The 72,089-nt window shown below is 35.0% G+C and overlaps 4 protein-coding genes and 1 pseudogene across 5 annotated transcripts; 3 read left to right on the forward strand and 2 right to left on the reverse strand.

Annotated features, from left to right (window-relative positions):
• The first annotated feature begins 9,228 nt into the window (after nt 1-9,228).
• Nucleotides 9,229-12,562, forward strand: LOC143573148 (purple acid phosphatase 2-like; annotated as a pseudogene). Its single transcript, XR_013142373.1, has 8 exons — nt 9,229-9,408; nt 9,890-10,090; nt 10,331-10,442; nt 10,517-10,746; nt 11,179-11,317; nt 11,422-11,642; nt 11,770-11,891; nt 12,223-12,562. The product of XR_013142373.1 is annotated as a purple acid phosphatase 2-like (transcript).
• Nucleotides 12,563-14,614: 2,052 nt separating this feature from the next.
• On the forward strand, nt 14,615-16,235 carry LOC143573159 (F-box/FBD/LRR-repeat protein At1g13570-like). Its single transcript, XM_077058117.1, has 4 exons — nt 14,615-15,414; nt 15,494-15,604; nt 15,689-15,844; nt 15,933-16,235. The coding sequence occupies exons 1-4, from the start codon at nt 14,791-14,793 to the stop codon at nt 16,233-16,235; spliced, it is 1,194 nt and encodes a 397-aa protein (XP_076914232.1). The 5' UTR covers nt 14,615-14,790.
• Nucleotides 16,236-33,751: 17,516 nt separating this feature from the next.
• Nucleotides 33,752-40,488, forward strand: LOC143573149 (uncharacterized). Its single transcript, XM_077058107.1, has 12 exons — nt 33,752-34,045; nt 34,128-34,237; nt 34,982-35,051; nt 35,806-35,947; nt 36,033-36,170; nt 37,661-37,800; nt 38,405-38,452; nt 38,548-38,658; nt 39,011-39,192; nt 39,312-39,433; nt 39,523-39,599; nt 40,240-40,488. Exons 1-12 carry the CDS (start codon nt 33,854-33,856, stop codon nt 40,357-40,359), a joined length of 1,452 nt encoding a protein of 483 aa, XP_076914222.1. The 5' UTR covers nt 33,752-33,853; the 3' UTR covers nt 40,360-40,488.
• Nucleotides 40,489-40,858: 370 nt separating this feature from the next.
• LOC143573150 (chromatin remodeling protein SHL-like) lies at nt 40,859-43,840 on the reverse strand. The gene is made up of 5 exons (XM_077058108.1): nt 43,767-43,840; nt 43,316-43,661; nt 43,157-43,225; nt 42,503-42,617; nt 40,859-41,046 (listed from the first exon to the last, which is right to left on the reverse strand). Exons 1-5 carry the CDS (start codon nt 43,831-43,833, stop codon nt 41,020-41,022), a joined length of 624 nt encoding a protein of 207 aa, XP_076914223.1. The 5' UTR covers nt 43,834-43,840; the 3' UTR covers nt 40,859-41,019.
• A 1,647-nt stretch (nt 43,841-45,487) lies between these two features.
• On the reverse strand, nt 45,488-52,295 carry LOC143573156 (beta-galactosidase 3-like). The gene is made up of 18 exons (XM_077058113.1): nt 52,101-52,295; nt 51,916-52,011; nt 51,695-51,807; nt 51,537-51,603; nt 51,002-51,094; nt 50,746-50,889; nt 50,208-50,299; nt 50,012-50,117; nt 49,843-49,930; nt 49,473-49,591; nt 48,621-48,785; nt 48,368-48,546; nt 48,180-48,283; nt 47,403-47,512; nt 47,093-47,203; nt 46,871-46,984; nt 45,860-46,062; nt 45,488-45,641 (listed from the first exon to the last, which is right to left on the reverse strand). The coding sequence occupies exons 1-18, from the start codon at nt 52,269-52,271 to the stop codon at nt 45,530-45,532; spliced, it is 2,187 nt and encodes a 728-aa protein (XP_076914228.1). The 5' UTR covers nt 52,272-52,295; the 3' UTR covers nt 45,488-45,529.
• Nucleotides 52,296-72,089: the final 19,794 nt, after the last annotated feature.

The raw sequence follows: 72,089 nt of genomic DNA on the forward strand, positions 1-72,089 counted from the left end.
TAAATAAGGGGTAGACGTGTAACCATTCTATAAATTAACAAAATTTTATTAAAGTTAGAGGATTAAAATCGAAACTATTATGTAAGAAACTAAAGTAACCATCCATGTACATGTTGTGCTATAAAGACAACATTACATTTAAAATTTCTTAAATCTATGCATAGCATGTTATACAATAAGCAACAAGTTAGGTACCTCTTAAAATTTAAGAGATCCCTAACTCAAGTTTTATATATTGTAGAGATAAATAAATATTTTAAAAGGGTCAACTGAATGGTTTTGACAACCAGCTTTAATGCAATATAAAGTGAGATTGTAGTGATCAAATTAAGACCTGCACATACATGCTTCATTTATTTCAATTTGGTTGCAAACAACAAACCATGTTAACACTATAATGTGGTGTTACATCGTGCATGATGCATCCAACCAAAAACTAACATCCAACAAACCATGTTAATACAAACCATAATGGTTTTTTCATTTAGTAATCAACCAATCACATTTATTTCACTACTGAAAGAAATAATTGCCAAAAGTCCTACTTTACCAGCCGGTTTTATGAAAAACTTCTACACATACCCAACAGGCCAATAGTCATAATCAGGATGATTGTAGAGTTTTTTCAGGGCAATTATATAAGCCAAAACTTTTGTTTGTTTCACATATGCAGCAATTGCTTGTTTCACCTATACCCAGGGTACCAAAAATGAAAAAACCATATGTTTAGTTTTTTACTTTTAGACCACTATCAATGCACAGATGAAGAATATATAGTTACGAGTAGTGCCCAAAAAACTTACTTTTTTGAATGAATAAAGTGAGTATATAGCTCTTTTTGGATATGAGTCAACTTGCAACATCCAGCCCCCGCTATCTGCCAAACACATTTCATTTTATATAATAGAAAGTTAATAGGCAAATAAATATAAGAAATAAAAGATAAGTGCAAACCTTTGGTGGCAAGTGATTTGATAGCAATGCATTAGTCCTGCTCAATATGAACTAACAACACAAATTTTCAAAATGATCAGTTGCTAAAAAAGAAGTCCCGTATCATAAATTAGCTTTAATTACAATGAGGCAAAACTACCCGATTCACTTTTTCCCCTTAGTTCTGTTGAACGTTCATTGGCGAGTGTAACATCCCGAAAATTCTAGAATAATATTTAATGTTATACCTGCGTCGGATGAATTATTTGAGTTAGTGGGATAATATGATAATAAAGCTTTAGGGGTAGCGGGCTTGATTAATAGAATTAAAGTTGGACCAAAAAGGAAAGATGACCTTAGGTCCATGGGCTTAAGGGAGTATAAATACCCCTTAAACCCTAATCCTTTCCATTTTTATCCAAATCTACACCATAGCCTACACCTTGATAAACACACAAACACCATCCTATAACCCGAGCCAAGATTCGAAGGTGGAAACCCGAACCCGTTGGTGCTAGATCTTCGTGAAGAACCAAAACAACATCAAGGCTTAACCGTGTTCGTAAACCGACTCGTTTAAAGTACGTCTATATTTAGAAATCGTTCATATAGGTTCGGTTTGGTTTGGGAAATCATAGATCTGTTATAGTATGTTATAAACGAGTCCAAAGCAACAAATCTTATGGAAATCGATTAACATTTGATGGGTTAGTTGTTAGCCTAATTGAACCCGTATATATATGCCTAAATCTCACCCTATAAACACGGCTATTTGAACGAGTGAATGGTTAGGGTTTGTAGGCGCTACATAGACGATTCCAATGATACCTAAATCATGATGTTTCGTTAAGAAATGAACGTTTAATCGCAGATCTGATATAGTTTGACTGTTCTTGTTCTTATCAATTTTGACTTTGACCCTAGAGTCAAAGATCTGGATAAGAACTGTAGATAGTTCGTTATGGTGGATCAATTCGTTACGCGTGCATAACGAATGGGACTCATTCGTGTGAATTGATAGCGAATCAGCCCTTAATTCGTTAATCACCCATTCGTTAAATAAGATAACGAATCTGGTGATTCGTTATAGACTCATTCGTTAAATAAGATAACGAATCTGGTGATTCATTATAGGCTCATTCGCTATGCTGAGATAACGAATCAAGTCATGAGATGACGAATCAGATGGTAATAAGGGACGAATCTGGATAACGAACTAAGGAAGGTTATGTAAAGAATTAGATAACGAATTAGGCTTAATTCGTTATAGCAAATGAGTTAGCGAATTGGATGATAATATTAAAATCCTAATGGAAAATGTGTTATGACAGTTAGTGAAAATAAAATTTTTCCAAGCTAGGGGCTCTGCCCTTTGGACCCTGCTAGGGGCTGCCGCCCCTAGAACCCCGCTGCTAGGGGCACTGCCCCCGGACCCCCGTTCGTTGTGGGCTATTGTTATACTAGAAACGTGATATGGGTAGTGATAGTTAATTATTACGTGTAATTGTTATACAGTTAGCCGTACACAACTCTCGGAAGGAGTAACCATCAACAGTGAACGTAACCGAGTTCAGGTGAGTTTCTAGCCCCATTCCTTGTTATGTTTTCGGGGCTGTGTGCATACTCGATGTGATAGTTAATACACTTACCCTAAATTGGTAAGTGTATGCCATGTATGATTTATATGTTATCTATATATGTCTTGAATGAGAATGAAAGCTTGTCAGTACGTGAACGATCTTCGGATATTGCACGTACAGTCATATTATAAATATAGATTTGAATATTGCATGTAATGTAAAGATGATTGCTTGTCGGTACGTAAACGATCTTCGGATATTGCACATACTGTCATGTTATAAATATAGATTTGAATATTGTATGTAATGTAAGGATGATTGTTTGTCGGTACGTGAACGATCTTCGGATATTGCATGTATTGCCAAGTATAGTGATTGTCTCCTTATATGGATATTAAATAATAAATTATGTATATAGTTCCTTCTACGGATAAAATATATTGAGTTTTCCTTTAATGGAAAGCATAGTGTTCCTTTAATGGAAAGTACAATGTTCCTTTAATGGAAAGCATAGTGTTCCTTCTATGGAAATATATAGGATGTTCCTTCTATGGAAGGATATAGAGTGTCCTTCTATGGAAATATATAGGATGTTCATTCTATGAAAGTATATAGAGTGTCCTTCTATGGAAGTATATAGAGTGTCCTTCTATGGAGAATTTGTACAGAGCGTCCTTCTATGGATTATATATATAGCACGGGCAATACCCATGGTTCTTTTAATAGATATTATGTGACGTTCCTCTTATGGATATTTATACAGGGTTAAGATATGTATGTATGTAAGATATGTGTATGTATTGTATGTCGCCTGATTAACTAGAACTCACTCAGCGTAGCTGACTTTTAGTATGCACGCAGGTGAGCTGATTATAGAGTTAGTATGAGGATGACACATGGCATGGATTGAACGGAGGGCATCTGAGATAGAAGTAAAGATGTTTTAATTATAATGTTTTGTGTTATGGTATCAAAGAAAAGATTTAATGTTTTGTAACGAATGGTTGATGTTTTATATTCCGCGAAAAGTTTTAATAAACTCTGATTTGCAGAACTGTGTTTATGAGTAAGTCTGACGTTAAAGTAGGGTTACCGGATACGGGGCTTTACAGCGAGACGTTTCTCTTTTGCACAAATAGGTCAATTACTTTTTTTAAGGACTACAATATGTATTTATGATTGATATATCACAAGTAATATTCTCGTAATCTATTGCATAACATTCAATACCAAACCAGATATATTCTGGTGGTGTTAACTTGTTATGTAATGAGCTTAAATCAGTAAATTAGTAATATAACTATTCCAAAATTGTTCAATCAAAAGCATATTAGCTAAAAGACGCATAATACGAAAGCAAAATAGAATACGAGTCTGATAAAATATTGGCAAACTAATTTGAAAAATTACCACAACACCGGTGTCCGACAATGGAGAAATTATTAAAGCAAATTCTCCTCCATCTTTGTTCCTCTCTGACGCCTTTCATCTACTCCCCCTCTTCTTATCCTACAACATTAAATAAAGGTCACAAATGCAAGATAATCAAAACAAAATTCTCAATAAGTTTTATTTACCTCTGATAACGGAATTTCATTTTTGTTGCACCTTGTGACTCTTGAAATCAGATGATATGCGTTGACTATTGATTTGGGGAAGATGTCGGTTAATGAACTCCCTCTATAAGAACCCTAGAGTTATCTTCCTTATGCAAAATCGATATAACTCAAACTGTATATATTCAGTACATATACCTTAAGAAAAGAGACGTGCCTCTTTCAATTTACAGAAGCAAAAGAAACGATTAATGCTTGTCATATTTAAGTAGCCTGGCATAGAGGTTACCAGCTACGTGGGGAGGAAAAAGCGGGGAGCAAGAAAATCGCAACTGTGAAAACCGCCTGCTTAATTGCTCCCAACTAGAAGCAAATCAGGGACTTATTACGGTCCAGATTTGTTTTCAGCTTCATTCCAAAAGTTGGTTGCATCTCTCGGGAACAATAGAATATATAATGAGATAGAATTTGCAGTGAGTATTGGAGAGGGGAAGGGGCGCTAATGGATATTATCCATGCACCGATTAATCCAGCATTACCATTTCATTTCTATCTACCTACAAACCACAAATTCACCGGCGGCACATACCCACAAGTACCTTAGAGTACTTTGTGTTTTTTATAATCTAAAGTAAATAAAACAATTAAATGTAATTAAAATTAACATTTCATTAAAATAAAAAAATATAACATATCTGAAAAGCGGAAAAATAAAATACGACAATTCAAATCAGAAAAATTAAAATGCGAAAATTTAAACTAAATGAACCATCGACCAATTATATTGCTCGATGATAATGTTGTCGTGTCTTCCTTGTCAGCTTACTCGATGAGATCTTTGAAAAATCGTATGCTACCATCGTTTGAAAAACATGTTATCAAAATCTTTTGGCGGTATGAATATCCCGAGATCATCGTTTAAGAAATTACACATTGAGGGTTTAAGTGAATAAAAATTGTGAAGGTTTGAGTGAATAAAAATGACGGAAGATTTGAGTGAACAAAATAATGAAAAGTTAGTGGTATTTATATATAATAATAATAATTAATTAATTAATAAAACATTTTGTTTTCCAATAGTCACATATTCTTCGTGGCAAAGGTTTGCCTTAATTTGTAATTTGACAATCTACCAACATAGGCGGGCTTTGTAGTTTGGAATCCATGAAGCTTACTCTTGCATGTGCCCCTTCCCCTCTTCCCGGTGGTGATAGTTACATGGTAATTATTAATTACGAAGTCACTTTTATTTTATGAATACTTGTATTATTATTGTTGCTGCTGCTGCCGGTGCGGCTGTTGTTGTTGACATGCTAAAGTTTTAATTTTTTTAACCACGGGTAATTTTCATATTTATATTTTTTTCTATTTTAATTAATTTATTTTTTTATCTTTTTGTGGGTAAGACGTGAACACATGGCGACTAAAAAAACTTAAGCATCCACCATAGATAGATTTCAATCTGTTCTTTACCTATAGAAACACTTTTGTTTTAAATTTATTCAAATATTTTGAGGTAAGTTTCCAAGTCGTTGTTGAAAACCTGCCATTTGTCAAATACATCTATGAAAAGTTGGTATTCACATTTGAATTGGGTGTCGAGAATCTCATATCACGAATCAAACAGACTCTGTAATATGAAAACATGGTGCTAACAAGGGATCAACGGATTCCAATTCTTCTAACGATGAGTGCGCGTATTTGGAAGGATTCCAGTTGACTCGTTTAAAATCCAATCTGAAAGATTAGCTGATAAGTCACATGAGTCTCCATCTATAAACTATGCCAATTTTATCATCTCTTTTCGCATATTAGTGCAGCTCATGTCCAACACCAGTTCCACAATATAGATCGAGTTACTTTGTTAATATACCGATCCAATATTCTTCGTTTTTTTTTATGGCTTATGATTAACATACCCACCGATATAAAGTATAAACAAAAAGGTGATCTCATTCCCTCGTTCCATTACAACATCAATGTTCAAATTTCTTTATTTTTTATTGTTTATTTTCATAACACATGGGAATATAACGACACATATTTTGTATACAATTTCTAAAAGTCACACAATCAAAAGTAAGAGTTAGAGTGAGTTTTCGTGGATAAAAAAGCCGTCCATGTATATTGTTCTTCTTACGCCTTATCAAAACTAGAAAAATCATCATAACTCACGTATGTAACAACAAAAAATCAAGATCCATAAATTAGTAGCAACACCTTAATTCCAACAAAAAGTTCGAGAGATTGATAACTGAGACAAGCAATAAACGAGAATAGCCCTTGAGGGCCCTATAGCCCCAAGCTCCAGATTGTTTTGGTCGTTCGAACCACACCTACATAAAAAGAAGGTGTTCATGCACCTAAACGTAGTAAAACAAAAAAAGAAATCGGCCACAAAAACGATCTCTAGGCAAAGTCAATATATAATTTGAATTATGACAATTGCACTAATGGTGATCCGCCTTTTTACCGCATTTGTAACAAAATTCAATTCGACATTTGTACAAAGTGTAACCCAAAATCATAATCGATTTCTATACTCCACAACGATCACTTCAAATAAACAAATAAATAGACAAACAGAAAAATTAAATGGAAATAGGGGTGTATTGGATTGCTTAGAAAACTTTTATGCATGAACACTTTCATGTTTTGTTTTAAATGTGATACATAAGCCTCTCTTTTGTTATATCTTAATTAATAGCACTGTGTACAACTGATTATGCAAAATATTACTTGCATCGAACAATGGAGCAACCTTTAGCAAGATTAACACAATGTCTACACTAATCAAAATATTACCTACATCGAACAATGGGGCAACCTTTAACGAGATTAACACAATGCCTACACACAGGGAACCTCATCTACTTCTTCCTCTTAGACAAAACAGCAAAAGCGACATTATTTTGATCCCTAATTTCCACACTCTTTGCATGAGTAACCATCATGCCATGAAATCTTGCATCGATAACAAAATGGTTTGTTGCGGTTGGGACACACACATCTCTTTATATAACCGATTTAAGGCCTAGAACTGCCGAATTACAAAGCACATCGCACCATTAATTTATCAAAAAGTTGGTGTGTAATTTTTTGACGGCATGAAAATGGATCGAGGAATTTTGTTTTTGAGGAAGACCACAGTTGGGAGATGGGCATTTGATGTCGGATATGTTGTTTTTGAGCTTCACTTGGATGTGCTTGATCATGCAATTTGTGCAGTAGGGGTGAACACATCGGTTACTGTTCTTGAACTGCTTGTTAGAAAGTATCACTGATCTGTACAAATCTGGCAAGTGAGCATAGACAACAACGAAGATTGAAGATGATGATAATGATATTTTTTTAGTTTTGGGTTTTTTATTTGCATTCCCCAATAAACTAAAAATTTGCAGTGAGAATTGGGAAGATTTCTTTTCCTGGCAATGTTAACTTGATTGAAGTCTCGTTCCTGCCTGATTCTTCGTGTTTCCGGCGATGATGCTCGGCCACCGTTCAAGTACCTAGTTAGCTTAACTTTGGTACCCAAGTCAAGTGAACTCGACTTTATAGTATTATGCACTTTAAATCGTTAACGTAGTTTTTCAATTTTGGACATAAGTAAAAATATTAATTGTGGTTAATTAAGTACTAGCCATTTTGTTTGAGTTCTATGTTGTTAGAGCTTCACAACGAACTAAACCGTATTCAAAATGAAGCTAAGATCAATAGGATATCAATTCTCGAAGTTATGTGTTTGATGTAGCGAAAGACAAGTTACAAAAATATGGAACCAAGTATAAGACAAACTAAGAGTGGAAGGGGCACTCGTGGGTATTACTCATGCATCGGCCAATCCTACATCGTCATTTCATATATAAAGTTTGGTGACCATGATCGATAAACACAAAAAAAGAAGAATAATATTTAGATTATAAGCTCGATCTTTGTAATTCTCATTAGCTCGAAAATTACAATACACAATTCTTCTTAAACTCTCTTAATGATATAACCCACAAGCTCGAGTATATATACTAATTTAAACTTGAAAACCTAATTAGACTAGCATACAAACACTTATCATACTCAAATACTAATTAGTAAAAACAAATTTAAATAATAATTAATAAATAAATTTCTTGTTATCCAAGTCATTGACTTACAAGTATGATAAGTCAAACACTTATCATACTCAAATACTTATCATACAAACACTTTTCACCAAGTAATTTATTCTATGTAAACCAAGTCACGTGCCTAACTTGATAATCAAGACACCAATCCATCATAGGCTCGATGGGTCAGCCCAACCCGTCTCATTGACTCGAGGAAGGGAATTATCAATCAATCAATCAAGCCCTGTATATCCCACCGCATAGCACGCTATCGGTAGGGTCAACAGAGGGTAGATGTAGACAAGTCTTTCCTCTATCCGTGAGAATAGAGAGGTTGCTTCCAGAAATACCCTCGGCTCATAAAACTACATACAAGTAAACAGAGTAAACATGCATTTTACAAGCAAAGACACTTAGCAATATATAGATAGTAAACTACCAAATAGCAAGGAATCTGTAACCTACTAAGAATATGGCATACGAAGCAAAAAGTAGCATCAAACAAAATATATACATAAACAACAAGGAGTCAGGCTAGCCAACTAGACCCTAAATACAAAGCTAAACTAACTAGGTACCTGAGGAAGGGAATTAAGTTCAACAATATATACCCTTAAGTCCAACAATATATAACTAGGTACCACAATTAATATTTTTACTTATGTCCAAAATTGAAAAACTACGTTAACGATTTAAAGTGCATAAAACTGTAAAGTCGGGTTCACTTGACTTGGGTACCAAAGGTGGGCCCGCACGTGAACCCAATTATGCCAATGTAATGACAACAAATTAACAATATTCTTAACTTCAACAAACTTCGATGATACAATCAAACTGAGACAAGAACAGAAAATGGTACAATCAAACCAAGACAAAAACAAAAAATGGTACAAGTCATTCTACCTAGAAATCACCGTAGTTATTGAGTACATGTCAAAATCCAAAGTTTTGGACATGTCACACCGTAAAAAACCTCTATAAGTATCCTCCTTAATAAGATAACACCAAGAACACCATCTAGTGTGTTATTTAAATTATTTTATTTAGAAAACGGGATTTTGCAAGTGGTTTTTGCTTGCATGTTTATTTATTTTGGCATTGGATAATGGAGGTAATTTATTGCTGCTCTCTAATGGAGGTATTACAAGCTCTTTTGTTAGGAATGAAGAAAGAAGCATAGACATGCCCTTTGATAGTGATGTCTTCAGGGTTCCTCCTGGCTACAATGCCCCTCAACAGGTGATGCTAAATTATTTATATATTGTTCTTACAATCTTTTTTTCTCAATATTTATATATTGTTGTTAAAGATATATTCTGAAAACATCCTAAATGATTTTGGTAATTATTTTGTTGCAATGGTGGTCTGTTATATATAGAGACATTTTACAAGCAAGACCCTAAACTTATCACTAACCGACCTTTCAGGTAAAAAGGTTCGACTTGAGGGTCACAGTCGAATTGAAACTGGAGGGTCACGGTCGAATTAAAATGAGTTGGTTACAAATGGTAGGATTGAAGCGGGTCAAGGGTAGGATTAAATCTTAAAGCATTATAAAATAAATTTTTTTGGAAGCTACTGATAAAAAATGTTTTAAGCATTTACTAATAAATTACACAAAATAATCAACTTATTTGTGAGTCATGCTAATAAAACTGGAACTATTGCATTTAAAATAAACAAGACATGTCATTAATTATGATGTTTTTCATTTCTTAAGGTTCATATAACACAAGGAGATCATGTGGGAAAAGCAGTAATAGTGTCATGGGTCACGGTGGATGAACCGGGTTCAAGCAAAGTTCTCTATTGGCCTGAAGATGGCACCCAGAAGGACCAAGCTACAGGCCAAATCAACACTTACAAGTACTACAATTACACCTCTGGTTACATACATCATTGTACCCTCCAAAATTTAGAGGTCTATTTTCAACCTCTTTACATTTTAGATCATTCATGTGATATAGTAGTATGTTTTTTTAACTTTATTTGCATTGCTAGTATCGGTATATATATATACTGCAATGAGGGGGAATAATGCAAGTATTATATTATTTATTGTATATCAAATTAAAAGTATGAAAATACATTATTATTTTATAATAGTATCCATTTCTTTGTTATTAGTTTATTAACACAACTTTTAACAAACTTATGACAGTCTAATACCAAGTATTATTACGAGGTTGGGATTGGTCATACTACAAGGAAATTTTGGTTTGTGACTCCTCCTGCAGTCGGTCCAGATGTGCCCTATACTTTTGGAATCATCGGTATGTTATTGGAACTAGATCTTGTGTTTTGTTGCACAAAATGTGACTTGCTTAATTAAGTTGACATTGTGTAGGGGATCTTGGTCAAACATATGATTCAAATGTCACACTTACACATTATGAATTGAACCCGATTAAAGGGGAGTCAGTGTTGTATGTTGGTGATTTGTCTTATGCCGATCACTACCCGTATCATGATAATCGGAGGTGGGATAGTTGGGCAAGGTTCGTTGAAAGAAGCGTTGCTTATCAACCTTGGATCTGGACAGCCGGAAACCATGAACTCGATTATAATCCTTCCATAGTAAGTAAACGAAAATGATTATTGTATTTGGTAAGATGGGAAGGTTAAACTTCATGTGAAAATGGATCGTCTTGTAAGTGAACCTACCCGTAAACATAAGTTTGTCCAATTTAAGTTTATTATAAGTAGTTAACGTGTTAAGTATGATTAATAATAATCAAAGTTTTTAAACAGAACAATATGCAAGATTGCATTTTTTTTAAAAAAATATACTTCAGATGATTTTAATCTGTTTTCATTTTTTTTCCTTTCGTTTTAAGTAACATTTTACACGTAGTAATTATCAGAATATACAAAACTCATATGAAGATATCGAAGATATAATTATTTTGAAAATATATTTGTTTAAATAAGTGTTTGATTTCTTTACGTAATGATATCTTCATATGAGTTTTGTATATTCTAATAGTAATGATGTATGGCTTGATATAGGGTGAAAGCGAGCCATTTAAGCCTTTCCTTCACCGATATCATGTCCCTTTTAACGCATCAGGGAGCACCAAACCCCTATGGTACTCAATCAAGAGAGCTTCGGCATATATCATTGTATTGTCTTCCTATTCGGCATACGGTAAGACTTATATTATTTATTGTTATAATTAAATAATCTTCCAATACGAAAAACTATTAACTATGATAAAACTATATATGTAACAACTAATTAAACTGGTGTAGGAACTTACACTCCTTAATTTATGTGGCTCGTGGAGGAGCTACCTAAGGTCAATAGAAGCGAAACTCCGTGGTTGATTGTTCTTATGCATTCGCCATGGTACAATAGCAACGCGTACCATTACATGGAAGGTGAGACCATTCGAGTTATGTTTGAGCCATTGTTTGTGGAATACAAGGTTGACATCGTGTTTGCTGGTCATGTTCATGCTTATGAGCGCTCAGTAAGTTGGATACAATCTAACATTTATTAGATATATGCATCTAATTGTGTCGGCGTGTCGCGTAAATCTTTAATGAAATTGGGACACAAATTTCTCACCATTTTTTTTCAAATGATTACACACACAGAATCGAATATCCAACATTGCTTATAACATAGTGAATGGGAAATGCACTCCTGTATTTGACCAAAATGCCCCTGTGTACATCACCATTGGAGATGGAGGCAACATTGAAGGCCTAGCAACTATGTAAGACTACGTTTTACTTAAAAAAATTCTCTCTTTTGATATTATTTGTTTCTTTCTTCTTCTATTTAATCCATCTTTATATTTATATATTGTCATATAAGGCCCAAAATGATTAAACATGATTCTACACTTGATCATAGAGTGATGGTCATTTCAGTTGGACCATCACGTAGTAGCGACTCGATTAGCTTTTATTTACCTCTAATAAGATGGGTATGAGGTGGTTTAGCGTGAGCTGGTTGGGTGTCGAGCTAGGTTGTGGGGGTTTGACGTTTATCTAGAAGCTATACATGGAAAATAGACCCTAATGCACTATTTTTTGTTCATGCAGCATGACGGAGCCACAACCAAGCTATTCAGCATTTAGAGAAGCGAGTTTTGGTCATGCAACAATGGAAATAAAAAATCGAACACATGCGTACTACAGTTGGCATCGTAATTCAGATGGATATGCTGTTAAATCTGATTCAGTAGTGTTTTTTAATAGATATTGGTATCCAAAAAACGAATCTGAATTTGAAACTTAATAAAAAAGTAGTCGTTTTGGATTTCTTGGCAAAAAAATAAATAAGCTTGTGTTTGATTGATTATTTGGAAAATGTATACTTGTTGTAATACTTCAATTAAAATGTGTTCCCAACTCCATTTTACACATATGATTCCTTTGACCCAATAAACCCAACCTATGGAACTTCTAACTTTTTTTTGGACAAGCCCAGTATGTTAGTAACATTCCGGTACGTTTGGTTTGGTATGGTTTGATTTTATTTCACTCTTTCGTACTCCTATAACATTTTGAATTGAAAACCATAAAAATCATATTTAAAGAGTACCTCCTGTACTGTTAAGCCGTTACTATGTACAAAACCGTCTATTGAAAAACTTGCTCGATCATACTCTTTTAACATTTGTTCTACTAGATTGCGTGTTACCATTGATAATGAATCAAGTACGTAGAGTGTCTGACGACTCAATAAGGAACTAGTGAGACATTGAGACAAATTTCTATATTCATTCATAACCAGAACAAACCATACAGTAAACATACTTGAACTAACAGGGAATGGATACGGTAGAAACACTAATTTGTGTTGAAACTATAAGAATAGATCTTGGTCATCCAATTTTAAATCTAGTGGATGAAATTCTTTCATGTCAAACTAAGGAAATTTACGTTTAACAATTGGAAGCAAGGGTATAATAGTCAAGTTATTTTTCTTATATTCAAAAACTACCAGAAAATCATCCGAAATCTTCGTACAATCACATGGCTTTGAAATTTCATAAACATCTTAGAGGATTTCTTTGTGATTTTAACCCACCGTATTATTATCAAGATGAAATATATAAACAATACTAGCACATGTGATATCATAATTCATAACAACACAAGAAGTTTATAATTCTTTTTTACCAACGTCATTTTTATCTTTTTGTTCATACCAAAACCATATTCTTAACAAGCTTCAACTATGTGTTCGATAACTACGCAACATCTAGTTAGGAGCTTTATCTTTCGTTTCAATGCCAACACCATAATTTTATTTACAGGTTTCATCTCCATGTTCAATACCAACATCATAACTTTCGATAAATTCCGTCACCAACTACATCTTCATCTTCGTATACCAACACCATATTTTTCATTACTAACACCATAATTTTCGTTACCAATAATTGTCGTCACCAACTACATCTTCATCTACGTGCTCGATACCAACACCATCCATGTTTATAATTTCCCTCACCAACTTCATCCTCATCTTCGTAATAATACTAACACGGTATTATTCATTACTAACACCATAACTTTCGTTACCAACACCATCCTTGTTCATAATTTCCATCACCAGCTTCATCTTCATCTTCGTGTTGAGTACCAACACCACATTCTTCATTAGTAACACCATAATTTTCGTTACCAACATCATCCTTATTTATAAATTAATGGTAGTAGCACTTATAATATCATTACCGCACAAACCGTTTACAATACCAACACCACATACCTTGTTGAATGGGATCGTCCATCGCTAATCAGATTTTGGAAAACCTTGAATGTCGAACGAATATCATTAAGCACAAACCATTTACAATAAAACACCACATATATGGTTGAATCGGATCGTCCATTACAAATCAGATTTTGAAAAATCCTGAACATGGAACGAAGTGTGATTAAAGATCATGAAATAATCAGATGTTGAATACCAGATTGAATAAATCGTGGATTGAATTTTGGTAACTGGTGATGCTATTATTTGCATGATTATAGGAATTGAGATTTTGGCATTTTACCATAATGCCTTTTTTTATTTAATTATAAATTTTCATTTGTCATAACCTAATTGGTTCCTACAATTCTTACCAAAAAACCATTTTCTATTTGATCCTACCTCTGAACTAACAATGGTAATTATTGGTAATTATTACCCTAACAACCCTTAACTTCCAACAAATGACCCTAAGGTCCTATTTCTATTTAGGGACAACTCATTTCATAATAACCGCTCCTATTTGCGGACGACATACCTAATTTAGCCGATCAAAGTCGCTCGCCGTGGACTAACCGGCAGCCGATTCAAGCAGTTAGTGTTACCCTCGACCCTTGTCTGTGTTACGGATTTATTAATCTAGGGTCTCTTTTACAATAATGGTAAGTGTAGGGACTCCTTTGTAATGGTTGAGGGTACAGTTGTAATTTAGCCGAGAGTGAGAATGGATTAGTTTTGTGACCTATTTATCTCTCTTGTTATTTTACATTCCGGCCGGCCTAAACCCTAGTATGCAATTCATATTCAGTTTCTATTTATTTATTTTTCAGATGTTGTCATGATCAAAATATCCTAAATGTAATTTGTTCCGTATATGTTTGCAAATCCTAGGTCTAACTCTAGTTATGGAGTATGAAAACCCAACAGGTAGTGCTAAAAAGACACAATGCCTAGATTCAGATATCATCAGCAGCCTTCCTCAAAATATAATTGAATGTATTCTTAGTCGAATGCCGATCCGAGATGCGGTGAGAACTAGCGTCTTGTCAAAGAAATGGCAATATTGTTGGCAAAGCATGCCCAAGCTTGAATTTACAGGAGATATGGTCGAATTACCGCCTAATTCTGATTACACACCAATTGTGAGATACAAGCTTGCATCTGTCATCTTCCATGTTTTGTTATCACACAACGGTCCAGAAGTACTAGACTTCGACTGTCCGGTTACTCGTCTTGATTTTGAATCTGAGGTTGCCAAGATGATGAGTTATCTTGCAAAGGGAAATAAATTAAAAGAACTATACTTTGAAAATGTTGGTGTTGATGTTCGCCTCTACAAGCTTCCTGTTTTTTTCTTTTCATTGCAACGACCAGAGGTTATACATCTCCAAAACTGTATTTTTGAACCTCCACTGGCGTTTAATGGATTTAGTCGCTTGACAACCATGGTTTTTTGGGATATTGAGGTTTCTCCTCAAACGCTTCAACGGTTCCTCTCCAAGTGCCCGATGCTTGAGAATATCCATTTGGTAACCAACTATTTACAAAGTTCCTTTAGTTAATGATAGATGTTAATCTGTTAGTATATATAAAGGTATTTTAATGCAGTGGGATCTAGAGAATGTCTTTATAGCAGGCGTAAACAAGATTACATTCGCTGATGTTTTACAGTGTGTGCCTTTGATTAAGACTTTGCATGTCTCAAAGGATTACGTGAAGGTAATATTTAGGTTAAAGATTATATCTAATGTAAGAATACCCTTGTATTTGTTTGCTAATTTTGGCCTTTGTATTCGGTTAAAGTACTTATCTGCAAGTGGCATGCCACGCACGCTTCCAACTTCACTCGTCCATCTCAAAGATCTTGAATTGTGTGTGTGCTTGATGGATCGAAACGAAATGTGTTCTGTCATTTGTATTATCCGAAGCTCTCCTGTCTTGGAGAAAATTGTTTTTTGGGTAAATAGTATTATTCTTATTTATGGTAGTGAATAGTGATTCTTTAAACTTTTCATTTTTTGACATTTATAACATGTTTTCTGATTAGATGTATGATAATGAGAAGTTGCCTGATCAACATACTCCCAACTTTCTTGATCCAAAAGACCACCCAGATTTGAACTTGAATCATCTTGTGATATTGGAGATACGAATGATGAGTAATTACTCACCTATTGTGATGGAATTTGCGAAACTCGTCATGGCCAAGTCATCTGTGCTAAAGAAAGTACAAATTCACTTTCATTGTACTGATCCTGTTAATCGTGAAGAATTGAAAATGCTACTACTCTCATTTCCTCGAGCATCACCTTCTGCGAAGTTAATCATTGGCCGCCCACCAAGGCTATAAAGGCTGTTGTTTTTTTTGTGAAGCTACTTATTTTCCTTTCCAGAATGCTTTTATGGACTATTTTGCGTGTGTTTTGATGATTTCGTTTTGTGTTCTTTATGAAATATCACAAGTTGATCCGAAGCTTTCATTTAAAGTAAATCATCTTGGTTTTGAACCTAAATATATGAGTTCATTATTTAGCTATAGTCTCCAGTGATACAGATCTTCATGGTTAAATTATCGAGAAAGTCCAACTCATAAGCCATTACATATTGCAACTAGTTTTCAATTGTTTAATCTGGTTTATCGGGTTGTCACGGCCAATCGTTCTAGTTGAACTTCATTCGAAATGAAGTGAAACTCGACAGATCTTCATTCTTGAATTTAACTCCATCCTTGTTTTTGAAAAGAAATTGAACCAATATACACCCTTACCAATTTGTTGGAAATCATAAGATTTAAAAAGTTGTAAAGAAAGTAGCTTGAAACAACAACTAGCCTTCCTCAGAGATGAGGCTATATTTTGTGACACTCTTATTTTCACGAGCTACATTTTTTTTTTGGACAAATATTAATAACATAAAAGAAATTAGTAATTAAAGTGTTCTTGATGAGTTATTCAAGTTAAATCTCTTGCTAATTCTTTTCAACTCCAATCTAACCCGTAATTTTTCATATTTAGTTTTCCTTTCAATTTGTACAACTTATGACTTCGTCGTCATGATCAACAGTGGTATATATAAACATCAATCCAGTTGAAGTATATGATAATCAACCACATAATAAATTGATTTGAATAAATTTATAAAGCCCCCGATTTTTCTATTTGTGAGGCATCTAAGTGTGATAACAAATGTGTGTTCACTGTTTACAAACTATTTAGTTAGTCGATATTTTATACTTATGTATGCTGGCTTGTTGCTTTGACTAAGAACAAAACATCCCAAATTTTCTAGCCACAACATTTGATTTTCAAAGAAAACGGGTAATAACTAATTTAGGTAAATAGTAAATTAGTAATTGGTTTAACAGTACGTTGGACTTATTTTTAAAAGGTTCAGCTAATTCTAGCCCATTAATTAATATAAAAATGTATCCATCACTTGTGGCCCAATGGTAGTAGGCTTGACTCTTGAGTTTTCCCAAACCCACCCGGGTTTTCACCCACTGTGTGTTACGCTAGAGAGTCTTGCTCTTGTGTCAGTACAGTGACTGTCAAGTGTCAGTCGGCGTGGAATGCCAAACTTTTAAGCCAGTGTGGATCCGGTTAATTTGGTTGGGTGTCGAGGTTGTCCGGAACATTTATCTAGAAGCAATACATGGAAAATAGACCTTGATGCGCTAATTTTTGTACTTGCAACATGACGGAGCCGTAACCAAAGCATTCGGCATTAGAGAAGCGAGTTTTGGTCATGCAACAATGGAAGTAAAAATTTGAAAACATGTGTACTAAAGTTGGCATCGGTATTTAGATGGATATGTTGTTAAATCTGAATCAGCAGTGTTTTTTAACAGATACTAGTATCCAAAATAACGAATCTAAAGTTGAAAATTAGTCGATAAGTCATTGTTTTGGATTTCATGGCAATGTAGATTTGTTGTAATACATCAATTAAAATGTGTTCGTGACTATGGGTGTTCATGATTTGGTTTTAAACCGTGAAACCCGCTCAAACCGCCGAACGGTTTGGTCACACGGTTGGCTTTTAATTTCCGTAAGGTTTCAGTCGGTCAATTTCAAAACTTACAAACCGTGATGAACGTTTTAGTTTATGGTTTATACCCAAAACCGCCCGTATAAAACCGGACCAGTCCGTTAAGTTTATGCATACATTTTTATTTTAAAATTATTTATATTTTACATTTTATATTTAATATTATGGTTAATAAAAGATAGATTGGATCTAATATTGAAATGCTAATATAGCCTACAAATCAACATCAATATGGTTCAGAAAGCTTTTGTAACAATACCCTCTTATTTCAGTAGACATATGGCCAATAAGTCAATAACAGTAAACTAATAAATGTTTTTGCTTGCATGATGTGTTAAATTTAATCTTCAGCTATTTTGTAAGGGACTATTTCAAGTAAATGCCACACGCAAGTCCTCTAACAACAAAACTTATTTATTCTCCATGATGAATTCTTTCCATTATTTTGTGCATTTTATATAAAGTCTAAACCGTGAAACCAAACCCGTTCATCACGGTTCGGTTTCAGTTTTGGATAATCAAAAACCGTTACTAACGATTTGGTTCACGGGTTGTCATAAAAATCATCAAAACCGGACCCTATTCCTGACTACATTTCATACATATGATTCCTTTGACCTAATAAACGAAACGACCCGATAAACCCAAACTGTGAAACCTGTAATTTTTTTGTTTAAGCTAGTAACATTTTCATTTGGTTTAATATGGTTATTTGAACAAAGATCATGCTCTTTTAACGTTTTTTCTACTATAATCACGTGTTGCCATTGATTAAAATTATTTAGTTGCTTTCGATCTTTATTTAGTTCCAAATAAAAGGATGCAAATACAATAAAGATGCAGGTAAGCGGGCAACAAGCTGCGCCGCCACCCCCTTTTGAATGGCAAAACCGATCCTACTGAAAATAAAATTATCGTTCTTCGGCGTCGTTGAGTTACTGTGCACGACCCGCTGAACTCTTTTTAGAAACGTAGCAGCATCGGGAGCAAGAGACCCAAATGTATCAAAAGCAAAAGGAAAGAAGGCGTGTTGATTCTCCGTACACGCATTCTCATGCTTAGCAATTTTTCCTGCTTCTGCCTTTAGCACGGCCTGCCTAGCAACAAACCCGGTGTCCCTAAGCCCGACAAGAGGGGACACCCCAGTAAGGTCCACACAAGCATGCTTCCCCCAGCCCATCCAAACACAAGAATGTCAGTTGGTCGGAGAGTAGACCTTCCTTCACGCAGATCCGACAAAAAATTCACAGGAGCCTTTTTCTTGCCATTGATTGAATCGATTAGAGCGTTTGATAAGAACAACTCCGATACTAGTGATGTGATTTAAACAGTATTGAACGTAACTCGAGAGAAGAGCTAGAGAGACAACGGGACAATTTTCAAATATTTCATTCGTAACCAAAACAAGTATACAACCATAGTTAGACAATAGGTAATGAGCAATAGTAATTATTACTCCAACAGCCCCTAAACTTCCAACAAATGATCCTACAGTCCTTATTATCACACAAAATAATATATATCTATCGTCCACTTCATGTTTCTTTCTTTTCATTGGAAGGAGTAGAGGTTATACATCTCCAAAACTGTATTCTTGAACCTCCATTGGCGTTTAATGGATTTAGTCGATTGACAACCATGGTTTTTTGGAATACTGAGGTTTCTCCTCAAACGCTTCAACGGTTCCTCTCCAAGTGCCCGATGCTTGAGAATATCCATTTGGTAACCAACTATTTACGAAGTTCCTTTAGTTAATGATAGATGTTAATCTGTTAGTATATATAAAGGTATTTTAATGCAGTGGCAGGGTCCAGAGAATGCCTTTATAGCAGGCGAAAACAAGATTACATTTGTTGATCTTTTACAGTGTGTGCCTTTGATTAAGACTTTGGATGTCTTAAAGGATTACATGAAGGTAATATTTAGGTTAAAGATTATATCTAATTTAAGAATACCCTCGTATTTGATTGCTAATTTTGGCCTTTGCATTCGGTTAAAGTACTTATCTGCAGGTGGCATGACACATACGCTTCCAACTTCACTCGTCCATCTCAAAGTTCTAGATTTGAGTGTGTGCTTGATGGATCGAAACGAGATTTCTGCTACCCTTTGCATTATCCAGAGCTCTCCTATGTTAGAGAACATTGTTTTATCGGTAAATAGTGTTCTTCTTATTTTTGGTACTGATTCTTTATACTTTTATTGGCATTTCTAACATATTTTCTAATTAGATGGATGGCAGGGCAGACTTTCCTGTTCAACAAACTCCCAACAACTTTCTTCATCCACAAAACCACCCAGATCTGAACTTGAATCATCTTGAGATATTGGAGATAAGCATGATTTATAGTATGTCACCTCCTGTGATGGAATTTGTGAAACTCATCATGGGCAAGTCACCAGTGCTAAAGAAAGTACAAATTCGCTTTGATTATAGCGTTTCTGTTGATTTTGATGTAGAATTGGAAATGCTACTACTCTCATTTCCTCGAGCATCACCATCTGCTAAATTAATCATTGAATGCCCTCAAGGCTATGAACCTTTCTATTATTAGAATTAAGGATTGTCATAACATAATGCTTTTATGGACTATATTGTATGTGTTTTGATGGTTTCGTTTTTGTTATTTATGAAATATCACTACTCTAAGAAACTTTTATTTAAAGTAAAATCATCTTGTTTTTTTTTTGTTATTTATGAAATATCACTACTCTAAGAAACTTTTATTTAAAGTAAAATCATCATGTTTTTGAACCTGTTTGCTACAACAAAGATAAGACCATTGATAGTGAATGGACTGGTTAGGCTAAAAGACTTCAAGGGTTCAGGTTAGCCTAACGCAGGTCGTGGTGTCCCTCTACGTTTGCAAAACGTAGAAGGAGGTTCACTAGTTTGTTGTTTGATTGCTACAGTTCACCAAGGAAGAAGAACCGTGATGTTTGAAGCCGGTTCTTGAAGGATGTTCTTGGTGAAGCTATGAAGCTATTGAAGTAAGAAAGAAATAAGCTAAGAGCATATTTCTCAAGAAGGAAGAGAAGATAAGGGAGAGTGTGATATCTGCCCAGATCTTGTTCTGTTCTTGTTTATGGCTAAGTCTCCTTTTTATAGAAGGAGAGATCAAGCCTTTCATCCAGTGTACAAACTAATTGACCTCCAGTCTGCATAGAGAGTTGACCTTTATGGGCAGGAAGCTTTGGACCGCTGGTCCATAGTTAAAATAATAATACTTTATTTGAGCATGTCCTTTGCTTAGAGGGGAGAAGGATGTGAACAGTGATTTGACATCGTACTGTAGCACGTGGGTACTTGTTTACATAAGTTTGGGCGGGAAATGAAGCCTTTAACCTTTTAACCCTTTTAGCGTTAATGTATTTCAGCCATTTTATTATTTCCTTGGGCTACCCCCGTCATCAGCCCCCCAAGTCAGAGGTGTTTGAGAGGTAAGCTCAAGGGCTTCTGATTTTTTCACACATTTTGTTTATTGCTTAAAGGCTTCGAGGCTTGTAAGCTTCGAGGCTTTGTTCGGATTTGATTATTTTTTGAATTACTGATGTGACAGTTGATTTGATGGTAACTGCCATATTGTAGTTCTCAATAACTGTTTTTTCATTAATAGTTATCAATGGGATAACTATTCACTTTCTTCCAGATTTCTTTATTATCATAAACACATTCAAGTTTCTTTCAATCTTCTTATCAGGTTATTTTCAATCTTTCATCTTTCCTTCAAAATTATGGTTTCCAAAAAGGATCTTACGGTCAGTTTTTCTTGATTAACCCAAGAAGAGGTTGAATCGTTCTGTACTGAATGGGGAATAGGGTTGAAGTACAAACCGGTTGCTCCGCCGGTCGATTCTTCGATCGATCGTTGTCCGGCGGGCTTCATTGCTCTATACTGCCGTCATTTTGAATTTTCCAATCTCCGGCACCCTTTTCTGTTTTTGTTTTGAATATTTTGGAGTATTACCGTATATCGTTCAGTCAAATCCATCCTTTAGGGCTTGCTAGGGTATTGCATTTTGAGGTTTTGTGTAAAGCCCTCGGTTATGACCCTTCATTGTTGAGTTTTCGCCGTTTCTTTCGCTTAGCAAAGAACGGTTACTGGTACACTTTTGAACATACTAAGGTCGATACGTGTCTGGTTTCCTCGGCGGTTACAACCCTCGGTTCTTGGAAGGACCGTTTTTTCTTTGTTTCCGATTCTATCCTTCCATTTAAACCCGTTTGGAGACAACCTGAGGCCGTCTTAAACGAGCCTGAGCCGGCTGCGTCGGAGTTGAACGATTTGTTCTTGAAACGTATTAGGGAGTGTCCATCACATCTTCGTCCTTTTCCCGAACACCTTCTTGTGTTATTAGGAATTAGCAAACTTTGGGATAAGCCTAATCGGGATCCCGTGCTTATGAGGGATAATAAGGTATGCATTTGTTTATCCCGTATTTGTTTTATCTTGTTGATATGTTTGCTAATGATTTTCCTTTGTATTTTGTAGTTATGTCAGCCTTAAATTTTTTGAAAAGTGATGACACTTCGGATGTTGGGTTCACTGATGTTGCGGCAGTTGTTGGGGACGACTCGGTGACTCGGGGGAAGGAGGGTCGATTTGAGGACACTGAGTATGCTGGGGTTGCAAACGTTAAAGGGTTCACAAAGACCGTTGTTCTGAAATCTTCTACCCGTCGTTCCACACGTCGTTTGTTGAAGTCTGTTGGCACTTCATCTTCTCGTGAACCAGTTGAGGTTAGTGATGATATTCAAGTTTCTGAAGACCAAGGTCCAACTATGGAGGTTGAGAAGGATCAGGGTTTGGTGGTTTCCCAGAAAAAGAAATCGGCTGGCAAGAAGGTTGCGATGCCGTTGGTTCAAGGGTTGGATGGTGATGCAGTTTATGTGCCAGAGTGGAATGTGAAGGTTGGGGATAGCTTCAAAGATCCCTCAGTTTGTGCTGGTGTGTTAGCCAATTTTGCTCCTCCGGGAGTGCGTAACACTATTTCTGAAATGGAAGGTGATTCCATGTTGTCAAGGTTGATCCTGAGTTCTTGCAACCTTTCTGCCCTTTTGGCAGAGGGTGTGACTCGTTTTAGAAAGGGAATGCAGGAGTATGAGGATTTTCCAAGAAGAAGGAGGGAATGAAAGCTTCCATGGTGGAGATGAAAAAGGAGATTGAGGGTTTTTCGAAGAAAGAGGAGGGTTATGTTGAGAAAATTGATGAGTTGTCTCGTGGTCATGAGATTGAGCTGGCAGGGTTGAAGAAAGCCATGGAGGCTGACAGGGCTAAGTTGGATGCTGACCGATAAGCCTTTGAGGTGCAGAGGAGAGCTTTCGAGATGGAGAAGGAAGGCTTGAAGGTTTCGGTTTCCCAGACCTCTAACGACAACAAGTGGTTGATTGAGCACGGGTTTCAGCAGGTTGTGGCTTACTTGCTTCATTTTAGTGGGTTCAACTCGGTGCTGGGCGGTGTGTATACGAAGTTGTTGGCCCATGGTAAGCATTTGGGCTTCGTTGCGGGCTTTAGTCATCACGAGTCTGGCCAGCCTATAGAGAAGTCACCCCTGTTCAGCCGCGACGCTTACAAGCTTTTCATGGATTCAGTTCGTTCAATGGAGAGGCTCACTTACCCTTATGTGGGTGAGGTTTCCTCATGCTATGGTAAGCCTCTTTCTGTGTTGCAGGGTTTGAAACCAGTCGGCCTTGATGAGAAAGTTGCTAAAGAGGTGCTCGAGTCCTTGTCGAAAAAACGCTCCCGTTCTGGTGACAGTGAAGAAACTTTTTCTGGGGGTAGCGACGGATCTCATGTTGCAAGCCTTGAAGGCCCGGCTGTTGCTGATGTTGTCCCACAAGCCAAGAAGTCCAAGAAGGGTAAAAGTGTTAAAGGTGGTAAGGCTAGTACTTCGAAGCCTGTTTCTGATGTTCAAATACTTGATTCGTAGCTTTCTTAGCACCTTAAAACAATGTTATGTAATCTTAAACAATGTAGGTTAGGCATGAAACTCTTAAAGTTTCTGCCTTGTGGTTGTGTTTGGCCTTTTCGGCCATTTGAACATTTTCTTGGGAATCCTTGTGATTTCCTTGTTTAGCCTTAATTGGCTTATTATGTATGAATGTTGTTGGTTATGGCCTTGGAATGGCCTTGTTTATGAACTATGATATTCTATGTATTTGTGTATTAGTTGCTTGTCTTGTTATTTTGATGTGATTTTAACTAACTTTCCTTAAGAAGTTTTAGTGCTGCAGTCACTTTGGCTTCAAGGCTTCATTAGTTAAAAAGCACATGTTGACTATCCTTTGTATCACTACTTAGTGTATGTTTTTGTTTCGTAAACTTGTTCAAAGCTTAAGGAACGAATTGATGTAGGTTGTTCAGACCCATCTATGAGACAAGTTTTTAGTTAAAAAAAAATTTTAAGTCTCATGGAGTTGGATTGATATAGGAACTCACCCCTTATATAGGTCCATTTAACCCTTGAACCTATTGAGCGATGTGGCCTGGGAGCTCATCCCCTTACATGGCCCTTGCCATGGAGTTTCCTGCTAGGTTCTCAACCTGATTATAGGATAGTAAAGACAAGTTATGACAAAAACTTTATCATTCATTCAAGAGGTTGATGTTCACAAAAAGGAGAATTATACATCTCTTGAGATACATTTTAAGATTTTGACTACGCATGGAACCTTTTAAGGGTTTTGTCGTTCCAGTGTCTTGGAAGCTTTTTGCCTTCTGTGTCGGCCAGCTTGTAGGATCCTCCCTTGTGAGCTTCAAGGATTGTGTATGGCCCTTCCCACTTTGGTCCAAGCTTCCTTGGTTTTCTTTCTTGCTGGCCTCATTGTTTCGGAGTACAAGGTCTCCAGGCTTGAAACGTTCATGTTTCACTCTTGCATTGTAATAAGCTTCCATTTTCTGCTTGTACTTAGCTTCTTGTATTGCGGCTTGATCACGAACTTCTTCAAGGAGTTGCAAATTCAACATGGTCTCATTGTTGTTTGATTCTAGGTCCATGTTGAGTGTTCTTTGAGTCACAACTCCAACTTCGGCTGGGATTACAGCTTCTGATCCGAACACTAGGTTGTAAGGTGTTCATTTGTGGCTTGTTTTTTTGGTTGTTCTTATTGCCCATAGAACATTTGGGAGTTCTTCAAGCCAGTTGTTGTTATGCCTTCCCAACCTTGTTTTGATTCCTTCTAAAATGGTTCTGTTTGTTCTTTCAACTTGGTCGTTGGACTGTGGGTAAGCAACCGAGCTGAACACTTGGGTGATTCTGAATTCCTTGCACCATGTGCTAAAAGGCTTCTCGGCAAATTGCTTCCCATTATCCGTGACTAACACTCCTGGAAGCCCATAGCGACAAATAATGGTTTCCCATACGAAGTCGATGACTTGTTTGCCTGTTATTTTTGCAAGTGGTTTGACTTCAGGCCACTTGGTAAGTAGTCAACAGCTACTAGCAAAAATTTTACCCCACCCTTGGCCGGTGGGAATGGACCAACAATATCCATTCCCCATTTGTAAAATGGCCAAGTCGAGGAGATGGGGACTAGATCGTGTTTAGGACTTTTGGGAACCGGTGCATGAATTTGACAGGCTTCACACTTTTTGAGTTGTTTCGTTGCATCTCGGTGCATGGTGGGCCAGAAGTATCCAAGGTTCATCAATTTTGCAACCACCATTCTTGGCCCAAAATGAGCTCCACATATTCCCTCATGAACCTCTTTGATCAGATATTGGCTTTGTTCAGGGCCCACACATCTTAGTAGCGGTGCAAGGTAAGCCTTCTTATAAAGGGTTTCTCCTTGCAACACATACGGTCGGGACTTGATTCGAACCCTTTCAGCCTCTGTCTGGTCCAAAGGTAACTCACCACTTTTGAGGAACTTTTCTATGGGAGTCATCCAACTTGGACCCTCTTCAGTGATTACATCTTGAACCTCCAATTCTTGGATTGAAGGAGTTTTCAACACTTCCACCAAAACTTTCTTGGTGAGGTGTGCAAATGTGAGGGATGCTAGTTTGCTCAGGGCATCAGCTCTCTTGTTTTGTGATCTTGGAACTTGCTTGATAGTGCACTCTTGAAATGTGGTCATCAACCCTTTTGCCTTTTCAAGATACTTCTTCATGTTGGGCTCTTTTGCTATATAGCTATCATTGACTTGACTTGAGACAAGCAACGAGTCTGTGAAGACTTGTAGCTTTTGGATCTTCATCTCTTTGGCAATCTTCAGACCAGCGATCAATGCTTCGTATTCAGCTTCGTTGTTGGTGGTCTGAAATTCAAGTCAAAGAGCATATGTAAATTCTAACCCTTCAGGATTGATTAAAACGAGCCCAGCTCCTGACCCTTCGATGTTGGAAGCTCCATCAGTAAAAAGCTTCCAGGCTTCGGGGTCAGAAGGTTCAGTGGCAGTTGTGTGTATTTCAGGAGTGACTTGCTTCGGGATTTCCACAATGAAATCCGCGAAGACTTGGGCTTTGACAGCTTTTCTTGGTACATAGGTGATGTTATGTTCACCTAGTTCTACAGCCCATTTGGCTAATCGGCCTGAATTTTCTGGTTTTTCAAGCACACTCTTGATGGGTTGGTCAGTGACCACTTGTATAGGGTGTGCTTGAAAGTACCTTCGAAGCCTTCTGCCTGTTTGAATTAAGGCCAGAGCAAGTTTTTCCAAAGGAGGATATTTGATCTCTGCTAGTTTTAGTGTTTTACTAAAGAAATAAACGGGTACCTGAACTTTGTCTCGTTCGATGGTTAGAACCGCGCTTAATGCTTCTTTAGCGACTGAGAGATAGACAGAGATCAGTTCTCCTGTTTCAGGGGCTGCAATAGCTGGAAGTGAAGCTAAGTGTTGCTTCATTTGGTTGAAGGCTTCTTCTGCTTCTTCCGTCCACCTGAAGTCTTTCTTGTTTGTGCAACCCTTTAACGTTTTGAAAAAGGGGAGGGATTTCTCAGCAAGCTTGGAGGTAAAACGTTTCAAGGCTGCAAACCTTTCGTTCAGGCTTTCCACTTCTTTTTTGCTTTATGGAGATTTAGTTTCAAGAACAGCCCTGACTTTGTTGGGATTGGCTTTTATGCTTTGTTTACCCACAATGAACATTTTCCAGGGTTGAGCTTCATATTGATCTTCCTCAAGTTTTGGAAGGTTTCTTCTATGTCTTCAAGCATTTGATGCTCGGTTTTGCTTTTGATTACCAGGTCATCGACATAAGCTTCCAGGTTTCTACTGATTTGGCTAGCGAATGCTTTGTCGATCAAACGTTGGTAGGTTGCACCGGCATTTCGTAGGCCAAAAGGCATCTTTTGATAACAGAAAATGCCTTGTCTGTGTGAAATGCGGTTATTTCTTCATATTCCACCTTCATGAGGATTTGATGGTAACCCTTGTAGGCATAGAGAAAACACTTGAAGGGATGGCCTGTTAAGGAGTCGACCTTGAGGTCCATCTCGGGTAATGGGTAGCAATCCTTTGGGCATGCTTTGTTCAAGTCCTTGAAGTCGATGCACATCCTCCAAGACTTGTCAGGCTTTCGAACCATGACTGGGTTAGCCACCCAAGATTGATATTTAACTTCGCGTAGGATCCCTGCTAGGACAAGCTTTTCAACCTCTTGGCAGGCTGCCAAGCTTCGTTCAGGAGCCAGGCTCCGTTTCTTTTGGACAACATGCTTGACATCAGGTGGTATCTTTAGCTCATGCTCTGCAATGCTTCGATGGATGCCGGTCATGTCTTCCGGGCACCAAGCAAAGACATCATTGTAGCATATCAACAACTTCTCAAGGTGCGAGAGTGTTTCTTTAGAAAGGCTCGTGTTTACCCGTACCTTTTGTTCAGGATACTTTGGGTTTATGATCAAGCTTTGTTCTTCGTTTTCACTTTTTGAACTTCCTTCAACCGTGTAAACCTCTTGGGTAGGTTGAAGGGTTGCAATTCCCCTGTCAGTTGGGAACTTCACAGCACCTTGACCAACTGAGACAGCCATGTTGAACGCACACTGTCATGGCCTTCCTATGATCACATCATAGTTGGAAGGTATGTTGATAACCACAAAAGTGAGTGGTTTGGTTTTCTTCATCTTGCCTTCGCTAAAACAGACATCAAGGGTTACGTTGGCCTAAAGGTTTCAAGGGTACATCGGCAATACCTTTTATAGAAGACCCGGAGGGTTGAAGCCTTGAACGTTCTTCTTTGCTTAGTTGATTGAAGAACCTTTCATACATGAACTCTGTGGCCGCCCCTGTGTCGATGTAGGCTTTGCTTGTTTTGAGTGTTCGCACGTTCGCTTCTACCACCAAAGGGTTTGAGTGTAAGTTACCTTGAGGTGGTGGGAAGCAGACACATTGAAGCTCCCAAGCTTCCAAGCATTGCCGTTTATGGGAGACACCATCATCTATATTCACCATATTCACTTCTTTGCTTTTTCTTTCAGCCATCTTGTCTTTGACCCCTTTCACCAAATGAGCCAATTCTCCAGACTTGACAGCTTCCTCAATTCTTCTCTTGAGTTGAAAGCAATCATTTGTGTGGTGACCTTTTTCTTCATGAAAATCACAGAACTGGGTGGAGTTTTCGTTTTTCTTGCTCTTGGGCAAGGGTCGAGGAGGTCGAAAGTTGTGTTTCACTTCTTCGGTAGCCAAGATTTCCTGAGGTGTTTTGGTTAAGGTTGTAAAGTTCATAGTATTTTCCCTGCTTGGAGGGTTCTGACCTTCAGGCCTTCGTTGATCTGAGCTTCTTGAATATTTGTCATAGGGGTGGTAGTTCCCTTTCTTTCGGTTGGGGCTGTTGCCTCGCCAACTAGGAGCTCTTTTTCTTTGTTCTTTGAAATCAACGGCCTCTTCGCCTCGGATATGAGCTTCAGCTCGTTCAAGAGCTTCTTCAAGGGTTTTAGGTAGGCACTTGTTAAAGTCCCTTGTAAGGTACTTGGAGGTGATGGCGTTCATGAAGCCTGCCACCCTCATTTTTTCGTCAGCCCCTACATATTGTAACCCTTCTTTTTTGTACCTTTCGATAAAATCTCGAAAGCTTTCATCATCTTTTTGTTTTATCTGGAAAATGACCGTGGCATCCTTGACATATCTCCTTTGTTGTGAGAAGTGGGCCAAGAATCCATTGCTCAAATCATTGAAGCTTCGAACGCTTTGAGTAGGAAGGTCATTGAACCATATCCTGGTTGATCCAACCAATGTTTGCATGAACATCAAGCAACATTCAGCGTGGGACCATTTTTCGATTCTTGTTGCCCCAGTGAAGACCTGGAGGTGGTCTTCGGGATCCTCGGTTCCATCATATGTTTTTATATGGGGTGGCATCTTGATCTTTGCTTGGGAGTCATAATCGGAAATTTGTTGGGAGAAACAATAAAGGTTGTCGGGCTTGTAAGGTTTCGCAAGGTCTTCATCTACCCTGGTATTATGACTCGTTGTTCCTTGGTGAGTACCCAGTGCTTGGTTGATGAGCTGGGTCCAAGGGAGGTGTGCCATCATTTGAGCTATCATCTGAGGCATGAGGTTGAAGCCTTGAAGGCTTTCAGGGGTTGCTGCTGCTTGGCTTGTTCCCATGGGAGTGCTCATCGTTGCATTCCGAGCCAAGGGTAGGACCGACATGGCATGTTCCCACGTGGTGGCTGTAGGAGGGGGAACACTTGAAACTGGTGACTGCCATATTTGGTCGAGAGTGGTCTCATGCCCTAGGGGTTGTGAAGTATACAAAGGGAAAGCCGTTGGGCTTGGCCTTGCATAGGTATAAGGAGATGGGTTAAAAGGTTGGCAGGTTACACTCGGACCAGCTTCTAAACTAGAAGCAGCATGTCGTGAGCTGGTTAAAGGGGAAGGCGGACGTCCAAGTGACAGTGAGGGTTCTTCGTCGTCATACTCCAGCCTTAGTCTTATCCCATTTTCTTTTTCTTGGCTCACGTGTTGGTTAAGAAGATGTCTTAGTTGCAAAAAATGCCGTGATACACCTTCCATCGTCAAGTCGACACATTCCGGGGTGTTCGTGACTCCTGCATGAGGAGAAGAAACCCCATATCGTGAAGGAGTCGGAGTTCGAAAATGTGACGACTCGAGGAACAAAGGTCCCGTCGAGGTTCCTCCCGGAGTGGAGAAAATCGAGGTTATCGCCGGAGTTTCTTGACCGGCGCTTGGTGTCGGTGTTCTTGACACTTGGTTAACTTCTTCGGGAGATTCACCTTCTGACATGATGGTTTTAGTGAAAATGGAGCTACACTACTGGTCTTTAAGATAAAGTAAGCGGCGTAGCCCCACGGTGGGCGCCAACTTGTTGCTACAACAAAGATAAGACCATTGATAGTGAATGGACTGGTTAGGCTAAAAGGCTTCAAGGATTCAGGTTAGGCTAACGCAGGTCGTGGTGTCCCTCTACGTTTGCAAAACGTAGAAGGAGGTTCACTAGTTTGTTGTTTGATTGGTACAGTTCACCAAGGAAGAAGAACCGTATTGTTTGAAGCCGGTTCTTGAAGGATGTTCTTGGTGAAGCTATGAAACTATTGAAGTAAGAAAGAAATAAGCTAAGAGCATATTTCTTAAGAAGGAAGAGAAGATAAGGAAGAGTGTGATATCTTCCCAGATCTTGTTCTGTTCTTGTTTATGGCTAAGTCTCCTTTTTATAGAAGGAGAGATCAAGCCTTTCATCTAGTGTACAAACTAATTGACCTCCAGTCTGCATAGAGAGTTGACCTTTATGGGCGGGAAGCTTTGGACCGCTGGTCTATAGTTAAAATAATAATACTTTATCTGAGCATGTCCTTTGCTCAGAAGGGATAAGGATGTGAACAGTGATTTGACATCGTACTGTAGCACGTGGGTACTTGTTTACATAAGTTTGGGCGGGAAATGAAGCCTTTAACCTTTTAACCCTTTTAGCGTTAATGTGTTTCAGCCATTTTATTATTTCCTTGGGCTACCCCCGTCATCAGAACCTAATTGAGTCCATTATATAGCTATAAAGTCCACAGCGATAAGTTATATACCAAATTCTTTAAATAGACATTTGTGGTATGATCTTCATGGTTTAATTACAAGAATATTGTTGCCTCTATTGACTTATTGGTATGATGTGGGTCGTCCAACTCGTATGCCACTTCATATTGTAACTTGTTTTCAGTTTGTAAGTGTATGTCATTTCTTTTTGGAACCTACTTGTACTGGCCAATTGTTTAATGTTTATTGGATTGTCACATCATGTTGATAGCAAATCCAAGGGGATGCCAAAATTGAGGTTAACAAGGGGTTACAAGGTTGGCTGTTTGTTTACATCTTAATGGAATCATTCAGATGTAAACATCTGATTCATTCAGACTATTTGGTTCCAGACAGAATAACATCTGAATGGTTAAATTAGGTCTGAATCATTCAGACTTGTTGTTGCTGTTGAATGAGACAGAGGCTCATTCAGATCTGAATGAACCAAACAGCCCCTAAGTCAGACTGCCAGTTACGCAATGATATGGATACACACACGACACGAGTGTTAGGTGACGTAATAGTTACGAACATACTCATAACAGTATGGTGGATGTATAACAAAATAAAGTAGTATAACTAAGAATGTAAGATAGTAATGAAGAAAATTGAACTGTTTCAACTAATAATATTCCTAGATACTGATCACTAGTGATATGGTATACAATCCACATATAAATATATAAGCACACATGCTGGTGTGTCACCGTACCTATGAGGTACAATATACACATAATTTTTATGACTTGAACTCTTTTATCCTAAACACTATTCCGTTTAATTTTGTATTGTTTAATTGTGTAAACATGTGTAATATATTGTCGGCTCATGTTACTCCTCCATCGCCTCCTTTTTAATGCAGTAGTATCACTTGTTCCTGAATTATCTTTACTTAATTACCTTATTAAATTTTGTTAAAAAAACTATCTAGCTTAACTAACTTAGTGACTATAACATATCCCATAAAAATGATTCCGTTCCCGACAATCGGATATGAAAACCCACCGAATGTAAAACTATCGGAATGCCTGAATTTGAATATCATTAGCACATTAACATAAGCCAAATCATTCTAAACTGGCATTAGTTACTTCAACGGCGTTCAAATCCTAGCGGTAGCGATGGTGACAGATTTTGACCATAGATGGGGATGACTATAGCGAAAAAGAGAAAAAGGCATGCGTCTGATGTATATGTGGAGACAGAGGCGAAGCATAGTAGAGCCAAGGGTGCCCCCCCCCTTTCGCGCAGTAGTATAATTTAGCCGTATTTTCATCCTAAAAATTTTATACGTTAGGTAAATTAACACATTTTCGACCAAAAAACTAAGTGCCCCTCCACCCCACTCGTTTATGAATTTTTTCAATACATTTTCAGTCCGTTCTTAACGTTTTTGTCCAAGCTTCGCTACTATGTAGAGATCTATGTTTGGGTTTAAAGGGATAAAGATATGTGGCATAGCCTAGCTTATACAGTTTGTACACAATTGCACACACCTATTAACCATCATACCGCCACGTGTCAACTAGCGTAACTATAACTTTACCGTCACAGGCTGAAGTTTTTTTTTACCAAAATGGGATATGGGGTTTGGGTAAAAAGTGTTTACTAATATGGGGATTTTGAAACTTATTTACCAAAATAGATTTGAACTTAAAATAAAATATATAAAGTCTTATAAACGGCCACACCACCCTCGTCAACTCTCCTCATCTTCTTCTTCAATTCACCGGCTACCGAATTCCGGTGACCGGTATTTTATTCGGCGATCCCTTTCTCCTAAACCGATCACCAAAATGTGAAGCTTCTTCAATCGGTTGAGCAGCAATGGGTCTGCAACAGTCGGTTTGTAAATCGCAACAGCGGGTTCATTAGGCGTATGCTGCCGTCCACCATCAACCGAACTACAAGTGACGGAAGCTGCAACGTCATCATCCTCAACAAATACCATCTCACGCGTTGCTGCATATCTTAACATAAAATCGTTGGTTCTTAAGAAGGCAAAAGCGATGGTTGTGCGGTTTCCTTTGGAAATCGATGAGAGGGAGAGCGACTGGACCTGTTAGTTTGTCCGAATATTCATTCCATTTGATTAATAATATGTGAATTCACCTCGGAATCAAGTTTCTTAATATACATTCCCTTTGATAACGATCTGGGAATGTATATAATTAGGCATCAGTTACTGATGATACTTCATTATTTTATGCTTTTGAATGGTGCATTTGTGCCAACATTTGTAAAGAAGAAAAAGACCTGGAGAGCATGTTGCATTTTTTAGCGAAGAGTTGAATAATAATAATAATAATAATAATAATAACAATTACGGTTCGACTAAAAAACCAAAATAATTTGCACAGTTAAAGAATAATCCGTCGATTTGAACAACAATAATAGTCAGAGAGTTTTGCTAATAATTAATTGGCATTTTTGTATGATGTATATATAAAATAATTAGTTGAATTAATTAAATGAGTTATATTAACAAGAAAGCAAATAAATAAAAAAAAAACCTATTTTGATAAATAAGTTTCAAAATCCCTATATTAGTAAATACTTTTTATCTAAACCTCATTTTAATGTTTTTGTTCAAGCTTAGCTAACGTGTAAAAATCTATGTTTGGGTTTAAAGGGGTAAAGATATGTGGCATAGCTTAGCTTATACAGTTTGTACACAATTGCACACACCTATTAACCATGATACGGCCACGTGTTAACCAGCGTAACTATAGCTTTACCGTCACGGACTGACCGTAGACCGACGAACGAAACGGCACATGCTCTCGTTGTCAACGCAAATTTCAAACTCCCGTGAAACTTCGATTTGTTGCAAAATCGTAGACGCGATTCGATCTGTAACGAATTAGACAGTGTAAATTCATAACGAAGGATCTCGAAACCCTAGATTTATGCATCATTAGTGTGAATGAAGGATTCTACGGAATCGTAGAGATGGCGGATCAGACGATCGAGCAATGCGCGTCTGGAATCAATGAAAATCAGAAGAAAAAGGACGTAACCGAAGATCCAGAGACGTTTAGCTGTTTGCTTCAACCGTGTCCTGCTGATTCCGATCCTAATTACATCGGAATTCGCCGTATTCTTCTCTTTCGCAAGGCGAAATCAGGCCTTCTTCGCCGGAAGGTACTCTGATTAATCATTCAATTTAATTTGATGATTAATGAGTATAGCTGTTGATATGTGTTGTTGTTGTTGTTGTTGTTAGGATTGGAGATGTAATGGCAAAGGATATGTGGCGTATCGTAATTTCATCAACAGGCCGGATAATTGGTTGAATTCGCAAATGCCTAGTCGCACTAGCACTCCTGGAACCAGGTGGCTGAACTTTTTACTTCCTTCTTTCTGTCTGATTATAACTGCACTTGTTGAATTGAAAATGTTCATCACTAAGCATAATGTGGTTGGATTAGATGCGGTGACGTTGTTACTTGCTAGTTTGTTTACTGGTTAGAATATGGTTGGAGAAATTGCAAATGGATTGTCATGAGTTTGTTTGTCAATGAGGATAATGTGGTTGGATTAAGGTGCAGTGACATTGTTAGTTTGTTCACTGGTTAGAATATGGTTTGAAAAGTTGCAAGTAGATTGTCATGAGTTTGTTTGTCAACGAGGATAATGTGGTTGGATTAGATGCAGTGACAATGCTAGTTTTTTTACTAGTTAGAATAGAATATGATTTGAAAAATTGCAAATGGATTGCCATGAGTTTGTTTGTCAATGAGGATAATGTGGTTGGATTAGATGCAGTGAAAATGTTAGTTTGTTTACCAGTTAGAATATGGTTTGAAAAATGCAAGTAGTTTATCATGAATTCGTTCATCATGGGTATAACGTGGTCGGATTAAGGTGCAGTGACAGTGTTAGTTTGTTCATTAATTATAATATGGTTTGAAAAGATGCAAGTAGGTTAAAGTGAATTTGTTGTCACTGAGTAAAATGTGGTTTGATTAGATGCATTGACGTTGTTAGTTTGCTCACTAGTTATGATATGGTTTGAAAAGCTGCAAGTAGATTATCATGAATTTGCGATAATTGCTAATCTACTGGTTGGTTTATCAGTGGGCGATGGATATCTTCTCCAAGTCAACTCTCCCTTGCACTTGAGGCGGAAAGCTGGGCTGGTAGCAGGGTATGTTTTACTGCTTCAATCACCCTAAATACATATATATTGGGATAATTAGGGGTTGTTTGGGATTATTTTCTTAAAGCCATTTATTTGATAACTGCTTTTTAATACAACTTATAAGCATTTTGAGGGTACCTGGAACAGCTTATCTGATCATTTGTTAAAAAATTTATTTTCAACCTACTTATATTATAGGGTTAATACCATAAAAAAACCAACAAACCTCGCATTTTGCACAAAACATTTCCTCAAAGGAGTTTTGGAGTGTTATCATCCCTGAAGTTATTAAATTTATACAAACCTGTGAAATGGTTCTTGTTACCTGCACACCCAGCACATTTGTGGACACCACGTAGGCACTTTTAGCTGATGTGAATGCCATATAGATTCTTTTTGTGTACTTGAATGGTTTTGTTGTTGGCAGGGTTCTAAGAATTGTTATTTGTTAGTTTGTTAAGGTCAGCAAAAAAGCGCATGCATGGCATACATGTAAAAAAATGCCTAAGTGGCATTCAAATATGTGCTGACTGTACAAGCAGCCAACGTTCCATCCCTTAAAATTATAGATATTTATAAAATTAGCAAACTCAGTGACTTCTAATGTGCCAAACTTTTACGTGCAAAATGAGAAAGTATGTTATTTTGCATTTTCTATGGTACTAACCCTGTCTCAGAAGGCAGTAAGCAGATATTGAGTTTTAATAAGCAATCCAAAGAGTCCAATTGGTGTGTTTTATATAATCCGTTATATTTTCAGGATATACGTGAAAGTCAAACACTAAGCCGTACTGTTAGTTTGGGTGCAAATTCAAGTGATTTTGATAACCCACGTCGAAAGGTTGAACCTGCATATTCTTTTGTGGGAATGCATTGCATATTTGATGAATGCAAATCAATGGGTAACTTTTAGGTTAATTTTTTATGGTAATTTAATCTTTAGTTTCTCTTAAATTCATGCAGTGAGTGTTTTAAAATTATATGCAGTTACTGTTATAAAGTTTGGGCATATGTCTTCTGATATACTTGCCTATGGAGCAACAGAAGGAACAATAACAGTTTGCACTGTTTCTGAACCACCTTCAATCATGAAGAAGTTGACTGGACACTCTAAAGATATCACAGGTTGGATCAACTGGTACTGACCCCTGAGTCTTTGCTTTAATGTCTTTTGATGCATTCTCCATTTTCTAGTTTTTGGTTGCCAAATATTCTTGTTATCTGTTTGTGTTGTTTATGTTTAAAGTTAGTGCAAACAGAACGAAGTTGAAACAAACATCACACTTTTTCTGATTTAGGAACCGCCAATCATATGCACATATCATTGTACAGTTCATTACTAGTTTTAGCAACCCCAACTTCATTTTAACTGATATTTTCTGTAAATTACTGTTGTGACAGTGGTGGTTGTCATGTCAGCTGCCACATGAGATGTCACATATGCAAAATAAAAAGTTCTTATCTGAAAAAAAAAAACTAAAAAAGTTGTTTATACATAGCATATACACATACACTAAAATGCCAAATAAGATTTCACTTAAAGTTTTTGTAAAATAAACAAAAAATGACCTGCTGCAGGTTGAACAAGCCATTCATTGTTACAATTGGTAATAAAATGTAACTTGGTTGATAAAATTGGTTAATATAAGTTGGTTTAAGGCGTTTACCAAAATTGGGAACAAAGTTCGATTCGATTTTAGTCGATTTTCTCTTTAATTTGCCGAATGATGCACATACGCTATAACGCGTTGAAATTTTTTAATATATATATATATGTTCGAAATGGTTTTTCTTACAAGTTATACTTTCAAATGGTCATGAAAGATTACATCACATGGTATGTCGCATAAACAAAAACTGAAATACACTAACCTGACATGTAAGATGCCGCATCAACAGTTTTCTTTTTAAAGAAATCAGCAAAAGATGGCCTGTTGCTGCTGGTTGAACATGTCCATTGTTGCTACAATCGGCTATAAAGTATAACTTAGTTTCTAAAACTGATCATTAATGAAAATCGGTTTCTTTTTTGCGCCTAATTGTTTCTCCTTCGTGCAGTTTACCCCTTCAGTTATGATTATATATCATTTATTTGGATGTCAGTCTGCAAAAACTTTGTACTGGGACAGACATTTATTAGCTTTATAAATAGTAACAGAAAAACTATATAGTGTCTGTGGTCAATTTCTAGCATATATCTGTATAAAGCTACACTGGTATCTACACATACAGAATCATAAACAACCGGAACGAATTAACAATCTTCATTTTGGGCCGCTAATCGATTTATAAAATGCCTTGCTAGTGTAAACTTTAATATTCTAAATGAATTTTGAAACAAGACAACTTGAAAACAAAATGTTTAGGTGATGATATACGTTTTTCATCGGGTAAGTTGGTAAACTTTAAGATGTGAAAGTATGCATATATTTGGAGCACATTGTTGTATTAAACATTTAATGAAGCTTAAAAGCACAAACAATATTATGTCTCTAGGATGTAATAAGACATTTGTCCTGATGCCTTTATGTCGAAGAAAGGACACTTTAAAGTTTTATGATTTCGTTTATACTTTTAATATATATATATATATATATATATTTTTTTTTTTATAGATTTTGACTTCTCACTGAACAATCAATACATTGCATCATCTTCACTGGACAAAACTGTGAGGGTATGGGATATTCCAAATGGCCTCTGCCTTCGAGTAATATATGGAGTTGCCTCTCAGCTTTGTATTCGATTTCACCCTGTAAGTGCAAATCAACATTTTATAGTTATATTGTAGGGAAAATTACATAAATCCCACCCTACTTTGTCATCTTACTCAGAAAAATCCCACTTGTGTCAATAAAGGGTAAACATTTTGTTCCACATCAAGCCATTTGGTAACCTGATGACACAGCATTTACTTTCGTTTACTTTTTGTTCCACTTTGGTCATTCAATGACCAACACATCAGTGTATTTAGTGGAATATAAAGGCGTTTTTTAATGAGCGAAGCGGTATTATAGACCTTTTAAGAAACAAGAAAAAAGCAAATTTGCAAAATTTAGACTGCATAAATGCATCAGTGTATGTACTGTTTGTCTTTAATACAAAATATACTTCAAAGTTCAAATATTCATTTAAGAAAAAAAAAGGTTCTTAAATTTGCAAAATTTAAACTGCATAAGTGTATGTAAGGTTTTTTTTTGTACAAACTACACTTCAAAGTTCAAATATTCGTTTAAAGAGTGTTAATTTGATATAATCTTAGGATTATGGATCGTTGATACAATTAGTTCCACACATTTAAAGACAAATATAATTGGGTTATGGGTATACACTAATTTAATTTGTGTAATTAATTGCAGGTGAATAATAATTTTCTTACAGTTGGAAATGCGAACAGAGAAGTCTCGGTAACAATGCAAATCTTTTGCTTCCTTTATTTATATGAGGTGGTTTCTAATTAACTAATCAAGTAGACAGTCTGATAATGTATTTTCTTTCTCAGGTATTCAATTTTAGTACAGGAAGATTAGTAAGTAAGATCGTTGTTGACGGCGAGGTTCCTGCCCTTGATTATGACCATACAGGTCAATTAATTTTCTGTGGAGATTCACAGGTCAGCCTTTTTCAAACAAAGTCAACTTTATCCTGATATCTAATCGTGTTTTATACGAAACGGGTCAAAATTTTTTACTAAAAAAGGAACAGGTCAAAAGTTGCCCAAAGTCTATCTTTGATGCTTACAACCTCCTAAATTGTTTTTATTCAAAGATTTAGATTGTTATTTCAATAATATTGTCTTTTGTTTTTTTTTCTAATTATTATCAACACATTGATTATTTATAAAAAGCGGATAATATGTGCGAATCGTTTTGACCCGTACCAATGTCAGTGTGTCCTCTCCCCCACCCCCCGCCCTCTCTCCACGCACACAGACATAGACTAAATTGTTAGTTTTGATTTGTTAGGGATCTATATACACACTTAAAGTGAATTCTCATCAAGGTACCTTATCACGGACCTACCGCAGACGAAGTATAAGCAAACATAAAACTGAATTTACAACAATACAGTATAGAACATTTTCTCTTATGACACAAGGTCCTGTCTTGCTTTCTCTTACTCGGGACGGATGCTTGTCTTTCTTCAGGTATTTGTTTTAATAAAATTGCTTATATTTCTGGGATTAAAACAGTGTCTTACTTATCAGTGGTGATCAAATAGTTTAAAGTTTAAAATGCTGATCAGTTTTTCGTTTCATTTTGATAGTGTTTCTTTGGAGTTACAAGGTTATTTGACTCTTCGGTGCTCTTTAAAGTTGGACTCACGGGTTCACAGTATTCGGGCTTCTTTTTGTCCTTTGCTTTCCCTTGATAAAGGAGAATACATAGGTATCTTATATCTCTCTTCGGTTCCCACTATTTAAGGTATTTCCATAATATGTTGATTTTGGTATTTCCATAATATGTTGATTTTGAAGTTATTGGAAGTGAAGATGCGGCTGTTTATTTCTATGACTTAACTCGGCCCAAGCATACATGTGTCAACAAGCTACAGGTTTCTTCCTCTTATATATGCGTGTGCGTGTGTGTGTGTGTGTGTGTGTGTTTTATACCGCTGACCTAGTGGTATGGTGTTTGCCCCTCTGAAAGTGAGGTGGTGGCTTCAAATTTTTGGGGGAATTTTTGGTGGAAAACTTTGCTGTTCAAATATATATATATATATATAGGGAATGGATCTTGCGAGAAGTGATATTACAGCGAGAAGTGCGAGAAATGAATGTGTAACTCCATTAATCCCTAATTTTTCACTCACTTGCTTATGATGTTACCTACATGTATGTAGGTTGGTTGTCTTTATGTCTTAATACACATTCAAACCTATCTATACACATACAAATGTACTGAGCCACATTGAAACCTACGTACCTACACACATACAAACATACATACACATATACAAGCATACGTATCTACACACGTACATACGCACCTACAAAACTCACCTACACATAAGAAATGGAGTGAAATTAGGGATTAATGGAGTTACACCTTCACTTCTCGCACTTCTCGTAAAAAAACTTCTGAAATGATCCAATACCTATATATATATATATATATATATATATATGTTATACAAATGGTTAAACATGGTTTTGCCAAAAATAACAAGTTTGGGCCTAACTTTGTATGCACAGGGGCATGGATACCCAGTGATTGCGGTTGCATGGAATCATGGTGAGACCCTACTAGCATCCTCTGATTTTGGTGGTACTGTAATTGTGTGGAAAAGAGAAAAAACAAAGCAAAAAAGGTAAATTTAGTTACTTTTAATGAACTTTATATGTATATTGAACATTGTATATTACCGATCATCGAGAAATTTAGTGTAACCAACATTCATATATACTTTTATGAAAGCGCGACGCTATAATTTTTTCTTAAAATGAGAAGTGTATTTTCTTTTCATTTTCTTTTAATAAAAGTTATAAATGAATTAAAGGTAATAAGACACAACATAGCCTTAACAAATAGGGAGCATAGTTATGTTGTTATACGGTATGACTTGTTTAGGGAGCATTGACATTGGAGCTTCTATATCTTAATAATTCTTGGATAATATATAGGAAAATAGAGAAAACAAATAGAACACTACTACATTAAAATCTCTATAATAGATAAAAGTTTATGAAAAACTAAAGCACACTCTATATTCTATTGTGAGGGTATGAAATAATAAAAATTAATAAAGAGAAGGATTGAATGAGGGAGGTTTTTAATAAGTAACTAAAATTTAAAGAAGAATTAATAAAACAATTGTTTGTAACTAAGATAGACATATCTCAACTAGTAAGCAGTTGAAACTTGAAAAGTTATAACAAGGCAACAACTACAACCAAGTATAGGCACAAAATTTGACATGTATAAACCATAGTTCCATGTTAACACCCTATTCTTTCTTTGTTAAAACTTCTGCATCACCTTCGACCATGCTTTGACGCCACCTATAAATAACACGATCATAGACATCAGTTTTATAACACGTAATAATAAAAGAGTGAATATTAATAGTATCAATATACTCTCGACGGCAGTATATCATTATGTTTAACTCATAACTTTTTTCAATCCATTTTGGTAAGTAATTATGGGTTTTAGAATAGTAGGTATACAACACTAGTATTTTATATTTGATTATTGTCTCCTTGGGTTCTTATATTTTATAATGTTTATGACTTTATATGGTTCATAAATCTGGTTCAAACAGTTAAGTCTGGCTGGTTCTGAAATATCGGATGATTAACTTTTATGATTTTACCTATGATTAAAAGAGTGAGCCATTAAGAAACATGTAATTACCAAAATGGACCACTTAAAAGTATATTCGCTATTTTATGACATTTTTTTGTTTATTAAAACAGCTAACAAAAAAACAGGTTTTGGCAGGTCTTGTTTCTTAAAAACAATAAAATTTTGATTGGTGTTTGGCATTGTGTTCCAAAAGTAATTGTGCAATAATATGAAATATAGAATAAGATAATCCACAATCTGAGTGTTTGAAAATTTCTGATTATAAGGATTTGCATGTAAAATGACCCCTAAAAAACCAATAAAATAGATTATCCAAATTTGAGATTATTTGGCCCCTAAGTTATCAAATTAATTACAATCAGTTTCTCTTATACAAAAACAAAAGGGGGTCATGTGTGACTTGAAAAATGAAAACGCTATAATCAGATATCTTTTTCAGAACACACAATCCCAAACGCCCCCCCCTATACAAATCTTCCCGTGAAGATTCATAATAAAACAATGGATCTGATTTTGTCCAGTATTACCAGCAATGTTAAGAGTTATTGTAATATATATTGTTTATATAATCATGATTAATGCACTAATTATTTATACAAAACCATTAACCAAATCTCAATCTTCATAATTGTCATAAATATAAGTAATGTGGCCTTGACTATTTACCATTTTAAATTTTCATATGTATTAGTCCAAAGGCGTGTAAGGTAATATAACATCTATGACTCGCTATATATAGCTAATTACCAAATGGCCCTTTTATGTCATTAAGATTTTCACCAGCTTTTCTTTATAAGAACACATGGTCATGTTCAATGAAATCAGATTAAGTTTATGTATCCTGGTGAAAAGGAAACAAGATACATACTTGGGTGGCCTATAACTAGTTTTAATGTTTGGGTGGAATGTAAAAAAGTCAACTACTCAGTGACTTTCACATACATTATACCACTAATTTTAATGAACAGACTTGCAAGATTATAGTCATTTTTCCTATGTTTATGTTCATGTATTAATCACTAAAGCCTAATGTTGTTGAATATACTAGTGCCATACTGCCATGAGATATTATTATTCAAGGCACAATAAGCAACTCCCATATAAGTGAAAGTATAATAAGTTTAAATAGTGTGAGAATGAATTAATCACCTTCATGGATGAATGCGTGGGAATAGCATGAGAATTTTGTAGACAGTTTTGACAGAAAAAGTGTTCCATTCCATTAGCCTCTTCTGCAGTCATACCTATACAAGCAGGATGAAACCTGAACCAAAAAAGCTGTTATTATCATTATACTTCAAAAAATGTTATATCAACAAAGTTAACTCAAAATAATATCTGAACTATGATTCTTGTTCTTAACCTAAAATAATGCCAATCTTATGAATAAAGCAACACTAGGACCAATCTAACCATTAAAATAATAATAGCCATAGTTATAATACTAATAACAACTAAAGCAGAGTCTTAGAAGAGCATATCAGGATTCCAGATATACACAAGGAAGCAAATATTATTATGTTTGACAAAATGGATATAACTATGTGCCTTGAACGCCTTCGAGTTTTTAACCAACCTAATGTTTTATGAAATATTTGTTCACTAACATCAAACATTTCACATTTTAGTTTTCAACAAATAACATCAAATCAGCACGGTTACAAAAAACGTTGTTTATCAAACACAATAAAAGCAACCAAAAAAAGCAAAAAAAATAGGTCAAATTCAACTTAATACACATTCAACATTAGCATAAAAAAACAAAAGATATGAAATTAACAGTAATAAAATAATGAAAATTACCAATCTTTGCAGCTCTCACATTGAATCATCAAATCATCAGGATTATACGGCATCTCACACTTGCAATGCCTAAATCAAAAAATATATTAATAAATAAATAAATCACCAATTTAATCCTTTAGCAACTAATTAACAACATAAAAGTAATTAGTTACATACACAACTGCTCTATTGGGATAAAACTCTCCGGTAGCCGAAGCATACTCAAAACGACAATAAAAATCGTCGTTTTCAACCGCCTCAAGCTTCGTATAACTCTTAATCGAGTGAACCGTACACTTTCCTTCAATCGTATCAGCACTCTGGACATCATGATGATCGGAAATAAACAACTCTTTACTTCCATGATACCGTTTCCGGCCACCGGTTGTTTCCTCCGGCCAGTAATACCACTGCACGTGGACATTCACATCACTTCCTTTGTCGTCCGGTTCGATCCTCTTCACCTTCGCTATGTACGGCCGGTTCGACGACTCAGGCGATCGCATGTACACGCAATCGCCGGCTGAAAACAGAAATTGATTAGAATATGAATAACAATAATAATAATAATTTGGGGAAAATATAAAGGAGTTGAAATTGATAAGAGTTTAGTGGGAATTGAACGAACGTTGAATGGATTTACGAATGCATTTGACGAAATAAGAGTCTAGGGTTTGTCGTTTTCCGGTGGACATGGACTGAGAATGACTTCCGGCTGACATGCAGACGATCAAAGAGGTTTATGTTCTACGGTTACTATTATTATATTATATTGTCAGTTTAAATATTTATGGGATTTTGATTTTTTCAATAATATTCTTATATCATAAATGTAGGTTTTAACTTTTAATCAGTTGGTTAGTAATTAATTAATTATAATCTATACAAGTTATTAATTCAATTTAATTAGTTTAACTTAAATGGTTAGATATTAGTTAATTATAAGTAATATTTATAATCTATAAAATTTATTAATTCAATTTATTAGTTTAACTTAAATGGTTAGATATATTTTAATTATGTGTGTATAATAAATTAAATTTATACAAACCACATATAGTAGAAGTCTAATAGAGTAAAATACAAAGTGAGAAAAAAACAGGAAGTGTGAAAACGATTTGTGGTCATAACAAAAATTTCTCAAAACAAAAGTTGAAAAAAATAATAAAAAAATCATAACTGAAAATGTAAATATAAAAAAAAGAACAAAAATGTTTTTCACGTCATTCCCGTTAAAAACGACGAAAAGACAAAATGACGAGAAAGAGACACAATGACGCAAATAAATAAATAAATAAAACACAGTGATAAATAAAAAAAAATCAATAGATCACAAAATATAACATGATGCCGAGCAAAATATAATACAATGTTAAGTAATACAACACAATATTAAGTAAAAGGACAAAATAAATGACGTAAATAAACAAAAAAACACAATGATAAATAAAAAGACGCAATGGTCTTTTTTCCTCAACATTTTTTTAGAACGAGGAAGACGGTAAAAACATTTTTATGCTTTTACTTTTTCGTTTTTTTATTCATTTTTTTAGTTATGATTTTTATTTTTATTTATTAGGGGTTTTTTATTAAAAAAATTTCTTATCTTTCTTATTTTTTGTCTCTATCTACAGAATAATCGGACTGCATTTATTTGTGCAAATTGTACATGTTCATGTTTTATTGTATTATATTATGACAATTAGTATAATATTGTGAATTTTGAACCATTTTTAGTTTGATTTGTATTTGTGTAGTTGGGAATCTTAAATAATTTTACATAAGAGATGACAGGGATTTTTAAAAAGGATAATGTTTGTTAACTTCTTTTGAAGCAATAGTAAATTGGTCATTAGTGGTGCAAAGTATGTGTTCGCAAAACGCTCATTAAACATGTTCGCAAGATACCATACCTTTGTTGCAAAGCAGTCGCAAATTAAAATTTGTCAGTATTTTTGTGTAATTCAATTGCAAAAAGTCATTTCCAACCACCAGCAAATAATCAGTTTTCTAGTGGTTTACTAATAGTAAGAAACCAAGCGTATTAAAATTTGAATTTATAATTTAATCTTTCATTGTTAGTTGAATATATTGTTAAGTGTCAAGATATTGAATGTAAAATACAACATTATAGAATGTAGACTTCACAAAACTTGAGATCTTTTAAGCATTTGTATAAGAGTCTCACGCTTTCATTGTGTGGTCCACGTTCCTCTTTTGGTCGCAATAATTTAAATCAAACGATGAAGGTGGGCATGATTGTTAAATAATGACATCCATAACACATTAGTTGTACTTTTCTAAAAAAACTCATATGCTATTCGACTTCTTATGCTAGTTAAGAGTTCTTGATCAACCCGGCATCAAGTAACATCCTTCTATATGCACTTCTCACCTTAATGATCTTCTCATTATAGAAATGGCTGATGCATCACCACCTATTTCCTCAAAAACAACCATCAAGTTTTGGGTCGGTTTTAACCATGATCGAGGAATGTGGTACCTATATAAAAAAATTAAAATAATATAACTTCTATAATCATATATGATATTTGTAAAACAAAATAAAAGTTTTGGAAGATAAGTGTTTTTTTGTTAAAACCCGTTCCACCAAGCCGTTTTTACCCGTTCCAAAAACAATCCATTTTGGCATGTTACCCAACTCATCCGACCTCCCATTTTGGCACATCTATGGTTTATTATCTAGACTGTAAAGTATACCATCGTTGAGTCGGTTCTCCACATTGAGTTTGACACTTGACGGGTCGAAAAGTTCCAGCATAGTTGCAATCAGAACAACTACCCTTTGCATTAATGGTCCAATATCTTCCTATGCTCTCACCATTGATCCATACTTGACCCTTTCCCATACTATTCATATCAATAGCCAAAGGCTCCTCACCTTCTGGTGCATTGAAATAAGCCTAAAATGTTCACAAAATTTCATGTGATTAATACATCTTTCATATAGAAATGCAAAACAAAACGCTACAATTTGTGAGTGAATAACGAGAAAATTTTCTTGTGAACGGGTCGATTTGGATCATATTTATATCCATTATGTCAAATGGGTTAAACCCGCTAAGCATGATGAATCATCTAAAAAATGTGAAAAGTTGATAATACTTCAACATGCGTACTCATGGTAAGTACCGTAAGTTATGGCGTTATGGCTGAACCCCCCCCCCCCCCCCGAGACATTGTTGGCCGCCATTTTCTTAAAGTGTTTTCTACGCTTAAATGACACGCATTTTGATGAATTTTGATAAAATTGTGTGTGGGGAGGGGAGAGAGAAGGAAATACATGTAAGTAATGTATGAGAGGTGTGACGTTTCGCCCACTACGCCACTTTTTGCAAAACTCTCCGTTGATGACGTGGATGCCACATGGCGCAAAATGTCCAAGGATGTGACGTTTTTACTACACATTGTCTAAGCTCCTAAATTCCTTTATTAAAATGGGTTAGATTTTTTTTTTAATAATGTCAATTAAAAGTTTAAAATTAAAATCTTATCGGTTCTTATGGTCAACTGTAATAAATATTAGTAGATTTAGGTGTAAAAGAAAATAGACTAGCGTTTGGTTAGAAAAAACCCTTCTTAAAATCATAAAAAATTGTTTGCAAATCCAACCAGCTCGTTTTAATCTCCAAAAAGGATAATCCCTTTGACCAGTCAAAGCACGTCCAACAGGCCCAATCATTCTTTTGCCAAACTGTATAACAACCGTACCTTGTACCATGTAAGTGGCCTATGTATTTGTCCTGATAACGACAATTCTGTCCACTCTACTGATGACATTCCTGTTGGTGATGCTAAGTTTTTGGATTCACCTTTCAAGCCAATCTGTAGAAAGGTATCGAAAGCTCAAAAAGACGAAAATGACTCTCGCTTTGATATAGAGATATAGTTAGAATTTAAGGTCGAACAGGCTAATTTTGAAATGAAACACACCTGGTATGACCACTTCTGATGGGTTATATCCCTCGAATCGTCACCTACGCCATGCAACACAACGGGTCCCAAAACTCCTGTTTTTGATAGCTCAAAACGTGGCCCGTTGTTCTTGTTCATAAAGATATATAATTTAGACACGTTTAAATATTTAAATAACGAAGTTCTATATATGAAGCTCATGCTCGAGCTCGTTTATTAAATTAGCAACATCTTAGGCTCGAGCTTTTAGGGAGCCAATCTGGGTTGCTTGACTCATTTACACCACTTATATATTTGCTCCTAAATAGGCATAACTTAAATGACTCACTTGTAACCCGACAGCAACACTAAGGAGTTGAATCTTATTCATTCCGGCCCGTAAATTGGCTTTTCCTGTGAATCTTATTTTCCTATTTTCTTGATTCCCAAATGCTGAACCTGTTGATTTCGTGACAAAGAACAATAATAATAAGTTAATAATAAGTCAACAACATTAATACATGTGAGCATGGGCTTAGCTCATTGTGGTGTGCCAGATTGGCAGATTGAATTGTTCAACCTAGAACAACCCAATGTCAAAAACATTGACTCTAACCCGCAAAATTAAAACCACGTAATATGAACACAACACATTTACCCATTTACTTAAAAGTGTCAAATGAGTTGACGGGTACAGCAATCAAGTTGTAAACGTGTAAATCAAGTTGAGGAGTTGTAAAAAATAGGCTAAGCGGGTCATTAATGGTAAGTAGGTCAACTTGTTTAACTAAACAAGTAGACAGTTAAACAAGTCGACCTGAACCATTAACAGATTAAAAAACTTTAACGCAGGAGACAAAAGTTGGTTAGGTTAAAAAGGGCCAGTTAAAACAGCAAATAGCCCACCAAAAATATATTATTGGTTGCAGACTAAAAGGTTATCTCTTATGGGCTTATGGGGGTCCGCCTTTGGCCCGATCACCGCTCATTCGATTAAATAGGTTTACTTAAACACGATCCTTTTATTAAACAGTGTAAATATAACAACTCAAAACCCAATATTTTTTGTGTCAGTGTTTCGGGTCGTGTCATAAATTGCCACCTAAGGTGCTTCTTAGAGTTGTACCTACAAGCTCGTTGTTCATGAAAACATGTAACGCATGGCCTTCGGATTGGACGGTTATGGTCGGAACACTATCCGCGTGTAATTCTGATGGATCTATCACAAGACTACAAACCAAGTGCAAGTAAATAAGTTACAAGCTCTACCGAACAACGTACAACCTCTAAAGCATAACGTACAACTTTCCTCACCTGGTTGAATACCAAAGGTAATCACTTGCATCCCTAGTCACACTCAACTGATCCAAAAGCCCAAAAACCGTCATCTTTGAATCAGAATCCACCGATGAAACATCTTCACTAAACGTTTGCCAATCAAGTTTGTTAACATTTGTTGGCAACCAACTAACAACTGATGTTTTGGACCCAACCTTAAAACAGCCAAAAAAAATTATAAGAAATGTGGTTTACATGCCTGTACCTTATGCAATATTATACTAACTACCTGGGCTGTGTTGAAGGCCACATTTTTGCAATCAGGAAGAATGCTGATGGACCATGGTGGTAGATCGTAGTGGTTGTTTCTGAATCTAACGGTTGCGGATGAATTGATATGATAGTTGGCTAGAAAAGCAGCACAACCACCTGTTGTTGAAGAAAATACATGGGCCTGTAAGATTTGAACATTGGGATATGATTTAGTGTGGATGAGTTAGCGAAACACATCACTATAATATGAATGTAGTCGTATGGAGTTGAATCGAGCCAAGCTGCGCTGAACTCATCTAAGCTTTAACTAGGAGTATATAAGTACATGACACAATACATGTTATTTAGTTATTCTTATCATAACTTTGTATTTTATTCAATATATTAAATATAGTTACAGTTATTTAATAAGCAAGCTTAGGCTAGCGAGCCTAGTCTAGCTCGATAAATGAAGTTTTGGCTCAAATTAGTTTATTAAACGAGCCGGGCTTTAGGTCGTTCAAGTTCAGATGATATGATCTTTTCACAAGCTTATCACGAGTAGCTCAAGATCAGCTCTATTACACCCATAGTTTGCAGGTATGTACGTGTTGTTGCTAAAAATGATTTTATTTGTAGATATTTGATATTTCAAATAACGTGGAGCAGACATAAATTCTTCAAAACAAATATAAGTTTAAATTTAGTTTTTTTCTTCACTACACAATATAGCAATTATGTTCAAGTGAATGGAAGACATGTGAACTAGTGGTCACTTTATCATATACCTTGCTTTAAAGTACAAAACTCTAATTCTATACTCAATTTTATACTATGTATACTTTTTGTGTTAATCTATTTCCTAATAAATAATTTTATTTAACAAAACCTGTTCATAGGATCCTAAAGAAAAGAAAGCGGGATCGGCTGAAACGATAGCTCCCTCGCATAATTTAATGGCTTTATGAAGCTCCTTTAGGTGATCATATTTCGGTTGCCTAACCAAACCTGCGCATATAAATATAAGAACTTTAGAGCGGGATCACATACATGGCAAAACTAACGAGTCAGATGGGTTAGTTAACGATAAAATTGGCTAGCAAAAAGATATATTAGTTACTTATAATAGTATGTTTAATCAAATAAACGAACTTCAAAAGTATGTTTCTCTCAATAAAGTTCTACGCTTCTAATTGTTTACTCAATTAAATGTTTTTATGTAACGTTTGATTTTATATAAGTGTAAGTCATTTTAGTACCGTATTCATCTATAGGAGCGTCATAGTCGTAGCTAGTAGTAATGAAAGGGCCTCCGGCTGTCCTTCCAAAGTTCGTTCCTCCATGATACTATTTTTACAATAAAACAATATTAACTTTTCAAGGAACTTTAATCCAGTTTCTATTTTAATTTTTAAATAAAATGCTAACCATGTAATAATTCGTGAATGAGCCCCCCTTTTGAATGAACCGGGCCACCGCAAAGGCCAAATCTTGAACTGGCCGATGAGGTAAAGGTCCACCAAAGTCCGAGAACCTTAAATGATAAAGTTCAAATTAGTAACATGTTTCCATAAACATGGTTTTGACTTTGAAAGTCAAAATTGTTGTTTGTAGTTTGACTTACCAACCAGTCCAAGCCTCGGTCCACATTGTGGGTTTGGTTTCTTTGTTATTTGGTGAGAAATAGTCGCAATAGAACCCGTGGCAAGTATTTAGCTAAAACAAAATCCAACAAATCAGAAATATTTAACATTAGTTATATTGTTATTGACACTCAAACTAGTTTACCAAATGTGGTAATTTTGGTCTCGTTTTACATACGAATACATCGTGGAAATAAGCACAAAACAACCCGTGACAAATTGGTTTAAAGTTGCCCAAAGTGATAAAATTGTGAATGTCAAGATAGTTATTTCATAAACTAAGATTATCATTAAAGTAACATTTATTATGCAATTAAATTTGGCATTCTAGTTATTTAAAATACATAATTTAGTTTAAACAAAAAGTGTTTCTGATCAACCCAAACCGAACTTTTCGATCTTATATAAAAATGACCCTTTTGACCCTGTCTAGTGTCTCCTAAGTCCTAACCCACCAAGCACTCACATTTTGTAAGTGGTAGGTCAGAATCATGGGCAATAAATAAGAAAAGTACATACAATAGGATCAGGAGCATCATCTTGTTTGCACATAACCCAAGGGACACCTGTGTCTAAACCAACAGCCATTTTAGCTGCCCATGTCATGTAAGCATGACCAGCTGCCCCATATGCTTTAGTGTCTGCCCCATATTCATTCTCTATCTGTCCCATTTAGCAGAAAAATATGTTAAAAAGCCATATACATTTGTTGTAAAACTGGTAAATTATTTAAAAAGAAATGAAATGTTGATAATAAAAAGAAAGCATAAGAAACCTGAGAGAGGATGATAGGGCCCCCTTGAGATTCAAACAACATTTCATCCTTAATCATTTCCACTATTTTTGTGGTGAACTTTTGCATTGCCATCTGAATCCATAAAACATATGCATTTTAAGATGGTAATCTTTATGCGTTTATCCAAGAGTGCGGAACTCTTAGCCGAACACACTTAATAGAGTAACTGGGATGTAAATGTAATTAACTTGTAAATGCGTTAAACGGGTTAACCTTAAAAATTGTATATTTTATTTTAATTTTAAAAGGATTGACCGGTCAACCTGTTTAATTGAATATGTTAACCCTATAAATATATATCTTTTATTTAAATTTTAATTTGGATGACTGTCAACCTGTTTATTTGATCACGTTATATAGGTCAACCTGAACTCGAATTGCTAACTAAACGGATTAAAACTGACAACCGAAAATCTGACTATATTTTAACTGACCAAGACTCAATACTCATTAAAGATGATGATTTGAGTGCATAAAATTGAAGAAAACAGAGGATTTGAGGTAAAAGATATACCTTGAAAGGTTCATTATCAGTTCTGAAGCTAATTCCAGGAACATACTTCAACCAAACAGGAAAACCCCTTTACAAAAATAAGAATCACTATTAAAAATCACAAACAAACAAAAAAATAAAAAAAATGCATAAATCAAAGTGTTTCTAAATCAAATTACCCAAAATTCCACTCTGCACAAACAAATGGTCCAATTCTTAGATGCATATACATCCCAGCTTTGTGAACCAGCTTTACAAAATGTACCAAATCATATCTTCCTTCAAAGTTATACTACAAAAACATAAAATCAAGCCAAAAGTTAACCAAAATAACATCATTATACCACATTTAAAAAGAAAATCATATAAAAAAATATATATGAAAAGAAGAACAGTGTACAATGCCAGGTGAAGGTTCATGGACATTCCAAAAAACGTAAGTGTCAATAACATCCAACCCTCCATCTTTAGCTTTTTGAATAAGATCTTCCCACATCTGCATTCAGTTATTATTATTATTAATTTTTTTTTTGTAAAAAATGGATTAAATTTGAGGGACATGTGAAGAACACAGAGAGAGGTTACTTGAGGAGTGCTTCTTGGATAATGTATAGAACCAGAGAAGAGGATTCTCCTTTGGCCATTGAATATGAGAGATTTCTTGTCATAAGTCACAATGCATTGAGTAAGTTCAATGCATAATACCAATGAAATGCAAACTAGATAAACCCATTTGGAAGCTGAGCTAGCTGCCATTTTCTTTTCTGTAGATTTCACTAGAAAAAAGTGTGTTTGTGTGTGTATACATACATTCATGTATGTGTGTCAGCGTGTGTGTCAGCGTGTGTATATATGTATAGAGAGAGAGATAGTTTATGTCACTTATTCTGTTTTTATTGGCGAGTCATTTTGAGATCTAGTGCTAGATTGGTTTCTTTTATTCATAGAAAATGACAAGTTTTTTGGGTAGTTTTTTAGTATTTGATACTTAGCTTAAACCAATGGAAGTGCTCAAAACAGGGGAAGAAAAAGTATTTAACTAATGAGGTCTTGGTTGAAGTTATATTGAGAAGAGACTCATTATAGGAAATTGAATAGTATAGAATGGATTTACATGTTCTTCCTTTTTTTATTTTTTACTTTTTTTTTTGTCATGTTTGTTTAGAGTTGTAGTAGTAATTTAGTATAGATTGTTTTTTTTTTAAGTTCAGTTGAACATGTCTAAAGATCAAATTAATTTGAACTTTCTGCTAAACTAATCTCGAGTAATTCACAAACACATCTAATTTATATAAAAATGAAATATCAATCATTAAAATGCATGAAAGATGAATTTTATTTCTTGTTTATGAAATTTTATTTAAAATTAAGATTATGACCGTGTACGAAATCTAAAACCAAATGACATCAAAGCGAAAAAGTATCATGTATCAACATAAGATCTACTACATTTATTTTTATAAAACCTAAATGACCGGACACTTTAATTAAGCACATGGCTTCAAACTTCTAGTGTAGATAACCCAAATCAATACCCCAATAGGTCAAAAGAAAACATTAATGTATGTTATAATATTTCTCAACTAAGTCAACTCTTGTTCTTGATAAAAAAAAAAAAAAACACCATCTAGATCACTTAGACCCCTCGCTATGGGGCGCTAAGGAGGAAGAAGGAGGGTGCCGATGCTGCAGGTAATTGAGACGTCGGGCGTGGAAGAGAGGAAAAAGGTGGGTCCTCTCTCTCTATATAGGATGGATCATGCAAGAAATGATTTTAGAGTGAAAAGTACGAGAAGTAGATCTGGATCATTGATGGTGTTTAATCAATGGTGTACAATCCAAATGACATATTTGTAATTAATTACACATTATTACAACATATATTTAATTCAAAAGGGTATAAATGTATTTGGTGTTTTGGAATCATTAAATTAGACTTCAATGTCTCCATCCGTTACCACCATTTACGCCTTAATTATTTAAATCGTAACAACAATTATCTTGTAATTAGGAGCTCTTATTCAAGAAATTTTAAATCTTTAAGACATTCAACCATTCACTACATTATAAGTAATAGTTTTGGTGGTGGACTTTTTATCAATTTTTAACCTCATCTCGATTATTATACCTACACACATACACACGTATATACCAACGTACATACATACATATATACTTACGTACGTACATACACATACCACATACATACCTACATACGTACATACCAACGTACATACATACATATATACTTACGTATGTACCTACACATACCACATACATACAAATGTACATACGTACATACATACATACATACATACATACATACATACGTTCGTACATACTAACCTAAATACATTCCTACACATATCTGCATACCTACATACTTACGTACTTACCTACACACCTACACATACTTGCGTACCTACATACGTACATACATTCATGCGTACATACCTACACATTAATACAAACAGTTGGCGAAACTAAGTAATTAGGGTGATGTAAAATTTTGTTTTATAAAAATATATGTGAAGTATTATGGTGAACACATGTGAAAAAAATATGCAAACTCATGTCTATGGGATGTGTAAGTAAAACATAGTATGTTATCATGTATGGTATTTAGTGCTTTTTTCGTAATATAAAAAAATAGTTTATCATTTACAAAGGTTTGTACAAAAATTAATAGTTACCATATTCTCACATTTATGGAGATTACAATTATACCCTTCAACATAAATTAAAGATAAAATTAAAAGAAAAATTATGATTGGTTATAATGATTTCTCGCACTTGTCGCACTAAAAACACTTCTGAAATGAACATAATCCTATATTTATATATAGGGTTAGTATCATGTGAGAACTTTAAAAAAGTTAAGAACTTCTAGGAACTCATAAGAAACAAACATTTTTTATTTTTTTTCATATATTAACATTGTTTAAGACTAGATTTACCATATTTTATATATAAATTTGTTATTACATATATAAATCACAAGTTTACATATGTGTAAAATTTATGTAATAACAAATTTACTTATATGCAGAAAAAATTTAGATATGTGTAAAAACTAATTTTCATAATTGTAATCGTAATTATAGATATAAAAAATGATAAAACTACACTCAAATAACACTAACATACAAAAAAAATTGTAAAAAACGTTAAATTTCAAAGGTTCCTTCAAGTTCTTAAATAATTTAAGAGTTCTGTAATGATACTAATCATATATATATATAATGGGCGCCCTTGGAGCATTAAATCATAGCGGGACATCTTTGAGGTGGAGTTTCGATACCCTCGGTGCTTACGTGGCACGATGGAGGGGCTTCGAAGCCCCCCACCATAGAGTATAGCCTTAAAAGTTCACCAAGATTTTCTTGGAGACATAAATTATTAATTGTTTAGGGTAGCGAGGGTGCATCGAGCACTACCCGTAGGCCCACAGTCATTGGCCACCACCGAAACCCGAACCCAACAACGCCACATTATCCACCCAAACCTCTGCTCCCGCTCTCTCCTACATGCACATACATTCTTCTCTCTCATCTCCTTTCTCTGGGTTGTATCACCCACACAAGCTATCCGGAAAAGAGAATGAAGGGAGTGGTGGTGGTGTTGCTGGACCACTGGCACCACCCGCAAGCCACTACCCGCTCCCACCCTCTTCATCCTTAACACGTCAAATTATCAACATTCATAACAAAAAAATAATAGAAATATATCAGTTTATCTAGTATACTTATACGTCATTATTTTATATCGAATATTTTCTTACCTCAAAAGCTATATAAGACAGTGAAAAACGTTTCAAATACTTTATTTTCACGATTTGTGGTATCCTTCTCGAAATTAAAACTATGAAAAGGTCTATTTTTTCATATCTATCTATATAAATGTCTACCCAATAAATCTTATGTGTTGCTCTCTGGTTCCCCCCTCCCCTGAATTTGCAGGTATGGGTCTCACCAAACCGGGATAGTTTTTAAATGGGTTATAACGTCTCATTTACTTGTAAAACCCTTTCATCATAAACCCATGAAAGCAAACATTGACAGTGATCGGGCAGGTCAAATTTGTTGGGTAACGGTTTGGTAAACTTTTGGGTTAAAAAGTGTTTGGTTAGAATGATCCACAAACAGGCTTTTTAACTTATAAATAACTTGGCTAGTTTTGATACAAAAGTTGGTTCAAAAGTTGTCGGAGCCGACGGATTTGGATCAAAAGTTGTCTGAGCTGATGGATTTGGAGTTTTAATTGGCTCTAACAAAACTCGTCGGCTAAGATGGATTTGGCTCATAAAAGTATCTTTGTCGATGGTTTTTGGATGAACATATATGAAATATTCAAATTAGGCCATTTGAAGTTTCTTCTCCTATATTGGAATATTTCACTCTTTGTCTATAGTATATTAGCATATATATAATCCAAATTAACCCGTTTATATAAAATTTTAAATCACTCATTCTACAAGCAAGTAGAATTATGAGGGTTTGACTTTAACTATCAACCAATCAGATTTTGACTTCTTTTGGACCCATGCAGTCAACTTTTGTAAAATTATACTGTAGAAGCAATGGCAAGATCTTGGGAACATGAAATTGATTAGTTTAATGGTTTGACATAATGTATTGTTTTTGTTGCACATTCTTGAGATGCATGAAATGGTATTTTTTGGAGATGAAAGTTGACTTTCGGTTTTGTACTTGTTTTGGAGGGCAAACATGTAATATTTGCAGCTTTACCCTCTAAAACAAAATCAAACCATAAAGTCGAACCATATTTAAAATATGATGGTGGAAATCCAAGTGAGGAATTGTAGGCCCGTAAAGAAACGAATTCTTGAGATGCATGTGAAAAAGAAATAAAACATGTTTTAGTCTATACATTGATTCGTGTTCTCAAATAATTAAAGATTATAATTTACAGGGTATAACTCTAAGGAGTTGTTTGGTAGCCTCTTAATGGAGCTTCTTAATGATTTAATTAACAAAAAAACATCTAAATCGGTCAGAGTTAGAGTGTGTTTGGTTAACTAAAAAAGACGCATCCTAATGGGTAAAATTCAAAAAATATGTTGAATAATTCAAAAGTCAGTCAGATTTCTTAATGATTTAGCATAAGATTGCTAAACGACTACTAAATGTATTTGGCTATATATACATGAATATGTTTTAGATATCCTTTTCCTAAAGTATAATTAAGCAACATATGGTTTTCTGTTATAATTTGAAGGACTTATTAGACAAGAGATTATCTTAATATTTATCTGTTTTTGCTCTTTTAAGTTTTTTATTACGGTGTATATTTTTTAATTTCTAAAATCTAGTGAATTTAATTAAAATCTCAAGGCCTGCTAAGAGAACAAGTATACAACGTTTCCAGCCCACAACATTGTCAGCCTACTATGTTTTGGGTTATTCAATAGGGTCTTAAAATAAGTAGGTTTGACGAATAAAACAAAAAACGATGTGTAATTACAAAAATCTAAAACTAAATTCAAATTGAACAAAGAACAATTTGCTGGTAAAAATACATGTCACAAAAGCGTTTACATTATCATCCTATTTCTATCAAATCTCTTTAAATAATAAAAACGTAAAAATCTTACATTTTCACCTTACATCAATTTCTCTATCTCTATTCTCCATCTCCAAATTGTATGAGAAAGGTATAGGAAAACCCTATATTGGAGGTTCCACAATTCTTCTAAGACCGTGTGTTGTCGTTGAAGCCGGTCTCCGAATTCATCTAATATAATTGTGTCATGCAATGCTAACTGACCTTCGCCGAAGCCACCGCAAGCCGCCTGAGCCTGTTGTGGTCCAGGCAAGTGGTAACTTCAGCGAATTATCTGATTTTTTTATAAATATAACATAATAATATAACTAAAAACTAATTTATATAATAAAAATACACACACACACATATATATATATGTATAGAAAAGGGTTCAAATAAAAAGAAGTTGTTTCCTAGGAATGGTAAGGAGCAATAGAATTTTGACATTTGGCATTAAAATCTATGGTGAAAGAATAATTCTAGGAAACTATATCGGATATAATGGAGAAAGAGTAATTCTAGGAAACTATGACGGTTTTTAGTAAGAGAAATCTACATTTTGCCTCCCTGGTTTATATCGTCGCGCGATGGGTTAACCCCTAAAAAGATTTTGCGAACTTTGACTCCCTGTGTTACTCCGGTGGGTTCTTCTGACTCCTGCCGTCAGTTGACCCGTCGTTGACTGACCAAAAAAGGTTGAAATAACTATTTTACCCCCGAGCCTTTAATTAATTCTAAAACTAATAATCCAAATCGTGTAGAGGGTGGGGTTCGAACAGACGACGTCTCGGCTAACAACAAACAGAACAAACCATTTGAACTAAACTAATGTTTGTTATAACTATATAATATAAATATATATTACCACTTTATAACTTCATCAAAGGTTTATCATCATCATCTCCAGATTTTATTAATCCAAAAATCCAAGTTCATTATCATCATCATCTTCAGATTTTATCATCATCATCATCACCATATCTTCAACATCTCAAGTTCATTATCATCTCCATATTTACAAAACAATTAAGATCTAAATATCAATATTCATCCAAAAATCCAATAATAACAAATATGACACAAGAATTAATACTTATTAATAAATTTTTTGAAATACAAAAACAAAATAATTAAGATATAAATCAATATTCTTCTCTTTTACCACCAGTGACAGGAGAAACGGGTGCGTCGGGGGTGGGCTTGCGACGGGGTGGAGGTGCGACGGAGGTGGTGGCTTCCATGGATGCCGTGGTGGTGGTTGCCGTGGCAAGTGCTGCCGTGACCGGAAAAACGAGATGGCCGGAATCCATGGCGGCGGTGGCTGCCGTGGCGACGGCTTGGCGCCGGAAGTTAGGGGTTTTGATCGAAATGATTTATGGGTGCGGTGGTTGAATTATTGAAGCGATTGGTGGTTGAATTTGAGAAATTTGAGGGTTTGAGTGATGAAATCTAGGGTTTGAGAATTTGAGGTTGATGATGATGAAGATGAACTGCTTGAGTTTGAGGATATACTCTGTTGTTGTTATATGATGATGATGATGATGATGATGATGATGATAATAATAATAATAATAATATGATGTTGATGAAGATCTGCACATAGCAGATTCTAAAATTTATTATTATATTATTACTATTATTATTATATTTGTTATTTATTATTACTAAAAATAATAAGATTCAAATTATTATATTATTACTATTATTATTATATTTATTATTTATTAGAAGAAGATTACTAAAATACCCTTAATATGTTGGTATTATTACTAATCAACTAACGGTCAACTGACGGTAGGAGTCATAGGAACCCGCCGGAGATATACAGGGAGTCAAAGTTCGCAAAATCTTTTTCAGGGGTTAACCCATCGCGCGACGATATAAACCAGGGAGACAAAATGCAGATTTCTTTTTTAGTAATTTTAAATCACAACCATTGATTGATATGATCCAATGACTATGATTTATTTTTAGTCTTACTAGGAAATACTTATTTTTAGGATAACTCACCCACACACATATATATATATATACATGTATATAAATTAAAAATAAATTAAACATCTTAAAAATATAAGTCTCATGATAGGCATGAAAAGCTTCATTTGTAATCATCCAAACATTTTTACAAGTCTATCAACTAATATATTCTTTTATTGTGAATAAAATCGAACGATTAATAAGAAATAATATACTCCCTCCGTCCCATTATAAGTGTCTTAGTTTAACTTTTCAAGTCTTTCTTATGCAACTTTGACCGTAAATATTTTTGTTCGTGTCATATAATAGTTGATGAAAATTATATCAATGTAAAATACATTTAAAACCTAATCCATTCATACATTTTACATCAAGTATTATATAACATAAACAAAAATATTGTCGGGTAAAGTTAAACAAGAAACACCGAAAATGTCAAACATGGACACTTATAATGGATGGAGGGAGTAACATTTTAGGTTAGTAAATACATATGGGCTAAAAATTACTCAAAAAAATCCCATTTGTTTGTTTATAAAACAAATGACCCCAAAAAAAAACCCTAACCATCTTCTTCTCTTCTTCATCTATATCCCATGGTTCATCGTCTTTCTTTTTTCTGATATTTTTATTACTAAACTAAAGAAGTTACAAAGATCAAGACCCGACTTTCCTTTCCCCACTTCCAAATTCCTTTCACTAGCCGCTAGCAGGGTCGCGGCCACTCGCTCGTGCCATCCATCGCGCCACCGACGTGGCTAGCACAAGCCACTCGTGGCTCCGATGAAGCCACCACAATACACAGTCTAATAATTATTTATTATATTCTTTTATTATTAGTTGTTAGTGGAAGAAATAAAAAAAAGTAATAAAAATAGTTTAAATATATATTATTTAATTGAATATAGAAAGTTATGGGGGGATGAAATGTAGAAGGTTTTTTTTAAATGTTCAATTTGTAAGAATACATATGTTATTTAGTTAAACTATAGAGAAGAGATGGGAAGCTAACGTGAATTCTTTAAACCTATGTGATATGTTTTCTTTTTTTTTATGTGTGGTCACTTTTCTTATAAAAGCTATGATCTTAATAAAAATTTATGGTTATTTTTTTGTTCTAACTAGTACGGTAATTTACCAACGCGTTGACGCGACGAAAATTTGCTGATATTGGTTTGGATTTCGAAATTCAAAACAAAAGAAAGTTTAGGGTTGTTTGAAACTTTATAAAAATTGATGGTTTATGTATATATGCAACCTTTGAGTGAGAGGTTGTTTGTATAATAACCTTATGAAGATGTACAAAGGGTATCATATGAAAACCTTATAAAACTTTAGGGTACCAAATGGAAACCAACAACGGGGCACCCCACCGACAACCGGTTTATAATATGATGTAGACTATGAACTAGTATACAAAATAAGGAAGAAACATGTAGCAAACTTGATTAGATACAACTTATAATAGGTCAAAGAGATGAAAGAGTGATTTAGTTTCTTGTATTCCATTAAAGTTGTTGAATCCAATCACAAACCCGGCGTACCTGACGTACGTGGCTTGTTTCATAGTAAATTAAGAGGAGCATGCAGTTCAAAAGTGAATTTAATTTTCAAATTATTTAATTAAGCTACTGAAAAGAAATCGTGTCATGTAAGTATTATACGTCCAAGCAGAAGACGCCAAAATAAGACATTGCATGTATATATCATGTATGCATACTTTCTCACCACAAAACACATGCATGATCGATGCATGTGCTGCAAACCCTAAATATATAAACACGTACATAGAATCTAAAAGTATTAACATCCACATATTCACACACACACACATATATATATATATACATATATAGTTCATAGTTCAACTTCATTAACACATACACGTACACGTACACATCCATAATTCAAAAATATTTTACATGCATGATCGATCGATACTTGCTGGCCGGGCAGCATAAACCCCAGCTACAGCACGTAGTCACCACATATAGATATTATGTATATATTTATACATAGGGAAAGTATTATCTTTAAAACTTATAAGTGCAACCATAAGTATATATACTCCCTAGGGATATATCGCTAGTTTCTTTGCTAATTTTTCGATAACACCATGAGCTGATCGATCCAGCTCTAAATCTAGTTCGGTATGAGTTTAAACGGAGGCTTGACAAACGTTGGTGCAGGATCCGGTCGTCCATAATCTTTTGTATTAGCCCTTAGAAGCCTCTCGTGAATTATATCATCCCTCTCTAAAACTTGATCATCTTCTAGATGTAAAGATTCCTATGTATACATATTCACACATAAACTTATATGATAAAAAACCATGAAATATAACATATTTGTACAAAAATTGATCTTATAATTAATTACTTGATTTTGATCAGTTGCACCAAGTTTCACAATTGGAATGGACGAACAGCAACGTGCTGTTTCATATACGAACATGGTCAAGAATGATTCATAGACAACTCAAAACATGTGTTCATAAAGATTAGTGTAAAGAAGAAAAGATAAGAAATTGATTGAATATATTATGAACCTGCGAATGATGATGATACAAGTGAGGCTACAATGAGAAGAGTTAGGAGATAATTCTTGTAACCCATGTTTGTTTTCTTTAGCTTGATTGCTTCTCTCTCTTGAGATCTTCTTTTTGGATTAAAGGATTCAAGAAATGATGCAAACTTTGTATCTTCTATACAAAGGGTGGGGTGGGGTGGGGTGGGGTGGGGAGGGGGTTATAGATAAAGTTAAATAATTAATAATTAATAACAGTAGTGGTGTTGGGGATAAGACCTAATTAAGAAATGGTAGTTTAATGTAAAGAATCCTGACATAATGCAATGCTTTATCCTATGCTTAACTTTTAGATTAAATTTAAAACCTAAAAGGTGAGAAGAAACCACTTTGCTGTTGTTGGGGGCACTAAGTCCAAAGGATTAGTGGAAATTTCAATCTATAAAACATTAATTTAATGTCTTAATGGGTAATGGACCCCTAATACAAAGTGTGACCAATAATATTATGTCCTTTATTATCTTTTGATTGGGTAAAGAGGCGAGACTTGAACCTAATATTGCGTGGACTTGAAGTCTAAAGTAGCCAAATATGTTGTTGGTAAGAGTTTCTTTTCATGATTTATTTATTTGTTTGTTTGATTGATCTCATTCCATGGATCTCTAAACACCAGTAATCAGTTAAGGTGTTTGTACTTCTTTCATTAATTATACAAAAACTATTGTTGCATATAGATGAGTAAAGCATATTTGCATTCGTTTTGATATAATCTTAGAGATTAGAAGAAATTTATTTCGCCTTTGGGTCGAATAATGAAGCTTGTAGGGTAGATATTTCGTAACAAGACAAGTCTTGTTAGATGACAAGGATCCTTTAGGGTATTCAATTGTTTCGTGTGAAGCATAACACACGATGCTAACAAATTAACTGGTATGAAGTGTAGCTTTTGTTCATAGGGTGCTACTTGCTAGGGGAATGTCTAGGATTTAATTAAAAACAATGCCATGTAAAAAAAGTTATGATATTTGGTTGAACAAGAGGGATTAAATGAGACATAGATACTCGTGTGGTGTTTACTTGGGCTAGTGATCAATATAGGAATGTGATCGGGTCATATGGATGTGAGCTATATTTGGAAGTGCCCAACCGACAGTGAAATTATTTTATGGACAAGTGTACGTCTGTCATGTCTTCAAGTTAAACTCTTTGAGTATCTCTCATTATCGGACAACTGTATCCTTGCCCCTCTCATCCTCTCTCGGACATATAAAGGCATGAATGTAGTTTTTTATATTTTTATGAAACCATAGATACCTCCTTAAATCGCGTACATAGCACGGTTATATTTAAGTATATTGGTGGTTTAAGACGATAATTCAAACTAAAAACAAGGGCGGGAATACTTTTTAGGTTTCAAAGTACGTTGTATAAAAAGTTTTATATAAAATAGACTGAAGTTTTTCCTTATAATATATGTAGCAACAATCAAAACATTTTGTTGAAACTTTACAACTCTTCGTGGGAAGCATGTTGATCGGAGGTTAGAAACATCAATGGTTCTTCGGTTACGAAAGCAATAACTCTATTAACAACTGCATCCTTTAACGATAACTTAGTTACTACCAATGATATATTGACATGCCATAAATAACTGAGTTATTGATGATTGTCTATGTTGTTGTTAATGAACACTTACTAATGCACACTTATGCAAATAGTAGTTGCTCCAACTTGTAGTTGTCACTAAAAACATTCATAACCCGTTTCTTATATTTTGTGAGGGTTTTTTGTAAATTATAGGATATGATTGGGAATGAATTTTTAGTAGATAATAGAGAAAGTGAATTACGTAGGAAATTTAAATATGAGAACACATTATTTTATTCCACCGTATAGTTTTTAGATATTTTATGAAATGTGTGAGTGGAGAATAGAAAAAAATAATGATAACGATATAAAAAGTATTATTTAATTGAAAATATGATGATTTTTAATATAATTATATAAATATGTACATGGAATGGTGGCCTAGAGAGTTATTTTTTTTATCACAATTGCAACTAATGAGATAATTAGCTACCACTAAATAACTGAAGAGTGAAGATCAATTCATGCAACTTTTCAACAATCATGCAAATTTAAAGCAACTACAACTGCAAATACGTGACAATGGCCTTGAATCTTCCGAAGGGGACAGTGGCCCCTTGAAACGCCTTGGTCACTGTGGGGATGTGCCGTCTTAAACCACCAACTTTGTTGTGCCACATATCGTAAGTTATATTGATGTTTACTATAGTTCTACTTTTGTCATAACTTTATAGCACAACTGAAATATCTAAAACTAAAACTAAAATCTCACGTGACAAATGAAATTTGTATAGCACAACTGCACAAGCTCAATATACATCATTCAAGCAAAAAAGCTAAAGCATTTTCATGGTTTGCCAGATAATTTGATAAGTTAGTCTTTTTTTTTTTCGGGTTAATTAAAATGCAGCTAACCAACATGTTTATCAACTGTTTACGATAAATCATATATATTAGGTTTTGTAGTTTTTTTTTTCTGCAATATGCCTATGTGACATGAGTGTGACAGGGGTACTTTAAAGATAAGTTGTCTTATTTTGATTTCTTTTACTCGTGCACACATTTATCTCTTTTCTAATATGGATTATATTTATTTTTATCGTAATTCTTTTGAATATACCCGTGTTCAAATTTAAAATCTTCATGGATTTTAAGGCGTACGGAGCAAATTACTGAATGACTTTGTTAGTTAAAACGAAAAACATGTTAAATGTTTAATATATTTACTCTAAAATCAAATACATATTTGACAATAATTTAAAACTGGATACTTAAGAAAACCAAAATATAATAAAAAAAAAGTCTTTTGTACAAAAAACGGTATTTGCTAAATCAAGCTTAAAAAACTTACGTGCATCATCAAAAGATAAGTAAAGAATTAGCATTATCAATTTGGTTCCATATGAAGTTTTAACTTAACCAACACAACCTAGCTTTATGAAAGATAAAGAAGTAAAGTAAACCATTTTTTTAACCGTGGTTGAAACTACCGTCAATATTGGAGGAAGCTTTTTTTAGATGGGATGTCAATCGTTCATACTGATTTTGATGCTCTACGCCTGACTCACCCAGGCACCATCAATGAGAAAGCCCATCATGGGAACAACCCCCCCCCCCCTCCTTGAGTTTGGTTTAGAACGAATCTTAGACTATAAGATCTCAAATCTTAACCATCACCTCCATGCCATTGGACCGGAAAATCAAATACAAAATAAGCCATTAAACCATCTTGATGAAAGATAGGTAAAGAATTAGCATTATGAATTATAAGTTAGGTTGAGTTCTTGGGATGGGTTAATTACAAAGGTTCTAATGTTCTATAATGGATGGTAGTGCAGTATTACCTGAAATATCTCAAAAGGCAACTAGTGGCCACTTTAGAAACATTAGGGTTTATGTTTTGTCTTTTAATTTATGAGCTAGGGTTCCTAAAAGATTTAAAAATAATTAGTGGGATTTTCAAAGGGTTTAAAATTTGGATGGTTAGTCATTAGTGCTTTCAATTACATATGGACAAAGACTTGGCACCAAATACCACTGAGATGACGCTGATGGAGAATAAAGATGCCACCCTCTTCATTATTATTATTATTATTATTATTATTATTATTATTATTATTATTATTATTATTGTTCAGTCTTTTCTTTTCTATTAAAGCAGTTTTGGACAGCTCCACGCCTCCCAAAAAAAGAAAAAGACTATGAATAAAAATTTGATTGATATAAATATAAACGAATTTGTTATCAGTGGTTTTTATATTTTAAATTTTTTATGTTAATATAAGTTTTAATTTTGTAATTTTCACTCGATCTATACATGATGTGTAGATTATATCACCTACATGATATAACGCACCATTCTTGATGTTACAACTAAGGTGGCTTGAAACATAATACAACGTACACATGTGTTGGGTATATAAAGAAGTAATCTTTCCATTCATCTTTCTACTTTATATTTTAATCTCTTTCAGTGTTATCATGTGATCTGATCCAATAAAAAATGGTTAAAAATATTGCAGTAGAAAACTAAAGTGAAGTAGACAAAATGATCCAGAAAATGATTCACAAGCCTAATCACAAGATTTATAGTTACAAATTACATGGGCTTTTATAAAGGCCCGCAATTCTGTTTATATGAGCCTTCATTTTCATCACTTTGTTTTGCACCACCATATTTACACTTTTGCAATGTTTTCAGACCCGGCCCGGGCGTCGACCCGGACGCCTTACCGGGTCAAAGGTCGGACCGACCCGGGAGGACGGACCGGTGTTTGACCCGGATGATGTCATAAATAATTTAAATATATATATGTATTTATATATATATAATTCATATACATATAAAAATTAATAACAACAAAAAATAATAATAATAACAAACTTTAATGTTTATTTATGTTTAATACATTGTTTTTTGAATATATATGATATATATTTTATCAATAAAGACAACAATAAATCTTGGTTGGTTGGCTCATGGGTAATTATTTAAGCTTCTACTTAGAAAATGATTCAAGTTCGAATCCCACCATGCACATTTCATTTTAGATATAATAAAAAATGAGTTTTAGCGGTCGACCCGCCGGGTCACCGGGTCCGGGCCGACCGCCACCTGCCAAACCCGGCCGGGTTTTTCAAAAACAGGTCAAATACCTCACCCAGCCCGGTTTTGAGACCGGGTCCCGGTCGGACCGGTCCGACCGGCCGGGCCGGGCCAGGTTTCAAACAGTGCTTTTGCCCACCAAAACAAAGTCAAGCCGTGAAGTCAACTTTCATCCAAAAAAAATACACTTTCATGAGTTTCATCCGACTTAAGAATATGTGCCAATAACAACACAAATTATGTGTCTGTGTTCGTCTGTTAAGCTTTTATGTAATTGAACTAAACTGGCGAGACCTTGTTCGTCCGTTAAACTTTTTTCGGACAGACGGACAATTCACAGACACTTTACTCGTATCTGTGTTCGTTTGTTAATTTGCATGTGTCCATTCATTAATCATATTGATCGACCTTTCAAAAACGGGTGTTCGTTCGTTAATTTTGTAAACAAACACTAACAAATGCAAACGTTACGGTACACTAAAGGACACTATATTATGGGATCAATAATCACGAAATTATTTTCGTTAATTTGCATGTGTCCATTCATTAATCATATTGATCGACCTTTCAAAAACGGGTGTTCGTTCGTTAATTTCTGATTATTTACCCGGATCAACCCGCTTTTTCCTTTCTAATTATTTACGCGGATATTAAGTTATTAATTCAGTCTGATGGCATACAGTCACCGTTGATACAATCACCGTCTCACGCAACGCTTACAGCCACAATTATTCCCGCTTCCGTTTAGCTTCCCTCTGGTTATTGAGGTAATTGTTACCGGTCTGTTGATGGATACTTGTACTAATACCGTATATATATAATCGTTGATTTCTTCTGGCGACTAACACGTTAATTATTCGAAGATTTGATTTACAAATAACATAATCATGCAACGATTTCAGTAGAACAGGAGGTTGATTCGAGACACATAAAATTGTTAATGTTACATGGGTCTTGGTTTTTAATGCATATGCATGTGCATATGCATGTGCATATGCATGGCAGATTGATAAATTAATTATAATATATTCTATAGTAATACTAAAACAAGTAAAAGAGTTTTATTACTTTTAACAATCATTTACGTTATTTTATTGTAAACATGTCTCTTTATTTAATGAATGAGTAATCTGTATGGACGCTTATAATTTTCAAAATAAACAGCTAACAATTTGTCGATGAATTATAAAAGAGAGTTGTCGAGAAAATCAACCCAAGCAAAATTAAATTCTTAAATTTAATTTCAACCTATTAATAAATGTAGGTGTTAGTACGACTTAACCCGACTCGACTTTACTTGTTAGCTCATCGACTATCAAGGTACGGATTCTGTTTCTTGTTACTTCATAGTACGGTTTCTGGTTTCTTTCACTCATAGTATAAATTCTAATCCGTTACTTTGTAGTACGGATTTTCGTTACGTTTCGGTTATGTTTTGAGTTCAGTTATATTATATTATATTTTTGTAGCAGGCAATACATTATATATTTTGTACTCTTTATTGCATGTTTCCTTTTTAATATGTTTAGTTATATGAAATTAGCTTTTGTACTCTGTCACCCGAGCATGTCTGAAATGTCGTATGGGCGTCAACGGCATGCACTTATCGTGACAGTGCGTAATAAAATTTCACGGCGTCTCTAGTTAGTGCTTACGTAGCACTTTGACTCCTAGAGGCGTATAGATCGATCTTAGCTCTGAGTTTGCGTTTGTTGTGTGGAGATGGAATAATGGGTGTACGCCACGCTCACCGTCTCATAGGTGCATGGACTAGCTAGCTGTGTACCAGTCTGTTCTGTTTTTGCTCGTGGGTGTTTCTGTTTCACGTGACTTTGAGTTTTTGATATATGTAGTCATGTGGTTTGATGTGTGTGTATGTTATGATATGTTTCTGATATGCTTTCGTATGCGTTTGATTATGTCCTGGCCAAGTGTCGGATCATACCTTCGAATTTTATTAAGTATATGTTTCGCTAAAAAGTTGGTTTCGAGTTTGAATTGAAGTCCGTATATTTATTTTCTTACGTATGTCCTTACGTATACTATTGTTCTTTCCGTTACTGGGCAATTTTTGGCTCAACCGTATTTTCTTGATTTGTTTTCTTATTTTGTTTTCAGGTAATCTGGAATTCGGGGAATTTAGTGATGAGAGAGTATAATGAATTTCAAGCTTTTAAAAGTTAATTCATTTGGTTTAATAATATGACATAGGTTGCATTGTTTTTGTTGTATTTTGGATTGTGACGTTGATTTGATATCTATAATAGTGACACGTCAGTCTGTTACGGGTTGGGGTGTTACAATTATCCCTTTTACTTTTAAAAGTTACAAAACGAATCTTATACTTTCTAACACTTATCACTACCCTCCCTTAATAAAATCCTTGACCACAAGAATGTATTACACGTGTTAGTGTGTTACAAAACAAATAATTACAACTAGAAATCTGGAAAACGTAATAAGAGATCATGACAAATTTCCCATGTAGCGTCCGTTGAAGCAAAACTTGTGCAACACCTTTGTGGCCCACTCAACATTCGATGATCTTACACTTTAGTCGGTTGTAGAGAGAAACAGGGAGCACTCGGAATATATAGGGATATTATAGTCATTGGAGGATCCTTGGATTGCTTTAGAGACACATAAAACATTGGAAGAAGTTGGGACTAGGAATAGGTATATCCCGTTTATAAAGCAGCTTCCCAAATCTTTTAAATCACCAATTAAGGTCCGTCGTACTTCAAAGAAAAAATGTTATACCGATGCATACATAAAGACGACTGAATAGAGGGTTTGTGTTTAAGTTAAACCCGAGATCCTCTAGTAAGAGTTCAATCACTTTTCATTAATCGATAAAAACATCCGAACGATTTACCATGGAGTGGCAGGTAAGCAGACAACAAGCTGCGCCGCAACCCCCTTTTGGATAGCAAACCCAATCCTACTAAAAACAAAGTTTCGGTTCTTATGGGCCGATACATTACTATGCACGACTTTCTGAACTCCGTTCAAAAGGTCCACGGCATCCGGAACTAAGAAACAAAATGTGTCAAAGGCAAAGGGGATAAACACGTGTTAATTCTTCAAATAGGCTTTCTCGTGTTTAGCAACCTTGCCCAATGTCGCCTTCAAAGTTGCGTGACCTTCTACAAAGTTCAATCACTTCGATTCTTATTGGCGAGCTTGCCTTAATCTGTTCTAAGCCATATGTAACGTACTGATTCTTTTTCACAAGAACTAGGTTTAACTGAACTAGTTATGACATATTACACAACCTGACTTGTTCATTTACCATGTGGTTGAGGTTCAGTCTCATAGTTGACAAACGTGTAGATTTCGAAGTAGGTGTGACATTCGTCAAATTCGAATTTCGATTTTCTTTCACGCTTTATTTTAATAAGTTATACTTCAAACCCATCATGTAGGCGTGTACAAATCGTTGTTCATTTAACATAAAAATTAGTTTATAAGTTGTAAGGGGTAATCTTTGCCATTTTTGAACCTATATTAACTTTTATTAAGTTTTATACCATTTTTGTAAAACAATTAGAACTTGAGGGGCTAAAATGTAACATTTATATACCATATATATATATTAAAAACCCTAACCCTATTTTTATTATAACCACCAGCCTCCACAACCCCCCCCCCCCCAACCGATTTCCGGCGAAGAAGCTGTCGGCCACCACCTCTCCACCGCACCACCACCTCACTCTCCCCTGTTCACCGCAGCCACCACCCTCCCCTTTCTCCCTTCGTTTTCCGGCGAGCCTCCCCTCCTTCGCTTTTCCGGCGACTGGAAAACCGGCCGCCGTGGTCACTTTGTCCCGCAACTCTCTCTCTCAGTCGCTCCCTCTCTCTTTCTCTACCTCTCTGTCTCTCTCGGCTTTCTCTCTCTCTATCTCTCTCGGCTTTCTCTCTATCTCTCTCGGCTCACTCTATCTCTCTCTCTCTCCGTGTTATCTCTCTCTCAGCCTTCGTTTTTCGGCGGCTGTTGTTGCTTCGTCTCCAGCGGGTTCGGTTCGTTTGCTTCCCGATATCGAACCACGACTCGTGAACACGAAAAAGGTATATAATTTGGGGTTTGGTGTTGTTAATCTTTCATATATCGATTTGTCAGAATTAGATTGTTAATAATTGGCTTGGTAGTATCGGTTATGTTTTTGGTCAAATACTTTGAAACGAATCAGGTTTGCGTTGTTGGTATGAATTGGGTAAAAGATGAATACCCGGGAAATGGATATAATAAGTTCTTGGGTTTAGTTATTTTGGTTCGGTTTGGTTGGTACGTTTGTTAAATTAGAGGTCTCGGGTTCGGGTCATCCTAGATCGGTTTTTGGTATTGTTTCTTGTTATACTTAATAATTTATTATTACTATTAGTATTAACATAAATATGTAAAGATTATTATTATTATTAACTAGATATAGTATTATCATTATTATTATTATTAACAAGATTATTAATATTATTATTATTACTATTATCTTTTAACAAAACTATTATTATTATCATTATTATTATAAATATTAAAGTTATTAATATTATTAAAGATCATCTTATTATTATCTTCATATTATTATCATCAATTATTAGTAATAATATCATTATAGGTATTTTATGAATTCGTTTAGAAATCAAACCGACATCGAGTATAATATCATTATTTACTATCAATATTATTTATTATTATTATTATTTTTATCAACAACATTTTAACTAATACTAAGATCGTTATTCTTAAACTAATATTATTAGTATTATTAATAATAATTATTGTTATTATTATTATTATCATTTTTATTATCATTATTATCTTATATATCTATATATATATATATATATTCATAACATGTTCTAAAACTATTATTATCATTACTATCATTATCATTAATAATATTATTATAAACTTGATTATCAATTCATTTTTTATAAAACCGAACCATTGATTAAAAACCCGTCTTGTCCTTTTTAATATTAGTTTAGCAAATTAAAAGCCTCAATAAAATAATATTATTTTTATTTTAATTATCAATTAAGTGTGAGTCCTTAATCGTTAACAAATTAACCGGTAACCCGATTAACAACCGAACCGTCTCATTCAATGTTTCCAATATAGTTTCATTATGGCTTCAAGTTCATTAATATATATTACATTATTTATTTTAGCTAAGGTGTTTATCGTTTCAAGTCGGATCTATTCGTTTACCGTTCGAGCATCATTTATTTATCTATTTATTTATCGGTTCATCAATCGAGATGAGTACTTTCATACCCCTTTTTCCATCTTTCGTTTTGGGGTGACATTTCATACTTATCAAACTAAATGCTTTAATTACTTGCATCTTCAACCCACAAACGTGATTGTATACCTTACTTGAATAATTGCTCGATTTGGTGTTGTATGCTTATTTGACTATGTGTTTACAGCTTTTGGATGGTGAAACTATAAATCCTATACCATTTGGCAATGGCAAGGTGTCGTTAACGTATGCTATTAACGATAACTATAAATCCTAGACTACTCGGCATCCCCTTGTAGTTAGGTGGTGCTAATGTAAGCTTATTAGCAACTGTCATAAAATCCTAGACTAATTGCCAATAGCTAGGTGTCGCTAACTTGTTTAGCGATAACTATTTATTCTAGCTTATAGCTCTTATTTATTGTTTTGTATACAAGTTTTGTGGATTTTCATACTATACACTTATATGCTCAAACTTATGAATTGCTCACCAACCTTTGTGTTGACAAACTTTATTTTATGAAATGTTACAGATTTGACTTTTGTTGACTCGAGTGCTTGACGGAA

Source organism: Bidens hawaiensis, unplaced genomic scaffold (assembly GCF_021521415.1).
Source record: "Bidens hawaiensis isolate Kalapana, Puna unplaced genomic scaffold, B.hawaiensis_p1.1 tig00026215_1, whole genome shotgun sequence".
In the NCBI taxonomy this organism is placed as follows: domain Eukaryota; kingdom Viridiplantae; phylum Streptophyta; class Magnoliopsida; order Asterales; family Asteraceae; genus Bidens; species Bidens hawaiensis.

Coding starts and splice junctions, on each gene's coding strand:
- LOC143573149 (XM_077058107.1), top strand. CDS start 33,854: ATGGCGGATCAGACGATCGAGCAATGCGCGTCTGGAATCAATGAAAAT. Junction 36,171..37,660: donor ACACTCTAAAGATATCACAG/GTTGGATCAACT, acceptor TTTTTTTTATAG/ATTTTGACTTCTCACTGAAC. Junction 37,801..38,404: donor TTTGTATTCGATTTCACCCT/GTAAGTGCAAAT, acceptor AATTAATTGCAG/GTGAATAATAATTTTCTTAC.
- LOC143573150 (XM_077058108.1), bottom strand. CDS start 43,833: ATGTCCACCGGAAAACGACAAACCCTAGACTCTTATTTCGTCAAATGC. Junction 43,226..43,315: donor TATCCCAATAGAGCAGTTGT/GTATGTAACTAA, acceptor TTTTTGATTTAG/GCATTGCAAGTGTGAGATGC. Junction 41,047..42,502: donor CCACGCATTCATCCATGAAG/GTGATTAATTCA, acceptor TGTTATTTATAG/GTGGCGTCAAAGCATGGTCG.
- LOC143573156 (XM_077058113.1), bottom strand. CDS start 52,271: ATGGCAGCTAGCTCAGCTTCCAAATGGGTTTATCTAGTTTGCATTTCA. Junction 48,547..48,620: donor TGGCCTTCAACACAGCCCAG/GTAGTTAGTATA, acceptor GGCTGTTTTAAG/GTTGGGTCCAAAACATCAGT. Junction 46,985..47,092: donor ATCAGAAGTGGTCATACCAG/GTGTGTTTCATT, acceptor ACCTTTCTACAG/ATTGGCTTGAAAGGTGAATC.
- LOC143573159 (XM_077058117.1), top strand. CDS start 14,791: ATGGAGTATGAAAACCCAACAGGTAGTGCTAAAAAGACACAATGCCTA. Junction 15,415..15,493: donor TGCTTGAGAATATCCATTTG/GTAACCAACTAT, acceptor ATTTTAATGCAG/TGGGATCTAGAGAATGTCTT. Junction 15,605..15,688: donor TCTCAAAGGATTACGTGAAG/GTAATATTTAGG, acceptor ATTCGGTTAAAG/TACTTATCTGCAAGTGGCAT.